Genomic DNA, 61,560 nt, shown 5'->3' on the forward strand with positions numbered 1-61,560 from the left:
TGGAGCTTTCGGTTTGGATTGTTGGTTGTTGAGATTGTGAATCTTCAAAACATTGTGTTGGGTTTTGCATTTCATCTAAACATCATATATTTAGGATGGTTTTTGGTGTGTTCTTGCATTTTACCATTCAATTTCTACTTGTTGCCCACCAAGTGCTTGCCCTTTTTTCTGACTAAATTTTTTCATTCTTTCTTTCATTTGTCTACATGCATTCATGTTCATTCATAACCTAAATCACAATGCATTATAGAGCTGAGGTTCTTCATGGTTGTGGGAGGGTCTTCTCAAGAGTTTTATTCTCGTTTCTCACACTGTAGTTAGCATGAGTCTGGATCTCCTGCTTGTCAAGTATAACAATATACGTAACTTTTTTTTTCCAGACTAGGTGGAGTGAGCCTTGATAGATTTGTGACAATAGGGGGGGAGTTGGAGGAACTACACTGCTGAGGGGGAGTTGAATGATATATTCTTTTTAAAGAATTTTAAGATTTAGGGGGGGAGAATTGAAACTTCATTTTGTTTGTAACAAGTACAATCTTAACTTTCTGATCTATTGTTGGTTAGATTTGATACTTTTGCTGGACTTGACTGTGATGTTAAATGACTATGCTGATTAAAATTTCAGTCATTGCATTTATGTTGCTACTTGTGTGTTCGGAATTATGTTTTTTTTTTCTTTTTCCTTTGTTGTTGTGTTTTCAAACTTTTGACAAGTTCAAGATTACATTCAACAAGTACTTGGTTTTGTCACCAATTTGTAAAAGAGAGAGATTGAAAATGTGAATTTCAAGAGTTTGGCTAGCATTAGGTGACTAAAATGATAGACATCATTTTGAGTTCAAATTATGTGAGTTGTTGAATGTAAAAAATTTTGAGTTTGTAATTAAGTTTTTTATTTTTATAAAACGGATCATAACCCTTCATTAAGATAGGACTTACAAAGTTGACTTGACAAACAAGCCAATTACAATCGTCAGTAACAACCCAGTACACTTTCGTAATTGACATGGTCTAGTCCAAACGATACATCTCTAAAGATCTAGATCTTAGAGAAACTATCACCTCTGTCCACGACAGAGGTTACAAAGCCCCATACCCAGACTAAGCAGGGTAGGGTTCATCAAACCTCACCAAACCCCGTCAATGTGGAGGGGGGACTACTACTCCATTCGGACCAAAGTCCAAAGGCACTACTTTTTTTATATTTTTATTTTCCTAGAAACAACATTACACAAAAGAAAATATAGAAAAACACTGCACAAAAAGTGAAAAGTAGTGCACAGAGGCTGCTGTAGCGCTTGCAGTACACGCGCCACTCTGGGAAGAGAACCGACAGTCAAGCTTGAAGATCCCGGACTCACAGACTCTAGAAATGCTGTGCATGGCGTTGGCAGAGGGCTCCCCGGTGGTGCGTGAAAGCCATGCGCCAAACGATGCCGGAACTTCGAGTCGTGCGTGTGAGCTACTTGCCGCTCCGTTTGGTGCCGCATTCGGTGGTCTTAAAGATCGGCGACTGGGCAACACCATGGAGGGGCACGTGCTGGCTGTGGGCGGCGGAAAGACCTAGAAACTGTGATTCTCCCTTATTTCGCTTGAAACTACAAAAAAAAAAAAAAAACACAACACAGATGAGAAGGGAGGGAGGAGGAGGAGGCGGGAAGGAGGGAGGAAGGGAGGGAGAGGGAGCCGAAGCTCCCACCCCTCTAGTCAGATCTGTGGAGAAAGAGTATCTTAGAGAGAAGGGAGAAAGAGTATCTGGTACCGTCCATTTCTATCATGTAATTAAGTTTTTTATATAAATAAAAACATGTAATTCCGAGTCTCAAGATTCTTATCTTATTCATTGAAGAGTTTGAATTTGAAACGGCTACAAGTCTATGAAGATAGTTTCCTGCAGTTAGCAAATTGTTAGCAAAATCGTCACGACAGATTCAATCCATCAACAGAATTTCACTAAGACTTGAAAACTGTTTCCAGAAATATATTTAATTGTCTTACTAACTAGGAATAGTAGAAATTTAATTCTGAAGATTTTTTGAGCACTTTCAGTGCTTATTTTGGTAAGAAAATTTTCATATTATTTATATCTCGAAAAGTGTGATTGTGACACAAGGTTTAGATAGTGTGATGGGTTAAACCACTAGAATTTCAATAGAGAAGTTAATATTTAAAGATCGTCAGAGATACTGGTTACAACTATGGTAGAGACAAATAAATCGTTTGTCAGTTGTCTAGTCAAATAAGAGTGTTAATTGAAAATATTTAGTAATTAAAACTTGCTTGTAAAAAATTTTCAAATAGTGGATTGACATTTTTAGATAGGCTGTCAGTAAGGTTTTACAATTCTTTAAAGAGTTTTTCTTTGTAGCCAATTTCTGTATTATGTAATTAATTTATTTTATGTTAATGCTGTTTTTATTAAATAATTGCATGAATATTGATTAACAAATATTGGATGATGGAACTGATAGAACTTCGAAAATTTTACTATACAGGAATATTTGATTAATTTAAGAGACAGATGGAGAGCGCAGTTATAAGTGGCGGACTGGGTCAAATGCATGGACCCATGGTGACTAGTTATGAGTAGAGATTGAAGTGAGTTTGTGGGTCCCATTGAGAGTATTTTGAGTTGTTTGGATGTGTGAAGTATGTTGAGTTGTTGACTTTTGAGTAGGTAGTTGAAAAATGTGTGGGTCCCATAAATATTATAGTGATTTTATTTTTAGTAATAAATATTATAATGATTTTATTATAATGATTTTTTAATATTAATAAATATTGTAGTGACTTTATTTTACTTTTATATATAATAATGATAAATATTATAATGATTTTATTTCTAATTTATATATAATAGTGATAAATATTATAGTAATGTTATTTTTTATTTATATATTATAGTGATTTTATTTTTAATTTATATATAATAGTGATTTTATTTTTTATTTATATATTTTAGTGATTTTATTTTTTATTTATATATAATAGAGATAAATATTATAATGATTTTATTTTTTATTTATATATTATGGTGATTTTATTTTTTTATTTATATATTATAGCGATTTTATTTTTTATTTATATATTATAGTGATTTTATTTTTTTTATTTATATTTAATTTTGATAAATATTATAGAATGTTTGTGAATAGTTATGAGTAGAGATTGAAGTGAGTTTGTGGGTCCCATTGAGAGTATTTTAAGTTGTTTGGCATGTGAAGTATTTTCAAAAGTACGAAAATACTTAAAAAGTGTTGAGAGTTGTTTGGTACCCAAACATACCCTAAACCCTTACGTGTTTATCCTTCTCTCTTTAAAGTCCTGCCTTTACAGTGGAATCATGAAACCATTTTTGTCGCTTCCCTTCATTTGTATCGGGAAAACTAGTTAGAATATTGGATCAGCATATAGCTACGACATTAAACTACAAGTAACTTAATATATATATATATATATATATATATATATATATATATATATATATATATATAAATATAGAATGGTATTGTCTTGGACAACGGTACCAATCAAGGATGCATGAATTATTATCCGTCATGGTCCTTGGAGTGAAGGTCCATGGAGTGTAGGATGGACAACTTACCTGACTCTGAAAAATTATTGAAAACAGCAACCACTTAGAAGCCAACAACAGTACTATAGTTGACCTCCAATATGGATGGCAGAGTAAACATGCCAAACTCCGGTAGCAAACGAGGCGGATGGATCACCTTCCCCTTCATCACCGGTCTCTCTCTCTCTCTCTCTGTGATACAAATTATTACAGCACAAAATACCCACGCAGACGTGCACAAAATGTTTTGGATCAATATATATATATATATGCTTATTCTTTGTATATTGAGCAGGGGCTGTTGTGGGCTTGACGCTTGCGACCGGAGGATGGCTGTCAAACTTGATTGTATATCTGATTCAGGAATTCAATGTGAAAAGTATAAATGCTGCTCAGATTTCAAACATAGCGAGTGGTTGCATCTGTCTGTTCCCTATCATTGGAGCTGTTGTTGCCGACTCTTTCCTAGGCTCTTTCTTCGTTGCCTCAATTTCGGCCTGTATCTCTTTGCTGGTAATTAATACTCTCGCACTGTTACATAATGTGTGCTGTTTCTTCTCTCTCTCTGTATATTTACTTTTTCCAGCATAAGAGATGGTACAGTCTCTGAACTGTGGTGAATTGTTAGTTTATGTTCTTTCACTTACCCAGAAGAAGCATATAATCTATTCTTCGCTAGATATAAAAACTAATCATCCTGTCTTTTCCTAGTAATGGGGAAGTAATTAAAGTTTCTGTCAAAGGGAAAATATACACACATTTGCCTTCAGAAAATAAGATTGGAAAAGCAAGTACTGCTAGAATAATTGTAGGCACTTGAAGGAAAGTGTTGCACGATTTTTAACTCAAACATTACTTGGCAATTATAAATTATAAGTTTGATGTGGTAACCACCAAAAGTATCAAAAGGGACTCGAGCTGACACAATGATTAGAAGTTATATAATAGATAAGAAAATGAAGATGAGGAATATCATGATTAATAGGCTGTAGTGGATATGTTGCTGAAATCTTTGTTTCCTTTTCATCTGCCTCTGTTGCAGAACAATATATGGACCATAACTGCTGAACCTGCAACTTGAAAGAGCAAATTAAGTAAGATTCTAATGCTGCAGCCTACGACTATTTATTTACCTTTGCAGGGCATAGTTCTTTTAGCATTGACTGCAACACTTGATTCCTTGAGGCCACAGCCATGTGATGACGGATCAAGCTTGTGCACACCACCCTCAAAACTCCAATATGCGGTCCTTTACACAGCTTTAGCTCTGGCATGTATCGGGTGTGGAGGTTCTCGCTTTACTCTGGCAACAATGGGAGCAAATCAATTTGATAAGCCGAAAGATCAAGGGATTTTCTTCAACTGGTATTTCTTCAGTCTTTACACTGCTTTAGCAGTAAGCAACACTGCCATTGTCTACATTGAGGACAACTTGAGTTGGAGATTGGGATTTGGCCTTAGTGCCATTACTAACTTAATCGGTTTGGCCTTCTTGTTGTTGGGAAGCCGTTTCTACATTTATGATAAAATACAAGGGAGCCCATTCACTGGTTTAGTTCGTGTTATTGTAGCCACGATTCAGAAGAGGAAGGTGCAGCTCTCATCCAAAACCGAGGATTACTACTATGGTCAAGATGGAATTGCAGAAATAGCTATACCATCTAAAAGGAGGTTCAGGTAGGAAGTCGAGTTATTAAAACTGCAAAATTCCTTTTTTAGGTATATTCTTGGGGGAAAATTGTTTTTTCTATTTAATTTATACGTTGGTTTCTAGGCTCATACAATTTCAATAGATCAGTTTTGAGCTTAATTAGTTGAAGGTTGTATATACTCCATTCACTATATCATATCAACTTAAAACATATAAGCTCTGTTGGAGAAAGAACATATCAGAGACCATCAACATCTTGAACCATGTGGAAGTCATTTGACTCCTAATGTTTCATAATTAATTTGATATAAGCACATCGACCATGTGTAGACCATGCGACAGATTTGTTGGTCTAAAATAAGCTACAGAAATGAATGCACTCTTGATGCAGGTTTCTCAACCGTGCAGCACTCAAAATAGAAGGAGATGTTCAATCGGACGGTTCAGTGGCAAAACCTTGGAGAATATGCACAATGCAACAAGTAGAAGATCTCAGAAACCTGATCAGAATATTGCCATTATGGTCAACAGGTGTCTTCCTAAGTACCCCAATAGCAGTCCAGTCCAGTTTGACAATCCTCCAAGCTCTAACCATGGACCGTAACGTTGGTCCTCATTTCAAAATCCCATCTGGGTCTATCCTGGTGTTGGTCCTAATCTCCGCATCCATCTTTCTCACCATTATTGATCGTTTCTTATGTCCAATGTGGCAGAAACTCACAGGTTCCCTCCGATGCCCCTCCAACGAATAGGGGTAGGCCACGTGCTAAACATATTGAGCATGGCCACGTCAGCGCTAGTGGAATCAAAGCGGCTCAATATAGCCCAGGCCCACCACCTCCAAGACCAGCCCAGATCCATAGTGCCCATGTCTGTCTTGTGGCTATTTCCACAACTAGCTTTGGTTGGCATTGGAGAAGCATTTCATTTCCCAGGGCAAGTTGCATTGTATTATCAAGAATTTCCAACATCACTCAAAACTACATCAACTGCAATGATTTCAATGATCATTGGGATAGCTTTTTATCTGAGCACGGCTTTGATTGATCTTGTTCGAAGGGTCACAGGATGGCTACCAGACAATATAAATGATGGAAGGGTTGATAATGTTTATTGGGCATTAGTTGTGGTGGGGGTGCTCAACTTTGCTTACTACTTGTTGTGCGCTTGTTTGTACAGATATCAAAATGTTGGAAAGGGATCAGAAAATGGTGGTTCTGGCTGTACTGATAATGAGGCATATGGTAAGGCTTAATGTATGTATCTAAAACGTTTTCTTTTGAAACGACGCATAAGGGAGATTCTATATATCAACATTTGTCTCCTACCCCAAAGCAAATGCATTCTCAGATTAATCGAGGTTTTGAATCAGAAATCACTGCTGGGGTACTGTTTAATCTGGCACTTTCTTCTGCGTACACAATGTGAATCAGTTAAGGGGTGTTTGCTTGTGTATGAATTTTCAATTGAGTATAAGAAGGGGTGGAAAACAAGGTAGTTGATGCCTTGCCTAGAAGAGATTATGATGATAGTGTAGAATCTAGTTCCTTGCCAGCCATATCCTTCCCAATCCCCTTGGAGAACTAAAGGCTACATATTCTGAAGACCCAGAAACACAACAGCAGCTAAATCAGTTACAGGAGGGCTCACCTCCTAGTTCCTCTTTTACTATGAAGCATAGAGTGTTGTTCATGAATGGTAGAATTTATATTCCCAATTGTTCTGGCTATGGGTGTAACCAGTCTAATTTTGGACAAATTTTAGAACTAAACTGATATACAACGGTTTTGGAAATTTGAGAATTGGTAAGGACCGATTCATCACTAAAACTAGAACTTTCAGATTTTTCAATTTCAGTCATGTTCGGTCCGATTTTATGGTTTACCATTTACACATGTGGCATTATATAAATTTATTATAATAATTTTTTCAATATTAAACTTAGTTATTAGAATTTAGTATTTATTATATTAGGGATTTTTCAATAACTCAACTCTGATCAATCCCATTTTAATGGTCACAGACTAATTAGTCTCCAAAATAAATTAAGCTAGCACACCAAGCCTGCGGAATTAAAAACTTAAATCTTATTATAAATCAGTCCTTCAAATCTGCAATTCTAAAACCTTAAACTATATTAGAATCACTTTTCAAAATATGTAAAATCGATAAACTTATATCCAATAATAAAACAATCAACTCCCAAAGCTTTCAAAATCAAAAACATTAAAATGATAACAAATTATTTCCTAAATTTTGCAAAAGCTTAAACCTTTGGTGAAATTCTCGTAAATCTATCCTTAAAATTTGTTTAACTTACAACCTCATATTCTAAAGCCTCATGTCATATTTCCACGTAATCTAAAATCTCAATTATCCTACTCCCCAAAGAAATCACCCAAACCATGTCATTCCCTTCATGCCTCGAGATTATAAAAGCAACCCAAGTTGATAAGAGTTCAGACATACTTCACTAAATATTAATACCTATCAATGACATCATCAGTCGTACCATCTTCCTACTATAGTGTAACCTTTAGCCCCACTCTTACTCAAAACAAATTAAAATAAAATATAGTAAAATAAATTAAAATAAAAAACAATAACACAAAATAAAATAAAACCAGTAAAATAAAATAACATACGTCAAAATGAATAAAACAAATGAAGTAGTACACAATAAATAATTAAAACAAATAAAATAACCTACCATAAAATAAAACAAATAAAATAAAAAAAAATAACATACAATAAAATAAATAAACAAATAAAGTAGTATACAATAAAATAAATAAAACCATTTTCCCATAAAATGGTCCTTGTAACTGTTAAATCATTTAACACCATTTTCCCAAAAAATGGCCAAATATAATAATTTATCGGACACTATAGGCGGGAATCATAGGAGGGACTCTACCACCATCCCTACCGAATGCACCGTAGGCAGGACTACCACCATCCCTACAGCTCGCGTTGTAGGCGAGAATCGCAAGCGAGACTACCACCATCCCTATCGTGTGCACAGTAGGCGGGAATCACAGGTGGAACTCCACCACCATCCCTATAGTTCATTTCCACACAAGGGGTACCTATCAGAGCATTATAGGTGGGAATCACAGGCGGAACTCTACCACCATCCCTATAATCTCTTTTTCCGCTCTCTCAAACCATTCAATCCATTCATTTCAAATATATCCAAAATCATCTCTCACATGAAAACCTAGTTTTTATTCACAACACATTAGTATGCATGACATGATGCAATAAATGCCATGATGCCAAACACAACATAAATGCATGCAAGTATAATTCAATTAAGTAAACAACCCATCCTCACATCCAATAGACCCCCACACTCCTCAGACTCAATGTCTAGCACAACCAACCAGACTGTAGAAGATTTGTTAGTACAAAACTATATTTAAATCTCAAGAAATTCTTTGAAAAATTACTTATAGCATTATAATATAATTTTTAAAGAATCACAGAAGTGTTAGAAGTGGCGGCACAGCTACGTAATAGTGCAAAATGGATAAAGGTCATGAGTCTAAAAAACCCAACTTTTGAAAGGGGACAAACGAAGACTTGGGATGGCTAGGGAAGGGCTTAGGGGTGTTGGTGAGGCTAGTGGTGGTGGTCGTTGGCCATGGGTGGCGGTGTGGGCGGCGGTTGAAGGCCAAAACACCCAAATCGAAAATGGGGATGGAGGAGCTTCAATGGTGCGGATCAGGGCTAAGGAAGGGTAGGTTAGGTGGCTGGGAGGCCGTCGGTGCTATGGCTAAAAGATGGTGGCCAACGGCAGTGCAACGATGGCACTAGAACACAAATACCACAAGGCTTGAAGCCTTGCGTGGAGGCTAACGGCGGCGAGAGAGGAGCCGAAAATGGAGGAAAGAGGTCGCCGGCCGGAGAGGAAGAAAATGGGAGGGGCGGTGATAGCCACTGACAGTGCACGACGGCGCTGTGGGCAGACGAAGAAAATGAACGGGGGAAAGGGGAGGGGGGCTTCGCGAGCGGGAGGAGAAAAAGAAAGAAGAAAAAAAGAGAAAAATGGAAAAAGAAAAAAAAAAGGGAAATAAATGAGATCCAGTCTTTCAACTTGGGGTCTCGAAACTAATCCAATAAACATGATTTAAAACGACAAATTTAAATAAAATAATTTAAACATAGTGACTAAATAAAATAAAATAATAAAATCTAACAACAAACTAATTTAAAATAAAGAGCATTTTAAATAATGAACAATAATTAATAACAATAAAACACAATGAATTACATTTTCCAATTAAAAGTCATAAAATAATACTACGTAAATCATCTAAAATTTAAAACAAAAAAATCCATAATTTTAAGAAATGCAATAATTACTTAGTCAAAATAGACGTAAATACGAGATATCACAATTAACAATAGATATTTATTGAAGTAGTTGTCCAGTGGCAGGGGTAGAGGTGGAAAATCCTACATGAGAATCTTATTGGCAATTTCATCAATGATTTTCTCACCTTGTGGGCAATCTGTTTTAAAGGTGGAGGGTATGTCATGGCCTATGAGTGGAATGGGGTTGCGGTGATGCAGCCATTAACTCGAAGAAGAAGGATTACAGTTTTGTTAATTAAGCTTGTAAAATGCATGTTGTCGTTTAGTTGGGTAAAAATGCTGTGAGTTGTGCAGCATGTATGATTAATTGTAGTGAGTAGAACATTGTGTTTGAATTAGTAAGAGATGTCGTTTCAAACTATAAATAATTGTAGATTCAAAGAGATTGTTATAAAATGAAGAAATATGGAGGGAAAGTGGATTCTAAGTTCAATACATAGATCTTCTTCTTCCTCTCTCTATCTCTACTTATTGGAGATTGACTATCTCGAACTTAACTGGAAGGTACCCATTACAACCACCCAGCCCCATTGCATCCCACTGCATCGATAAACCTATTTTTCCTCCCTCTGTTTGTCTTTGTCTCTGCCTCTCTCTCTCTCTCTCTCTCTCTCTCTCTCTCTCTCTCCCCCCATTGATCCCATCTTTCTCATTATGTTCTCCCTATATCTCTCTCTATTTTATCCCCACACAGAGCGACTCCATTGTAACCCAAATGGTAACTCCACCACATCACAATGATCCAATCAAACGAAGGTTCTGTGCCGCCAAGCTAGATCGCACGCTACACACCGTAAGTTCTCCTCTTTCTATTTCGCACCTTTGTCTGTTGGGGTATATATGGAGACTGGTTTTGGAGCTAAAGAAGTGTTTGCTGAAAGTTGGCTCGAGTCAAAATTCGCTTGACATCGCTAGACAGACTGCTCGAGCAAAGGCAAGTAAGAGAGAGTTTGCTTGAGTCTCGCTCAACACTCCGCTCGAGCGAGACACAAACCCTAGTGTTCGTTTGACCCTCGCTCGACACTCCGTTTGAGCCAATGTTCATTTTGTTCTTCGCTCGAGGCACGCTCGACACTCTGCTCGAGCGAAGTACACAGTTTTTGCCAGATTAGGTGGACGTAAGCAATTTACCGAACCACGTATATTGTGTGTTGTGTTATTGATTGTGTTGCTTTTATTTTATTTGTCATCGTTGGTGTGTGTGTTTTGTATAACATTTCACAACAACTGATATCAGAAAGCCAATATCGCTGAAGGAGAATGATGGCTAGAGATAAAGTGAACGCACTCGAGATTGAGGAGTTTGACGGCACTGATTTTGGGTACTGGAAGATACAGATTGAGAATTATCTCTATGGGAAGAGGCTCCACCTTCCACTGTTGGGAAAAAAGCCGGAGAGCATGGCTGATGCTGAGTGGACCCTGTTAGATTGACATGTTCTAGGTCTTGTTCGGCTGACTTTGTCCAGAACAGTGGCACACAATGACAGTAAGGAGAGAACCACGGTGGATCTCATTGTGACTTTGTCAGATATGTATGAAAAGCAGTATGCGAAGAATGAGGTGCACTTGATGAAGAAATTATTCAATCTGAAGATGTCTGAAGGTATGTCTGTAGCCCAACACTTGAATGAATTTAATACAATCACAAATCAATTGTCTTCTGTAGAGATTGAGTTTGATGATGAGATCAGAGCATTGATTCTATTAGTATCATTGCCAAATAGTTGGGAGGCTATGATGATGGCTGTGAGTAGTTCAGCCGGCAAGGCAAAACTGAACTACAATGATATACGTGACATGGTGCTTGCTGAAGAACTACATAGGAGAGACTTGGGTGAGTCCTCAGGTTCTAGATCGGCCCTGATTGTTGGCAATAGAGACAGAGGATATGATAAGAAAGTTCTAATTAGGGGTGTAACCGGTCCGGTCTGGTCCGGTCCGGTTTTGGATAAAATCTAGGACCGAGTCGATATGTATCGGTTTTGTATTTTTCAAAACCAATTACGCACCGGTTACCCTCCTAAACCGGTACTTCCGATTTTATCGGTTTCCGGTCCGGTCCGGTCCGATTTTTTTAAAATGTAAGTTTCACAATTTATCATTAAAACTTTGTTTATAAAAAAAATCTTTTTGATTTAAAAAAAACTGTTTTATACTTTTATTAATATATTAGACTATATAATATTATTAATATTAGACTATTGGTATAGTTATAAGTTATATATTAGTATTAGTTATAAACTTTTAGTGATTTAGTATTAACATTTTATGTATAATTTATAAATTATAATAAGAAATTATTTCATATATGAATATATATATATTATATATAAAATTTCACATAAAAATCTATAATTATACATTATATATAAAACTTATATATATTAATATTTAATATATAAAAAATATTTTGTATAAAACTTATATATAAAAATATTATTTTTTATTTTTTTTAATCAACCGGTCCGGTCCGGTTCAGTCCGGGCCAAAAAATCTCGAAACCGGAACCAGCCGGTTTTTACATTTTAAAAACCGGTTTCGGACCGGACCAGTTGAAAACCGGTAAAACCGGTCCGGTCCGAATCGGTAAATTTTTCGATTTTTTGGTTTGAGTTTACACTTCTAGTTCTGATGATGATGCTGTGAATGTAGTGGCATAAGAAATTCATGATGTCTTACTTCTCGCAGTGCACAATCCGATTGATAATTGGATGTTGCATTCAGGGTCTTCGTTCTATAGCACTTCACATCGAGAAATCATACAGAATTATATTGCTGGTGATTTTGGGAAGATGTATGTGGCTGATGGAGAGGCACTGAATGTAGTGGGAGTGGGTGATGTGCACTTCACACTTCCAAACAGGAGCGTGTAGACTTTACAGCAAGTCAGACATGTTCCAGATTTGAAGAAAAACCTTATCTCTGTGGGACAGCTTGATGACATCGATTTTGTAGTAGCATTTTCTAGAGGAGCTTGGAAGATCACTAAGGGTGCGCTGGTCCTAACGCACGGTAAGAGATCTAACTCTTTGTATTTAACATTAGGGTCTAATGATGTGCAGAGAAATACAAAAGTGCAAAAAGGCAGACTTAATCGCGCGAAACATGTGAGGAAGCCAATGGGAGTCAGCTTTGCCGTTCCTCATGAAAGCCTGGGAAAGTTGGCTAAGGTTGCCAAGATCGGTTCGAGACTGGATACTCCTGGCGCAGTGGGAGTTGTGAGTCGCCCTGTGGATGTGCTAACTAAGGGTGATGTATGTGGAAGACTGAAGTCGAGCTTGACTTCAGTGCATCTTCTAGCTTGAAGACGGGAGCTCTGAGCTGCAAAGATGATAAGGTTTGGCTGGAAACAGTGGCTGGCATGTGGAGACCTAGTCTCCAAGTGGGAGATTGTTGGAGTATATATGGTGACTGGTTTTGGAGTTGAAAAAGTGTTTGCTGAAAATTGGCTTGACAGTTGGCTCGAGCCAAAGTTCGCTCGACAAACCGCTCGAGCAAAGGCAAGTCAAAGAGAATTCGCTCGAGTCTCGCTCAACACTCCTCTCGAGCGAGACACAAACCCTAGTGTTCGCTTGACCCTCGCTCGACACTTCGCTCGAACCAATGTTCATTTGGCTGTTCGCTCGATGAGCGCTCGACACTACGCTCGAGCAAAGTACAGATTAAGTTTCCAGCACCACTCACTATAAATATATCATATTAGAGTTGTGTTGGACGGCCTCAAGCATATTTTGAGAGAGAACAATTTTTTAGTAAGTGCATATTGTGTGAGAGAGTAAAAAGCCCTAGAGAATGTGAGTTAAAATTGAGTGATTGTAATCTTCTCTGGTTAATAAGATTTCTGCAGCTCTGTGGATGTAGGCAATTTGCCGAACCACGTATTTCTTGATTGTGTTGCTTTTACTTTATTTGTCATCGTTAGTGCGTGTGTTTTGTATAACATTTCACAACTGCATCACCGAACCCTACCCTCCTAAATCTCAGTTTTTCACCATCAATAATTGTGTGCATTGGAAAATTAGAAAGGGGAAGGTTTGGATAGAATTAATCATAGAGGGAGAGTTAAGGAGCCTTGAGTGTTTTTATCTTCTACGCAGAGTAGAGAATTGTCTTTCTGGTGTTATTTTGAGTGGTTTGAGATTTGGAGTTACAGTGTGTTTTGGCTAGTTAATGGGTAAGTTTCTTGGAGGTTGGTTTTGAGTGTATTACGGACAAAGAGAAAATTAGTTTTGTTCGGGTACTTTATTCTGTTCTATTTTCGAGTTCACCCCCATTGACAATAAAGTGGTATTCTGTGTGGATTTTTCTTGAGTGCACACTCTTGCCGAGGTTAACAAGGAAAGACTCCACTTTCTGGTTTTGCTCAGTTGGTCTTGTCTGAAATGCACAATCCAGCACCAGGGGGTAAACATGGTCTTTGGTTATGTTTCTGATACTATTTAACTTGTGCTTATGCTAAACGTTGTCTTGGTCTGTACCATTATTATTAGATGCCAATTCGTTTTTGCTCTATTATTTTGAAGCATTGTTTATTTCTGCATTTTGTAATGGCTCATTATGCTTTGCACAGGATGACATTTTGTGACTGGCACATACTAAGTTGGTGGATTCACCCGCTTATCTTTTATTTATTTTTAGATGATATTGGTCAGCATCGTGTCAGTACTAGGAATATATGGCACAAGGGTGGGATAAGATCAAGAGAGTAGTGAGATAAGTGCAAAGTGGCACTATTGGAATCACCACAGTTTAGGAAAAGTTTTATTAGAGGCCAGTTGATTTTCTTTGGAGGAATTAATTGTTAGGCATTGCCTTATCGAGGATTTTGCTTTGAGTTCTCATTATTATTGATTTTGGCGGAGTGACAAAGAAGGTGCTTGATTGCATTTGATGATCTGAGTTTTGCCCAAAATTAATATCATCATTTTCTGATGCCATTTGACAAGGCTTTTAAATTCCGAAATTGAGCCTAGGGTTGGGTGGTGAGCACCTAAAATCCTACTGCCCTTTATCCACCTGGCTTGTAGTGGTTAAGGTTGGAATAAGATGGAGCTTGATTTCCAGGCTCTTTGTCATTTAGTACTATTTGAGTCATGTTACACTGAAAGTTGCATTTGTTATTAGTGATGTGTCGAAGAAGATGAGCTTTCATTAGGGATTTTCAAAAATCAGGTGGATATATATATATATATATATATATATATAAGAATACAAAATAAAAAAGAGAAGATATATTATATGATGGATTAATGATAAATTGATTAAATATTAAGAAGTCCAAATCATGCCAGAAGGAAATCACAAAATACAAAACATAAGCGGCCATTTGAAGATTCATCACTCAACCGTCCAAAAAAAAAGAAGAAAAAGAAACTCAATCGGTCTTTTTTAGGCTTGCGTGCCAATTATCAATGGAACATCTATATTGCACGAGAAGTGAACCGCAAGGGCTTTATTTTCTCATCGAAGATTGATCCATAAGTTGAAACAGACATCTCAACAAGAAGAGGGAATTGCATCAGTACGAATAAGGTAACTGGGACACTGGCCAAACAAATGACAGGAATGACCATCCATGATTTTTGTAGAATAATTAAAACAGCAGCGGAAAAGGCTATCATCATGGTTGTAATAGAGAATAAAAGAGTGGAAAGACCGATTATCATCTTTGTCGGTAAGGATTTGAGGAAATCCTCTTCTGCATAGCGTGATGTGAGAATTCCCAGAAACATCAACACTGAAGTTGAGGAAGAAAAAAGTGACAAGGAATCTGATACTATAAAGAGTATAAACAACTTTTCCTCTGAGAATATTGGGAACCCTGTAGTTTGGTTGTTACCGCCTGGAACGGTGAAGACTGCAGCAAACATAATAGTAGCTATGAGAGCACCTACCACTGTACAAGAAGTTGCTGTATCCTTCATCCATCGTTCTCCGTCTTTCATCATGTTTTTGTGTTCCTCGAAAAAACATTCCCGGGGCTTAAGATGTTGGCTGTTCATATGTTCCTTAATCTTGGGTTGAACAATACTTTCCACCTTCTGCATTTATATTGGCTAAAATCTTAAAGAGAATGGAATGTATATTCCCAAATTAAAGTTAGAAATGTGCGTCTAGGAGAGAAATCTAAAGTTACAGATATGGATTACCTTAAACCACTGTAGTTCTCTTTGCATCTTTAAAGCTGCGCCTGGAATGTGACTAAGCACAGGGGTATTTGGCAACATCCCTGCCATATGTAGAACGGTATTGCCGTCAAAATCCGTATGACTTGCCAATTCGTGCTTCTCATGAAGGCCGCATATGATGTTAAATATTGTAGCTTGGCGACATCCAATAGCATGTGACATGATGTTTCTTCCCTGTGTTTTCTTAGGAGCACTCCACACAAGCTCAGGATTTGTTCGCATCATATCCAGAAAAAACTCAACATTCCCTTCATAAATCGCACGGTATATGGATATAATTGCTTGATTCCTTTGTTGATCATCAGAAGTCGATGTGACCTCACGGCACATAAGCTGCAGAAGTTCACGCGACTGGGCATGGACAGCCTTCATTTCATATAATTGCTTGATTCCTTTGTCAATAATTGAAACAATGCCCATTTAACTATATGCAACTACATATAATCATAACACTAAGAAGACAAAAACACGGATAAAAAGTTTCAAAATTAATTAAGAAATTATATCCATTGAGTTGATGCAGAATATGTACCCAAGACGTTTTGGAGATTTGAAACAAGTTGACGGAACAGAGCTAGCACTGCAATCCACAAAAAGAAAAAAAAAAGACAATCGCTCACATATTCTCATTGTAAATCATTACCGAAATAAAACTAATAAACTATTTTACATTCAAACAAACTACTGTGAAGTTTGTGCATAAAAATGAAATGTCCAAATATATATTTGATTCTCATTTTACATATACAGCGGTAAAAGATTAGGAAACATGCATAAACGTACATACCAGAATGTCCGAAATGTTTTACTTGATCATCCATTTCAGGGTTTCTTACTTGATCTGGATTAATGCTCAAACGAGTTTCATACGGACTGCTAGTACTAGCCGACTGTATGCTTTTACCTTTATGTAAAAAAAAGGGACCAATATCGATGTAATAATTCTGGCAACACAAATTTTAAGTAAATGAGAAGCGAGAGGAAAGAATACTGGTACTGACATGAGGAGTAGATCCATCGTTTCCAAAACACGAGCGGATTTCGACTTGGAAATGCATAAGACGTAGAAGCCAGTGCGTATAGAGGAGACTGCTGCTCTCTGTTATCTATAGCAAGAGCCAAACTTGGGCAATACCGGATCAAATCCAAAGCAATGTCTGTGCATGGTGCATGCATGGTCATATATATATATATATAGTGGCCGGAATTATATATACTGTGAAAATCAATTGATACACATGCAGCTAGCTAATTCATGTGAGGAATAGTTGTTACCTAGAGCTCCCATATGTATAGCCTGTGTACAAAGTACAGCTCCGATGATGCCATTTTCTGGCTTCAAATCTTCTATAGGAGTGAGAGAGTAGAGATATCTAGCCAACTCAATATGCCCAGTGCCAATAGCCAGTACTACTGGAAGATCGCCGTTCATGTTTGCAATTCTGACCAAGCTCTTGTTCTTTTTTAGTATGCACTTTGCCATCTGGTAGTTTCCACCACATGTGGCCTCAGCTAGGGCTGTGAAACCTTCATCATCTACTGTTTTCAACTCTTCTTCAGACATTCGCTCCACCAACTTCTCCACTATGTGCATATGTCCAGCAAGAATAGCGACTTGAAGAGGAGTCCTTCCAAAAACTTCCATTTTTGCAGTCACTGCATCGGGACGTTTCTCCAGGAAGTCCTTTATACCCTTCCATTCACCATTTCGCACAGCCTCCCGTAAGGTCAAAAATGGAATAAAGACATTGTTCTCCGGCCTGTTTTCCCTCCCTGCCATGTTTTCTTTTTCATAGAACGAAATGAAGTGAAACTCTTGTCACATCTACATTATTCCATGTTGGGAATAACTGTATATCTAAGACTAACTCGAAGTAAAGTAGCGGAACTAAACAAAAGAAAAGATGACAATCACACAGAAAGAACACCAAGAATTAAGTGGTTCGACTCAAAATGAGCCTACGTCCACTGGTGGGGTAGGTATCGAAGATTTCACTATCAACAGAGATGGAGTACAGACGAATACAACAAAACTTCACAAGGAAGTTATCTCTCAAAACTCACTCTATAACTTCTCTCTCAAGAAAACACTAAAAACAAGACAAAAAAGTGATTTCTGAAGTTATCTAAGAAGTGGGCGCCGTTTGGTATTTATAGGAACAGAAATGTTCACTTCTGTGAACATTGGCTCGAGCGAACACTCGAGCGAGTGTCGAGCGAACGTAGGTTTTCTGTACTTCGCTCGAGCTAACACTCGAGCGAGGGTCGAGCGAAGCTCTCGAAACTCTCTGACTTGATCTCGCTCGAGCTGGGTGTCGAGCGAGGGTCGAGCGAACACTCTCTGACTTGATTTCGCTCGAGCGGCATGTCGAGCGAGGGTTGAGCGAAGCTCTCGAAACTCTCTGACTTGATCTCGCTCGAGCTGGGTGTCGAGCGAGGGTCGAGCGAACACTCTCTGACTTACTTCGCTCGAGCCAAGTGAACCTTCGCTCGAGCGAACCTACGACACATGCACTGTTCCATCTGATTCAAGCCACCTCATAACAAATCTCCACCTTGGCTTGAACTCTGCCAAAAACACAAAAAACCTCTGATCACAAAACCAATCCCCACCACCAAATCCCTTACAGGAATAACAAACTGCAAACACCAATCAAGTCCAAACAAAGTTTGAACTTGTATACTGCAATTGGCTTAGTCATCATATCTGCTGGATTCTCTGTAGTAGCAATCTTCAGAATCTGTATAAGACCCTCTGTAACGATCTCTCTGAGAAAATGATACCTGACATCAATGTGCTTCGTTCTCTCATGATACATTTGATTTTTGGTCAAATGTATTGCACTCTGACTGTCACAAAATACTGAGATCCTATCTTGCTTCAAACCCAAATCATTGACCAGGCCTTTCAACCAAATGGCCTCCTTAACAGCCTCTGCTGCTGCCATGTACTCTGCTTCGGTAGTTGATAAAGCAACAGTGGATTGCAGTGTTGCTTTCCAACTAATAGCTGACCCACACAGAGTGAAAACATAACCTGTCAATGATCTTCTCTTATCTAAGTCTCCAGCATAATCAGAATCAACAAAACCAGTAACTTTGGAACTGAGATCGACATCTCTATCAAAAATTAACCCAAAGTTCATGGTTCCCCTCAAATACCTGAGTATCCATTTCACAGCCTGCCAGTGAGTCTTACCCGGATTAGCCATATACCTGCTAACCACGCTCACTGCCTGTGAAATGTCTGGACGGGTGCAAACCATTGCATACATGATGCTGCCAACTGCGCTGGAATAAGGAACACTAGCCATGAACCGTTCCTCTTCATCTGTCTGAGGAGATAGGCTAGCTGAAAGCTTAAAGTGCGTAGCAAGTGGTGTACTTACTGGTTTGGAATCAAACATTCCAAATCTCTGAAGCACTTTCTCAATGTACTTTCCCTGGGACAAGTACAACTTTCCAGCTTTCCTATCTCTGATGATTTCCATTCCCAAAATCTTCTTCGCAGCACCTAAGTCTTTCATTTCAAACTCATTTCTGAGTTGGGTCTTTAACAAACCTATGTCAGATATGCTTCTAGCAGCAATAAGCATATCATCAACATATAATAGCAAATAAATGAAAGACTTATCAGATAATTCCTTATGATAAACACAACTATCATAGTTACTTCTCAAATAACCATGATCAATCATAAAGGAATCAAACCGCTTATACCATTGCCTTGGCGACTGCTTCAAACCATATAAAGATTTCTTCAATCTGCACACATGATCTTCCTTGTTTTCAACAATGAATCCCTCTGGCTGATGCATATAAATGGTTTCTTCAAGTTCACCATGAAGGAACGCTGTTTTAACATCAAGTTGCTGCAGCTCTAAGTCATACAATGCTACTATGGCAAGTAGCAATCTGATCGAACTGTGTTTCACCACTGGAGAGAAGACTTCATTGAAGTCGATGCCTTCTCTCTGACTAAAGCCCTTAGCAACTAAGCGTGCCTTGTATCTTGCATCGGTATCACCCTGGATTCCCTCTTTTCTTTTGAAGACCCATTTGCAGCCAACAGTCTTCACCTTCTTTGGCAACAGAACCAAATCCCATGTTTGGTTTTTGTGAAGAGACTCAATCTCTTCAGTCATAGCTGCGCACCACTGAGCAGAATCTGCGCTCTTGACAGCTTCAGAATAACTGGAAGGCTCCTGACCGACAATATTCTCTGCTGTAGTAAGAGCATACATCACCATATCTGCATGAGCATATCTCTGAGGTGGTCTAATCTGCCTCCTCTGTCTACCAGTCGCTATACTGTAGTCTTGCTCATCTTGTGCGCTGCTATTCGGATCAGAATCATGCTCATCTGTAATAGCATGATCTTGGGCGCCACGAGGCAGCCCTTGTGGTGCTTCAACCTAAAACTCCACCTGCTTTCTGACATCCTGTTCTTGTCCTGTAGACCCAGTAATCTCCTTTCTCGGAATAAGCATGGATTTTTCATCAAAAGTGACATCCCTACTGATCACAAACTTGGGTGATTTGGGATCAGTACACCACAACCTGAATCCCTTCACCCCACTGGCATACCCAATGAATATGCCCTTCTTTGCCCTTGGCTCAAGTTTTCCATCATTAACATGGAAATATGCAGGACAACCAAAAACTTTCAAATTCGAATAATCAGCAGGAGTATCAGACCATACCTCATTCGGAGTCTTCAAACCAATCGCTGTGGCTGGAGAACGATTGACCAAGTAACAGGCTGTGTTGATTGCTTCAGCCCAGAAATCCTTACCCAAACCTGCATTAGAAAGCATGCTCCGGGCTCTCTCCAAGAGAGTCCTGTTCATCCGTTCAGCTACTCCATTTTGCTGTGGAGTATGTCTAACTGTACGATGTCTGGCAATACCCTCATTCCTGCAGAATTCATCAAACTCACCTCCGCAGAACTCCATACCATTGTCAGTGCGAAGTCGCTTGATTTTCTTGCCCGTCTGATTTTCAATCAAAGCTTTCCACTGTTTGAAGTTAACAAATACATCGCTTTTCTGCTTCAGAAAGTAAACCCAAACCTTCCGTGAGAAATCGTCAATGAACGTAAGCAAATACTGAGCTCCACCTTTTGACGGAACTGAAGATGGACCCCAAAGATCAGAATGAATATAGTCCACAGAACTTTTGGTTCTGTGAACCCCTGTAGAGAACTGAACCCTACACTGTTTTCCAAACACACAGTGTTCACAAGAAATCCAGTTTCCCTATCTTCTGATTACATAGCAAACCCTGCTTACTCAAAATTGACATCCCCTTCTCACTCATATGACCCAAACGCATATGCCACAAACGTGTGACATCTGAATCCGGATCATCTGAAACAGACACTGCAGCTGCACCTGTCACCGTAGAGCCCTGAAGGAAATAAAGACCATTTGTCTTATCTCCCTTCATCACAACCATAGAGCCCTTACTGACTCTGATAGCTCCACCTTCACCAGTGTACTTATAATCCAACGAATCAAGTGTGCCCAAAGAAATAAGATTCTTTTTCAAATCTGGAATGTGTCGAACATTAGACAATGTTCGGACAATTCCATCAAACATCTTAATTCGGACCGAACCAATTCCAGCAATTCTGCAAGCCATATCATTCCCTAACAAAACGGAGCCTCCGTTGACCGATTCATAGTTAATGAACCAGTCCCTCTTGGGACACATATGGAAAGTGCAAGCTGAGTCCATGACCCACTTGTCACTAAAGCGACTATTTGAGTCGCTAATTGCTAGAACGAGGTCTAGGTCGTTAGACCTATCATCAGCAACACTGACGGCATTAGATGAACTAGTGCCGTCCTCTCTGTTTTTCAATTTTGGACACTCATTCTTGTAGTGGCCAAACTTATGGCAGTAATGACATTTGACGTTCTTCTTACTGAACGTTGTTTGTGAACTGCCCCTGGATTTCCCCTTATTCTTATCTGAACCCCTGTCATTTGATCTACCCCTGCTTGAGGACCCCTTAACAAACAAGCCACTAGCTTGTTCATTAGTGTTCTTCACACTCAATTTATTTCTCAACTCCTTAGAATTCAAAGCAGACTTTACATCTACCAAGGAAATTGAATTTCTACCATATAACATGGAATTTACAAAGTTCTCAAAGGATGTGGGTAATGAACATAAAATAATTAACGCTTGATCTTCTTCTTCAAGCTTAATATCTATGTTCCTAAGATCCATAATGATTTTGTTAAATTCATCTAGGTGTTCAGTAATAAGAGTACCTTCCTTCATTTTTAGAGTGTATAACCGTTGTTTCAAATACAAACGGTTTGTGAGAGATCTTTTCATGTATAGATTCTCAAGTGCCGACCAGAGACCAGTTGCAGTCTCCTCGTCAGCAACCTCTCTTAATACTCCATCAGATAGTGACAAAAGGATAGCACTGTGTACTTTTCTTCTTCTTCTTTCGAAGGAGCCGGAGAATCTTCGGATATCGACACCTCTAATACTTTTGACAAGCCCTGTTGTCGCAGTAAAGCCTTCATCTTGATGCGCCATAAACTGAAACTGTTCTGACCGTCAAATTTCTCCACTTCGAACTTAGCCATAGCCATCCCTCCAGATCTGTTTGAGCCAAGCTCTGATACCAGTTTGTTGGGAATAACTGTATATCTAAGACTAACTCGAAGTAAAGTAGCGGAACTAAACAAAAGAAAAGATGACAATCACACAGAAAGAACACCAAGAATTAAGTGGTTCGACTCAAAATGAGCCTACGTCCACTGGTGGGGTCGGTATCGAAGATTTCACTATCAACAGAGATGGAGTACAGATGAATACAACAAAACTTCACAAGGAAGTTATCTCTCAAAACTCACTCTATAACTTCTCTCTCAAGAAAACACTAAAAACAAGACAAAAAAGTGATTTCTGAAGTTATCTAAGAAGTGGGCGCCGTTTGGTATTTATAGGAACAGAAATGTTCACTTCTGTGAACATTGGCTCGAGCGAACACTCGAGCGAGTGTCGAGCGAACGTAGGTTTTCTGTACTTCGCTCGAGCTAACACTCGAGCGAGGGTCGAGCGAAGCTCTCGAAACTCTCTGACTTGATCTCGCTCGAGCTGGGTGTCGAGCGAGGGTCGAGCGAACACTCTCTGACTTGATCTCGCTCGAGCTGCATGTCGAGCGAGGGTTGAGCGAAGCTCTCGAAACTCTCTGACTTGATCTCGCTCGAGCTGGGTGTCGAGTGAGGGTCGAGCGAACACTCTCTGACTTACTTCGCTCGAGCCAAGTGAACCTTCGCTCGAGCGAACCTACGACACATGCACTGTTCCATCTGATTCAAGCCACCTCATAACATTCCATTTTACAAATTATATCATATAACAAATATTTATTTTACGAAACAAAACAATATATTAGTTTTGAAACCACAAGAGTAATGCTAATATATCTTCGTCCTAAGTCTTGTCAATCATATTTGTTAATTCACTAGCTAAGAACTTAATCATTCTCTATGGAGGTGATATTTAATCTCCCAGGGCCAAGGCCCCCATGAGTTCTAGAAGGCCTATCCAAGACTTAAAGTTAGTAGTTTCGCAGTCAAAATTAGGCCCAAAGCACGAGGTAAGACATCCCTCAATCCACGGGGACAGGGCCCACAACTGGACCCCAGTACCATGACAGAAAGGGAAAACATATTTTCTGTAAGAGTATCCTCTTGACTTGACCAAATGAAAAGGTTAGCTAAAATTTAGATAATTTATATAAAAAAGACCCTACATTGAATTGGTAGATGTCAAGGATACACAATTGACGTACATTATCAAATTCGCTAGCTATATCAAAAATGAAACACGTGATGATATAAATAGTGTGTCCACTGCACGGAATATGCAAATAGAAGCGCGGAGAGAGAGAGATATATATATATACTTGAGCTAGTACGTTCCAAGATGTTGTACTTGTCTGCCAAAGTGTCCCCAGGGAGAGAGATATTTGAGCTGGTATGTTCCAAGATGTTGTACTTATCTGCCAAAGTCTTCCAAGCTATTTTGGCAGAACTAATCTCCCTAATTGCAGAAAACGCATCCGCCCCACAGGCAATCTGAATCACATGTAAAGCCATAGAATCCCTCTTGCACCAAGCCTTAAAAGCAGCTTCATCTTCTTCTTGCTGAGGAGGTTCTGCCGTCCCCTCAACGATGTCCCAAAGATCTTGAGCCATCAAATAGGTTTTTAGCCGAACACGCCAATCCACATAATTGCCTGTGCCAAGAACTTCAAGAACAGGTACACTCAAGGCTGCCTCTGTTTTCATCCTTACTCTGTACGTTGTACATCCAACTATTGTTAGGAGCACTATAGAATTAAGGAATATTAAGACCAAAGCCAAAGTATCAACTTATGTTTAGATTACGTAGTGAGTTATTTTCAGGTATTCTATAAATAATAATAAAATAAAAAATCCAAAGCCAACAGATCAGGTCCTTTCGGGTTGGAAAAAAATCTACAAAGGGAGCGAACATTAAAAGAGACGGCGCATGATCAGAACCACTAGCAAACACCAATAGTGACAGATTTGATCAGTGCCGGACAGACATTTGGGGCATGTTGGCTTGTGCTTACATACTTACAAGAGTGAGTGTGGGAGCTGTATGTCTTCTACGTACAAGTGTGGGTTGCTAGCTTGTAAATCCCCCCGTACGAGCAGTAGTGGTCGACAATGGAGGACTCATGACCTAAATATATAGATGATACATACGCGCTTATCCCCAACAACTATATATTATAATATAGAGTAAATGAATAATATATACGTACGCGCTTATCCCCCAACAACTATGAATAAATTATGAATAATATATAATGAATAGTTTATAAATTATAAATCATCTAAAAATATATAAAAACAGTTGTATTAATGCCGATAAAAATTCAACCTTCCGGATGATTAGGTGATTATTGAAAAGTGGGCGAAGGGAGTGCAGACTGGAGGACCGACCGACCGACCTGCAGGCTTCTGGTCAATACAATTGGAGCATGTTGGCTTGTCCTTAAAAATTAATAAATAAATAAATTTAGAAGAAACAACTTAGAAATGGATTGATCGCTCAAGAGATATGGTACGTTGACTTGAAAATTAAAAAAATTAAATAAAATAAATTAAACGGATAATAATATCCTTATATCTCTATTCAATCAACCAACATAATTATATAATTTAGTTGATTGATTTTTATTTTTTATATATATATATATATATAGATTATGCAATGGAGTCTTCTTGAGTTTTTTTAATTCAAATTCAAAGCGTAAGTAAAAAAAAATAGAGATTAATAGTAAAACATTAGTAAAGGATACATAAGTATATCATTACCAAATTACTCACTCAGTTGACCGCTTGAAACAAAAGAAGTAGGTGACGAACCAGAAACAAAGCACTCGGAAAATTCAAACCCAGGGTATGAAAACAAAATAAGAAACCAATTAACAATGCATCAAGTCAAGTAGTTCGGCTGCAGCCTGTCCCATGTAAAGGAAGCGAACGCCAATACAGATGGTTTGACTACGTGTCTACGTCAAACCAAATAATTGCAGTCAACTTGAGACCGGCCGGCGAGTATACTGGAGTGGCGCGTTTGGATTTTTGAGGCACAGTGATGCGGTGATCCATGAAGCCATGCCCAACTTGATTAAACTCGACAGGCAGCTCTGGACTCGGGTCAGCAGTACATTAGCCTCACGTGACAACTATCGGAATGGAACAAGTGATTTTGGGAATAAAACTTCAAAATTACTAGTTTTTTAGAGTAATAACGCAGACGTAGCCAACGCAAGGCATAATTCTTTTAGCATTGACTGCAACTCTTGATTTCTTGAGACCAAATCCAGGAATAAAATAAAAACAAAATTAAGATCCAAATGACATTCTATAAATTGCTGATGCTCATGTCTACTTTCACCATGAAAGCAGCCCCACTCCAACACCTCTGGCCATCGCGTCGTATTCTCCATCTCGGTCACCATCTAATCTAAGTCATTTACCATCTATATTTGCCTCCATCCCGGTGAACATCACGCCTACCACCGTGTTGTTGAGTGGTCATTGGCCTCTCTCAATTTCAAAAACTAGTTCAAGAGGTGAGAAAGCATTGAAATTGTCCCACATCAACGAGAAAGCAGCGTGAGAAAAAATTTCACCTCTTGAACTAGCTTTTAAACTTGAGAAAGGTCCATGACGACTCAACAATACTCTGTGACTTGGTTTTGACTCCCCTCCACCCCAATTTTGCATTTTCAATATTATGTTCAATTTTTTACCACATTTTGCATTTGATCCATTTTTTAGAAGTGACCTAAAACGATCTAGCTTCTTCATTTTCTTTATTTCTACTTAATTCACTGTAGCATGTGCTACTTCTAGTTTATAGTAAGAGACGTGTGCCTGACAAGACTCTTTACCAGACAGGGCAGTTGTAGCATGTGCTACTTATATTCTATAATAAGAGACGTGTGCCTAGTCCTTTTTCGTCATTTTTGCAATAACAGGTTTGCAAATTTTTGAAAAATCTTAGTCTCACCCAACGCTGGGTTGAGTGAGGGCACAGCTTCAAGCTCAAAGAGTGCAGTAATTTCTTTTTGAAACGTAATTGGCAAAGCGACTTCAGGTCACTGTATTAGTAAAGCATTCTTAAGTTTGAATAATTAACAATTATTAGGACAGATGGAGAACAAATTGATCAGTGGCCGACTGGCATCTGCATCTATCTTTATATATGCCTCTTGGATTTTAATTTATATTCATCACTAAGTTGCCTTTACAATGGAATTTTGAACCATGTTTGTTGCTATATCCTCCATTTCCAGACGAAAACTAGTTTAAAAATATTGGGAGCATCTATCTAGTGAAACTTTAGGCCATTCTTCTAGTTCAAGCTGTTGACAATAATGTTTAGGGTAGACTAGAACATTAAACAACAAGTACCTTAATTCCATATATATATACATGTGTGTGTGTGTGTGTGTATGTATATATATATATATATATTTGTACGTATGTATGTAGGTCGTGACTTGGACAACAAAAGTAGGCCATGCAGGAATTATCTGACATGGAGTGATTCGGGATGGACGCCCTACCTTAATCTGAAGAATTATTGATACATCTTTCTTTGCGTTCAAAAAGTACCATTGCAAACGGCTACTACTTAGTGAAGCCAACAACGAAGTTCACCCCTAATATGGATGGCAGAGAAGTAAACATGCCAAACGCCGGAAGCAAACGAGGCGGATGGATCACCTTCACCTTCATCACCGGTCTCTCTCTCTCTCTCTCTCTCTCTCACACACACACACACATGCGCGCACAAAATGTTTTGGGCTGGCCAAATACGTTAGTTGTTTCCATGCATGTTATAACAGGGGCTGTGGCGGGCTTGACACTTGCAACGGGAGGTTGGTTGTCAAACTTGATTGTATATCTGATTCAGGAATTCAATGTCAAAAGTATAAATGCTGCTCAGATTTCAAACATAATGAATGGCTGCATCAATCTATTCCCAGTCATTGGAGCAATTGTTGCCGACTCTTTCATAGGTTCTTTCTTCGTTGCCTCCATCTCAGCCTGCATCTCTTTGATGGTAATACTCTCACGCTGTTACAAAACGTGGCTGCTGTTTCCTGTGTACTTCTCTCTTTCTTCCGACATTTATTTTTTTCCAACATAAGGGATGCTGTCTCTGAACTGTGGCTGCAATCTTTGTTTCCTTTTCATTTCCTTAAGTTCCAGAGCAACTTGTTTAAGTAGGATTACAACAACTATGTATTTACTTTGCAGGGAATAGTTCTTTTAGAATTGACTGCAACACTTGATTCCTTGAGACCACAGTCATGTGATGATGGATCAAGCTTGTGCACACCACCCTCAAAAGTCCAATATGCGATCCTTTACACAGCTTTAGCTCTGGCATGTATCGGGTGTGGAGGTACTCGCTTTACTCTGGCAACAATGGGAGCAAACCAATTTGATAAGCCAAATGATCAAGGGAGGTTCTTTAACTGGTATTTCTTCACTCTTTACACTTCTTCAGCAGTAAGCAGCACGGCCATTGTCTACATTGAGGACAACTTGAGTTGGAGACTGGGATTTGGCCTCAGTGCCATTGCTAACTTCATCGGCTTAGCTTTCTTGTTATTGGGAAACCGTTTCTACCTTCATGTTAAACCACATGGGAGCCCATTCACTGGTTTAGTTCGTGTTATAGTAGCCACGATAAGGAAAAGAAAGGTGCAGCTCTCATCCAAAACCGAGGATTACTACTATGGTCAAGATGGAATTGCAGAAATACCTCCACCATCTAAAAAGAGGTTCAGGTAGGAAGTCGATTTGTTAAGCTTTCTCGCTTTAGAATCATAATTACTTAATTGCTGTGCCACGACAGTTTTGTATTAAATTGAATTTGAGTCAAATTTTTTCAAAAAAAAATTGAAAAATGCTACAAGGGATTCCTTTTTTTGGGTAAATTATTGGGGGGGAATTGTTCTCTCTATGCAATTTGCACATCAATTTCTAGGCTCATGCGCGCAAATGCATGCACCCATGATGCAGGTTTCTTGATCGTGCAGCGCTCAAAACAGAAGGAGATGTTCAATCGGATGGTTCAGTAGCAAAACCATGGAGGATATGCACAATGAAACAAGTAGAAGATCTCAGAAACCTGATGAGAATATTACCATTATGGTCAACAGGTGTCTTCCTAAGTACCCCAATAGGAATCCTGTCCAGTTTGACAATCCTCCAAGCTCTAACCATGGACCGTAGCTTTGGTCCTAATTTCAAAATCCCATCTGGGTCTATCATGGTGTTGGTCTTAATCTGGACCTCGATTTCTCTCACCATTATCGATCGTTTCTTATGTCCCATGTGGCAAAAGTTGACTGGTTCCTCTCCAACACCCCTCCAACGAATAGGGGTAGGCCACGTGTTAAACACATTGAGCATGTTGACGTCAGCACTAGTGGAATCGAAGCGGCTCAAAATAGCCCACGCCCACCACCTCCGAGAACAGCCCAGCTCCGTAGTGCCCATGTCTGTCTTGTGGCTAGTTCCACAACTAGCTTTGGTTGGCATTGGAGAAGCATTTCATCTCCCAGGACAAGTTGAATTGTATTATCAAGAATTTCCAACATCACTCAAAACCACATCAACAGCAATGATTTCAATGATAATTGGGATAGCTTATTATCTGAGCACGGCTTTGATTGATCTTGTTCGAAGGGTCACAGGATGGCTACCAGACAATTTGAATGATGGAAGGGTTGATAATGTTTATTGGGCATTAGTGGTGGTGGGGGTACTCAACTTTGGTTACTACTTGATGTGCGCTTGTTCATACAGATACCAAAATGTTGGAAAAGGATCAGAAGATGCGGCACTGATAAATGATGCAGATGGTTAGGCTTGATTAATAATGTATTTATGAACAGTACTGTCTTAAAAAGTCATGTTCTTATGAAACCTTGCATAATGGAGAATCTATATATCAATGTTTGTGGTTTTATCTTTTTTTGACCAAAACAAATAGCTGGCCATAATCCTTGAAGACGCTTCCAGAGTGATTGAGGCACTCTACGTTTCGAAATCTATCGAGACAAGGCCCTTTGTTTCAAGAAGCTATTCAGCAACATTTCAATAATACTTGATCTACAAAAGAATCTTAAAAAATAACTTACAAAATTATTTAGTCTGATACGATGCATTAGATAGTATAAAGAAGCATAGAATAAAGTCTCATTGGATCTCAATCTTATCTACTTCTAAAATATCATTCAAATACAAATATTTTTCAATATCAAATCTTCAATTTTTTTCATTTAATCATTACGACTTTTTCAAATTTCTAAACAAAATATAAAAAACAATTCAACTTTTTTCAAATTACAAAATAAAAATAATATTATAATAATATTTTATGTTTATAATATTTTTATTCAACTTTTTTCTATTATCTTCCAAAATTCAATAAAACATCTTAACTCAAATAATTTCACTACTATTCACAAACTATTTCAAACAAATCCTAAAATGTTATTCTTCTCAGCCACCATAGATGCGTCCACACGTCAACAGCACAGTAGCCACCACCTCCACCAAAAGCACATCCATGTCGAAATCCTTCAATAATGAAAAACTTAATGCGTCTAAAAAGTTATAAACCATTAACGAGGGGGTCCGTCCATTAACGAGGGGGGGGGGAATGTACATTAATAATATCCCGTCAATTCCTAACTAGTTATTATTATGTCTACATATATGTCGTGGAGAATATACAGTTAATTCTGGGAGGAAATCACAAGAGAACAAAGAATTTCTCTGAAGCATTTTGTTTTTTTCCAGAGCAAGGCATTAATTGTGGCAATTATATATTGCGTGATTCTAAATCAGTCAAGGTTGTGTTATTGGGAACCAGAAGGTGGGATGTTGGTGTATTTGGTACAGTCAAATGGTCCGACCCCTTGGGTATTTTTTCTTCTCACCTGGAAAACACCAATAAGAATGACAGATGTCAGGTGAAATAATTCCTAACGAAGATTAATTTCTTCGTCCTTGTAAATCAATACAAATTTGTTAGTTACCAAAAAAAAGCCTTCTTGACTTGCAAAATATGCCAAGGAGTTGTGGAGTTTAAAAGAATATATAAGTAGATAATGCTACTCCACATATTGAATTTGTCATTTCAATCAGACTCGGTACGAGTTAAGTGACTTCTTATGCCAATCCATTAATTAAAAGTAGAAGTCACTCAAAATACACCTCATCCATTGATGTGACTAAAATTAAGAAATGAAAATTTTATCTATTCAACAATAAAATTTGGATCCCAATTGGGTCCCAAGAAATTTTTTTCTTTTTTAATTTAGTGATTAATGAAGTGTTTTTTTTAATGATGTTGTAAATTTTTAAAAATATATATATTTAAAAATATAAAAAAATGAATGAAAAAAAATCAAAAAAATAAAAAAATATTTTTATTTTTATCGGGATGGGTCTTGTATTGCTCAATTAAGAATGAAGAACATCATCTTTCCTAGAAAAAGTGAGGACTGGAGATGGCTTAGAATAAGTTTACTGATGGTGATCACTTTACAGAATCACAACTTTGTAATCTCTCGTGTATCTAAACCTACCTGCATAATTCTAAATCAGGTTGAATTTCTCTTCCGAATATGATATTTGAAGATAATCTCAAAGTATTACCAAAAGATTACCTAAATTTTCCGGACTAAACAATGAATTCACCTTATTAAGTAATTAATGACTAAATCCAATCTATGTCAGAAAAAACTTGTATCTAGAGAATTGAGTCATACCGGGGACCAAGGACCGGGTTCAGGTTGAGACTTGTCTGGGGGTGAGTTTTGCACAGCACCACTTTTCCTGGTTAGAATTTCCTGCGCAGAACTCTGTATGAGATGTCCGATAACAAATAGAAACAAACTCTAATGATAAATCATGATAATCACAAGCAGTGAATGCTATGACATTTAAAATGAATAGAAATTGTTCAACTACATCCATTAATTGATAAGAATACAAGGTTTCAAAGGTTTAAAATCAGACAGCTTCGATAAAACTACTATCAATACCCATGAACCACTAGCGGCGATAACGCTCAACATCATTTAGACCAATAAGTTATTTTAAAGGTTCGTGTCAGAGAAGTAACCCCCTTAAAATGATATCGTCAAGTTTAAGATTTTCCTTCACAACCTATTTTTTAAAATGGTCAAACTCAGACTGTCCCCTAAAAATGTTGATAGCTATAATATTACAACTTTCAACAAATAATGCTATAATTGGAGGAAAAATAATGAATACATAACACGTGATACAAACGGCAATAAGAAAATAATGAAGTTTTAATTTAATTAAAAAAATTCTTTTAAATCCTAAATATGAACCAACATGAATATATTGGATATTATCAGACTGCGGTGATCTAATTTCTGTTCAGGTCCATGGGTTGGATTTGAGTTAGAATTTCCAATCCACCCCATTTAATAATATACATTCATATAGAAGTTTGACGCCATTGCATCCGCTTTTATATACCTCGAACCTAATCTACCCAACCCATTTCCAACTCTAGATGCCATTCATCAGTTTTTAAGGTACACAAACAAGAGATTGCACCCATGCAAGGAGAAAAAACAAATGCAAACAAAAAATTCAAAATAAAAGAACCCTAAGTAAGTGCAAGAGTTTAGTGGTGTATAGGGGTGTAAACTCAAATCGAAAAATCGATCCGAACTAGACCGATTTAGAACCGGTCCGGTCCGGAACTGGTTTTTAAAATGTAAAAACCGGCCGATTTCAATCCGGTTCCAGTTCCGGGATTTTTTGGCCCGGACCGGACTGGTTGATTAAAAAAATAAAAAATAATATTTTTATATATAAGTTTTATACAAAATATTTTATATATATTAAATATTAATATATATAAGTTTTATATATAATATATAATTATAAATTTTTATGTTAAATTTTATATATAATATATATATATATTCATATATGAAATAATTTTTTATTATAATTTATAAATTATTACATAAAATGTTAATACTAAATCACTAAAAGTTTATAACTAATACTAATATATAGCTTATAACTATACCAATAGTCTAATATTAATACTATTATATAGTCTAATATATTAATAAAAGTATAAAACAGTTTTTTTTAAATCAAAAATTTTTTTTTTATAAACAAATTTTTAATGACAAATTGTGAAACTTACATTTTAAAAAAATCGAAAAACTGAACCGGACCAGACCGGAAACCAGTAAAACCGGAAGTACCGGTTTAGGAGGGTAACCGGTGCGTAATCGGTTTTAAAAAATACAAAACCGGTACATACCAGTTCGGTCCTAAATTTTATCCAAAACCGGACTGGACCGGACCGGTTACACCCCTAGTACTGGTGCATGTCTATGAAAGAGAATAATATACCTCCCCAGCAGCTTCAATTGCAGCTAACCATTCATCAGAGAAAGGAACAACATGAGTTGGAGGTTTTACCACCACATGAGCTTCTTGCTTCATATCATTCTCAGGTTTCATCCTGCCATTAAAAATTGTTAAGTTAAAGCTTCACTTAGAGGACTAATACTAGATTCAATTTTAGAGTGTACAAATCCCAAGTAGTCCTCTTGAAAAAAAGTAGGATCCACCCTAAAAAAAGTGAGTTCTTCACATGAGTCCCAGGTGAGGTGTGCCTTGCTTTTTTAATAGGGACTGTAAGACTTGTACACCCTAGAACTCTACAAACCATTTTACTAAGAGACTTACAATTGAATTGTTGCATCCCTATTTCCACTAGGATACATGTCCTTGTCCAACTCTTGTGGCATTTCACAGGCGTGAGCGAGATTAGTTTCAACTTCACCTAGCAAACTTCCACTCTTCAATACATTGCCATTTTTTGATCCCTGATCAATTATGACAGATAATCCTGATTCATGCCTCAAAGAATAGAAGGCATTAGAACTGCCAGTGTCTACTGCCCCTGAAATTTCGTCTGTGCTCATTTTTCTGGATGAATCAAATTCCAAAGAAGATGCTTGAACTATGAGGCCACTATCATGCCTGAGATTTGTATCACTACAATCGTCAAGTTTTTCAACCAATGGGCCGATGGCAACCGATCCTGTCACTGCATCCTCCACGTGCAAGCACTCAGCATTGTGATCCGCATTCAGGCCATCATCTTGCAAAGAACCTGTCAACGCATCCTCCACATGCAAGCACTCAGCCCTGTGATCTGCATCCAGACCATCATCTTGCGAAGAAGTTACCTGAGACAAAAGGTTGGAACTTTTTGAATAACTTCCATACACCTCAGATTGTTCTAAACCACTTTCAAAAACAATTTCCTTCTTGAGTTCCTTGGGTGTAGTATTTGCAGGTGCCAAGTCCTCCTTTAAACACAAACCAAAATAATTATCCTGGGAAACTTGCTCTACTAAACTCAGAGAGTTTTGAGACCTGGGATGTGAAAATTGTTCATTTGTGTCATCAACTACCACTAGATGCTGATTCTTTGCTGCTGAAGGACTCGCATTACTGTTCCAACTGGAAACAAATATTCTGCCATCTGGGGATTGCACTATATTGGGTTCCTTAAACATGTCGTTAGGTCCATCAACTTCTTCAATTGCCTGATCAGCATATCTATGTTGAGATAGATCATATGGGTTTTCCAATCCACTTCCACTAGAACCTTGGACTTTTAAATTATCTGCCACAGTCCTGCAATTGAATTTCATGGACCCTTCAAAAGACTGACTCTCCTCAAACAAGAGGCTATGATATGTATCTGGACTATGATTCTCCTTATAAGATATAGTATCAGCTTCACAAGGGCAAGCCAAAATGAGCTTTGCTTGTTCCCCAGACTTTTGTTTGACGTTGTGCTTACCACTCCTTAGATCTACGTACGCTTCTGAAGTATTCTGGTGAATGCCACCAATGTCATCTCCAGGCTGAAAATCAGAGATGGCATGGGGAATTTTAGCTGACAAATTGAATTTTTTCTCTTCCACGTCTTCTTGCTGGACCACATCGTCTATACCAGAGCCATCTTTAACTTGCACTGCATGGCTTAGATGGCATGACAGATGAGGATTTTCGAATTCAGTCCCACTAAAATCTCCACTTTTTGGACAACCATTACCAGTTGTATGATCTTCACCCATCATATCCAATTCAAGTGAAGTAACTTGACCACAGAGCTGCAAGTCATGTCTAAACTGTGTATCAATAGAAGAACTGCGGTATTCAACCACTGGTTTTCTGTCTTTGCTGTCTAAAGAAACTGAAGGAGAATCTAGTAAACGTTGGCACTCTACCGTCTTAGCCACCTCATCACTGCAGTCTTGTATTGCAGGTGATCTCAAACAAAGAATACTCCAACGTCTTGATTTACTTTCGCAAGAACCACTTGCTTCCAATACAACAGCCTCGAGACTCTGAGGGGTGTCCAGTTGTTCTCCAAAACTTGTATGTACTTCATCAACCATTAACAGTTTATTATCAGCTGTAAAAGTGCTTAGGTTTTCATTTGACACATCACCATCTAAAGACTCTGCTCGTGCATCTCTAAGTGATTTTCTGCTCATCTTACCATCCCTACTCGCATCATCTTTTGCCTGCTCCAATTCAGTTTCACTACTATCTTGGACTTTAGGGTTGACATCTGCTATACAATTGAATGTCTGGAACTCTTTGGAAGCTCCACTATCCTCAAGGAAATCACAATTGTTTGCCCATAACCTCTGACTCGAATTTTTATCATCTTTACAGGTGAAATGCTTTGTCAGCTTAGCTTGATTGCCAGATTGTTCCTTGGCATTATGTGCACTGCTTAACCAGTCATCATTCGCTTTCGAAGTACTCTGTGTACTGTAACAACTGGCGTCTGCAGATTCTGAACCTGAAAAGGCATCATTATTTTTAATTGCCAAATTGTATAGTTTGTCGTCAACAACTTGGTGAACAATCAAGTCATTTGTCCCAGAAGCACCATTATCTTGAACTGGAAAACTAAGGCAAGACATTGAATGGTGCTTTTCCAATTCAGTCAAGCTTAAATCCGGTTTCCTCGTGCAAACATCGGTGACCTTGTTGTCATCAGATTTCTCCGACTGTCCACTGGTTTCCCCCTGTTTGAGAAATTTTTTATCAATGCTCTGCAATTTTATATACTCCTTTTGAAAAACCATTTCAGTTTTATATGGTTCTGCATGTTCCAAAACTTGTTGATCAGCATCATCAAGAATGCCGTGAAGCTGTTGCTCGTCTTTCATCACTTTATCTCTCTTACAGTCATCAAATGGCACCTCCATTACCACCTTCTGCTCATTATTCACTTTGGTGACGGATGTTATTTTTTCATCTTGTCTATTTTGTGAAGCGGGGTGAATAGTAACTGGAACAGAGCATCCCAAAGTCGAGCTCAATACCTTCATAGTTCCATTTGTTGTCGCATTGTTGATCACATTGGAAAATTTGTCTGGGTGAGCTGGGGGCCTCGGATCACGAATGTAGTTTATGGCAACCGGTTTCCTCAAATTAGGAATATTAGACTTGAACAAATTGTGTGGTTGAGAACTTCTCTGTCCTGGGGTCAAAGATGCAACCTTTGGCTGAAAAGAAGAAACAAAATGGAGATGGGATTATTTGAGTCAAACACCGCCTCAATCTAACTAACCAATCATGGGAAACAAGGTTGCATACCTGACCAAAAAATCCCAGGGATGGTGATGGCATCCGTAATCCTGAGGGTTTTGTGATTTGGGGTTGTGCATGTTGCATGTTTCCACCAGTGTAGCAAGCATTTTGAAAGAGGGAAACTGCAGTTTTGGCGCCTCCACAATTATGACTGTTTGTTGTATTACTAGTATTAGGTAAAGGATCTAGAATGACCCCAAAGCCATTATTTGTCTTAGTAACTGGAGAATGCGGTAAATTGGTTGACAGGATTTTTTCTGATGCCGAATTGACCTGCACTTATATTAATTTAAACAAAAAAAGGCACTTATGGTTACTAATTAATAAAAAGATGCTGATGAAAAGTATAAATTATTAGCCTTGTCCAACAAGTTTTTAATACGTTGAACACAAATGCTGTTGCTTCTAACAGCTTCAAGATCTCACCACATTTCTTCTAGATTGTCTAATAGAGGTTCCGGCAGTTAAAGATTTGTTAGCAAGACTAGCTTTTGGTTTACTTTGTGCACTTCTAATTTTGTCTGAAGCCTTTGATCCATTCTTCCTCTGAACATTAACTGCAGCATGAGAGAAGGAAAAAAATAAAATGCAATAATTGAGAAGAAAATTTATAAACAAAATGCAAATGATGAGAAGTTCAATCTACATTCATTCTTTTAACATATATGTTCAAAGTCCAAAGGAGAAAAAAACGAGAGGCAGGGTTACAAAACTACCTAGTTGAGCAATCTGATTATGCTTTGAGTCGCTTGCACCTAGTGCAGCACCATTTGTAGTCCTAGATAGCGCACCCAAACCTGGCTTTGGAACAGGTATTTTAGAGACTTTTGAGGCTTTAGTTGCTGCTTTATTCGTGTTCACAACAGCAGGCCTTTTCAGTGTTCAAAAAAGTTAAGGCCAGTTCTTCAAACTAAGATAGATAAAGCACAGATTCACTCAATTAAACCACTGAAAACAATCATATTTCAATTAAAAGGATATGAAGAGGGAGCCACAGATCGAGGGCATCCACTGCGTTTAGACCCACTTTTATTGGCATCATTGGATGAAAGCACCTTTTTCTTGCCCTGAAGATCACATATTAAACATGATTGCAGTAGGTGACGTTCCAACCAAGTTTCATCCAATTAAGAGTATGTGAAAGCAGCAAACGCTGGACAGCTTAAGCTATTAATCTACACTTCCACAAAAAAGAAGAAAAGCATATCATGTTCAAACTCGAGAACTACTAACCACGGTATCTGGGGCTGGTTTATCTGCAGATGGTGAACCGTGCTTCAGCAGTACGCAACAATCACTCTTTCTATCTTTGTTCAGAGAACTTGTCAATGATTCCTTGAATAAATTTTCTTCAATTGCTTGCAAATCTGGTGAATCACGTGTGCCTTCCAATTCACTAGACAACGATTCTCTCCCTTCTTCAGGGATATCTGACAAAATCTCCCCACCAGCCTTACTAAAACTTCCACTAATCATAGATAGCTCTAGGGGGTTCAAAACACCTAGACAGAAGCAACTAATGCGTTCATCTTCAATAATTAAAGCTCAAACATTCCAAACCAAGAAATAAAAATCAAGTAGTATAGACAAAGAGGTTCAAAAACCTTCTTCAGTAAAAAAGGCTCGGTCCCAGGCTAAACTTTTGCGCAAATTGTATCCTCCACCCTTTTTCCTTCTCTTCATTTGCTGGGGCTCCATACAGAGTTTTGGCATTTCTGACTGGTTCGCATTGATGTTTGCTTCGCTAATAATATCTGTTTGCAATGAAGGTATTGGTTTTTCACCATCCTGAACAGCTACTTTACCCTCCGCTGTAAAACAAGTCATCTATCAAATAATTATACCGTCCCAAGGATTAGTAAAATCTTAATCACTCTCTTCCAACAAAATAATTTCCTTCACCCCAGCTGTATCAACCAAAAAGTTTTTACAGTTTGATCAGATACTAAGAGAATGAAATAAGGTTGACTGGATTTTCTCAAATATGATGAGTCCAAATTACCCTAACAGACTTTACGAGTACAAATTCATACAAAATTACCATACATAAGTTGTAAATACCAAATGCACACGAAAGGTACTAATATAAAACCACCATTAATTGCAAGGGACTTCGAAGTACATGTAAAGGCATTGAAGTAAGCACATTCTGTATCGAATTACTCCGCAATTCCAAATTCATAAGAAGATAAAGAAAAAAAAGAACAAACCTAAAGGATAAATGAAACGAAACTGACGGAAAAATCAGAGAGAAAATGGAACGTTGGAAGAATGAGTGAGAACCCTAACCAATTGGAGGGAAACGAGGAGGAAGAGCAACGGGGCGCTTAGATCTGGAGATTTGGAGAGGCGAGCAGTAGAAATAGTTGTTGTTGTTGAGGGTGGAAGCGTCATCTTTTGGAATCTGTAGCAGCAGAGAATCGTCTTCGCCGGTGATCTCCAAGAGAGAGAGATCCGAGTCCATATCTCTCTCGCAGTCTTTCTGAAAGAGAGAAGACCGGATGGGGAAGGAGGAGGAGTGATCTGAAATCTAAACGGTTTCTTGATTTCCTCTTCTTCCTTTGGTTTTGAGGTGTTGGGCTCTGTTCTGTTCTGTTCTGTTCTGTGTGGAATATTTTTGAAAGGATTTGGGGCAGCGGGAAGTTATTTTGGGGGACAGAGAGAACGAGACGACCAGCGGGGGTGATTTTGTAATTACACGTGTATCGATGCCACATTCCCCACAAATTTTTACGTTGGAGTTTTGATTTGGGGTTCGATTCTCTCTCTATGAATTTGGATCTTGAAATGGGCTGACGATGTATTGACATAACTGGGCCATGGCCCATAAATGTGAGTACAATAATACTCATTCATGCCCATTATCCATATTTTCTTTTTGTCTTTGTTGCCAGATGTGGTCAGATTTATGGACCACTCCTACTTTTTTGTTAACAAGGAAATTACAATGAGTGGGTGTCGAAGGGGCACAAAGTAGAATATATTTGAGGGGGAAAATTTTTCGAAATCAGTTTCCACAATATCACGAAAGATAGCTCAGCTATGTTGGTTGTGAGTAGAAAAGAAGACACCTTTTAGATATGAGTAATGCTACGTATAGTTGAAGAGTGTGTAAATATTACACAATCATTTTAAAAAAGAGTGAAATCTACTACTAAAAAAAAAAATTTTTTTTTGTGTGTGGATCTAATATTTGCTCCTTTTTTAAAAGGACTGCGCGACACTTACGCACTTCACGATTTCTAATATCATTTCTCTTTAGATATTTTATGGATTAAATATGATGGGAAGTATTTGAAGAATATGACTATTATTTTATAACGGAAGTGATATTAGAATATGTTGTGAAGTGGCTTTGCTAGACGGCGGTGATAAAGTCGAGTGTTTTGAAACCAATCGACTTTCATTGATGAAGACCTCCATGTCAACAATAAAATTAGGAATGTCTAAAGCATTCTTTCCTAAAGTGTGAGCAACTACATTTGATTCCCTATTGATATGTTTAACAGACCATTGAGCATAACTTTGAAACTTATACTTGATATCGGATACAAGCATTTCTGTGCAATTCAAATCTGCCATTGATCCTTGAATAGCCTTTACCACTTTAATTGCATCCCCCCCTCTAGTATTATTCTCCTCGGTCTCAAATCAATACCAAAGATTGTTGCTTGGAGGGCTGCATAAGTCTCTGCTAACAGAGAATCTGGAAACAAATCTTTTTTCTCTCTCATTGTTGCCATAATATTGCCCTCCCAATCACGAACTATAATCACAATTCCAACCCTGCAATTCATCCTATCCATTGCAGCATTCCAATTGATTTTGAAAAATTTTCTTGGGGGAGCTTCCCATCCACCTATCTGACTATTTGCAATTGCTTCCTAACTAGTAACCTTACATTGAGAGTCACTAAAGTTTTGCAGTAGCTGTTGTACATGTTGCACCAGAGAATTTGGGTGGGTGAGAACTTTCTTAAAAACAAAATCATTTATTCTCCTCTAGAGTTTCCAAAGCACTACTGTCATTTATTTCATCTGCTCTTGTGAATCTTCTTTGAACATTGCCCCCACTCATCTCTTGTAGCAACAAATTCCCATAGTGCATGTTCAATAGATTTTGGTTCCTGTAAACAGAAAGGACAATAAGGATTTTCCACTATTTTATTTTTGAACAAGTTTAGCTTAGTAGGCAACACATTTAGGCAAGCTCTCCATAGCAAAACATTTCCGGCATTTGGGATTGCTAGCTTCTAAATCTTAGTCCATCTTTCTCTTTTTGTGTTGCTTTGAGAAGTTTGGCCTTGTGATCTACTTTGATACTTCACCTTGAAGATGATATGCACTCATGACTGTAAAGAATCCATTATCTATGCACCTCCACATTATTTGGTTTGCTCTATTGCTTAGACTTATGGGAACTTGACAAATGATCTCTGCTTCAACATCTGAGAAAACTTGTTTGACCAAATTGAGACTCCAACTCCTCTTGTTTGCATCAATAAGTTCAACTACTTTAGTCTCTGCATTTAGAATTTTTCACTACACTTTAAGGCTTGAAAGACTTTTTTTATAACGAGGTCTGAAAGAACTTGGTTAAGGAAACCATTTGTCTGACCAAATTCTAACAGATTCTCCATTGCCAATTCTCCAAATGATTCCTTTCTCAAGCAATGATATTACTAATAATATGCTCCTCCAAACAAAAGATGGATTCCTGCCCATCTTTGGTTGAAGAAAACTTTAGGGAAATATTTAAGTTTGAGAACTCGAGCAACAAGTGAGTTTGAGGACTGTAACAACCTCCAATCTTGCTTTGCCAACATTGCAAGGTTAAAATTCTCAAAATCTCGAAATCCTAACCCACCTATTCACTTTGCCTTCCCCACCTGGTCCCATTTAGTCCATTGAACTCTTCTTTCCTGGCCTATTTGACCCCACCAGTAACCTTGCATAAATTTGTTAATCTCTTGCAGAAGGCCTTTGGGAAGTTTATAAGCTCCTATACTATAGGTAGGGATGGTTTTTATTACTAATTTGATCAATATCTCTTTTCCAGCTTCAGAGAGATACTTCAGCTTCCAGTTGCTTAATTTAACCCTCGCCCTATCCAGAATACCTTTGAAAGATTTGGATCGAGATCTTCCTACCAGAGCTGGCAAACCAAGATACTTTTCATAGGAACTAATGGATCAAATGGCTGTAATGCTAGTGATTATGTCTTTTGTTTCTTTCCTAGTATTGTTGCTGAAGAATATAGATGTTTTATCTTTATTCAATCTCTGGCCAGATGCTTGTTCATAAACTTCCAGTAGATTGAGTAACCTACTTCATTCCAAAGAATTAGCATGACAAAATAACGAACTGTCATCTACTAAAAATAAGTGAGTAATAGAGAGTTGTCCTCTTACCATGGGAATATCATTAATTATACCAGTTTCTTCAGCTCTAATTAGTAGCATGCCAAGAGCTTCTGAACATAAGATAAACAAGTAGGGTGATAGAGGATCACCCTGCCTAATGCCCTTTAACGATTTAAAAGCTTTTTATGGAACTCCATTTAGTAGTAGTCAATAAGAAACAGTGAAGACACACTTCATAATGAGATCAATCCCTTTACTGGCAAAACTCATCCTTTTCATAACAACTTCAAGAAAGTTCCACTCAATCCTATCATATGCTTTACACGTCCAATTTTAAGGACATGTATCCAGCTTTCCCTTTCATTCTACTTTGCATTGTGTGCATATAGATTCATAGGCAACAATCACATTATCAGATATTAATCTCCCAAGGATAAAGACACTTTGGGTGGGGGAGATGATCATTGGTAGTATAGTTCTCAATCTATTGGCCAGCACTTTTGCAATGATCTTATAAACTATATTGCAGAGACTTATTGGCTTGAACTCAGAGACTTTTGTGGGATTTTTGGTCTTTGGAACCATAGCTATAAAGGTCTCATTTATGCCATCTGTCCATCTATTAGAGTTTAGGGCTACCAGAACTGCATCAAAAATATCTTGGCCAATTATGTTCCAATGCTCTTGGAAAAATCATGCTGGAAAACCATCTAGGTCAAGAGAACTTAAAGGATTTATTTTGAAAACAGCTTCTTTGACCCCTGTGGCAGAAAATTCTTGAAGCAACATAGCATTCATCTCCTAAAAATCAAAGAAGGAAATGACTCTCGATAAAATCAAGAGTGTTTGTAGTATTTATTTCTTTTCTTATGAACTAATATAATCTTTGTATCTGTTTTGGACCGTAATTAGATGACCCAAAATTGAACACATTAGGAAGTCCCTTCTCTCACCCTAAAAATAACATAATCATCATATTGGATTCTATTATCTGGTTACTATTTAGGACTAGAGATAGCTTATAAGTTTTTCCTCTCTCAAAACACCACTTTCAACAGACATATTTGGAGTAAAAGGATGAAGTTGGTTCTTCAAATGACGAAGATAATCTCTCAACCAATCTACTTATGCATCTTATGGATGAAATTAGATTGTTTGAATCGAGATTTTTCTAACAATGTTATAAATTTATTGAGCATAGGTTACTTTCGCTTTGGGATTGTTTGGTCTACATTCCTTTGTCCATTCAAGTAGGGTGGATCTATCAGTATTTTGCATATGGTAGCCAGCCATGAGAAAGTACGTTGCAGTTGTTGGGCAAATGAGCATGCCGTTCTTCCTTTTTGGGGCTATTGTTGGTTGATCATGCATCCCTATTCCCTAGGCTCATCTTATATTTAAGTCTCGTTTGAATAGTGAAAGTGTTTCATCTCATTTCATCTTATCTCATCATTACAATTTTTCTAAATTCTCGTACAAAATATAACAAACAATTCAATTTTTTCAAATTTCAAAATAATAATAATATTTTATTCAACATTTATCTAAAAATATATTATCTTGTCTCACTATCCAAACCGTAAATTAGTTTCACTATTACTTGAGGGAGCATCTGTATTTCCCAAGTGTGGAATTGTCCCACGTCCAAGGAGAGAGTATCGACCTTCAATCACCACCATTTTAGCCCTATTTCCGTTTTTCGTTTCGTTTTTTTTTTTTTTAAACAAAATTGCAAATCCTTTTTTTAATCAATTTATATAAACTGTAAAAGTGCCACTTCGTTGGGTTGCCATTCAGAATGTGAAAGAGCTCTTTACATTATACTCAATAAATAGAATAGTATTCTCGAATGGACAACAAAAGGTAGGCATGAGAAATATGCACTCCTTTAAGATCATCCAGCAAAATTTAGCTTGTGCAAAAACAAATTTTTTTTTTTTTTTTAGTTGTTATATATTTTTTTGACTTTTCAAATGGTTTTTTGGATTCGTCTAATGTTTTATATACTTGACACAAACATGGTTTCCCAAGTACCACATGACAAACTGACATCATTGCCGACGCTAACCAAAAAGAATTTTGATGGTGAACCAATTTGATCGTTTTTCTCGTTCTTTATAGGTTGAGAATGGGATTTTAAAAAGAAAAAACTCTATTCATAAGCCTCAAACGCCACATACCATTCTTTTTATTATTTTTTTTCTCTTACCAAATATGTGATATATAAATAATAAGTAGAAGAATTCAATTATGTTAAGAAAATAAAACCAAAAATAAAATTAAAAATAAAAGAAAGCGTTGTGTGTGAAACTTATGAATAGCAAAGCAAAATTGGTAGAAGCGGGTGTGTATTAAAAAAAGCAAGATAAAATAAGGGTGTTATTAATAGGAGTGGGAAAAAAAAAAAATCATTCGATCTAAACGGCCCAAATCTATGACTAAATCTACATTTTTAAGGATTAATGGGAAAATGTGCAAATGAGAAGTAATTTACATGTTTACCCAATAATCTATAGACATTTATCCTCCTGAGATTAGAGTTTGGCATACAAAATGAACATTCATAATCGATTAACAAGAAGTCTAAATGAACAACAAGCTGCATTACCTTTGTGACTAAGCAGCATAACAGTATCCATAGCTTCATAACATCATAGCAATTCAACAATAAAAACAAACCTATCATCATTATAGATCAGAATTTGTACGATAATATGGTTGAATATTAAGCAGGTTGCAGCCGCATATGGAATTAACCAAAATAATAGATCCTTACAAAAATGGGACTCAGTAAAACTGTGATGAAAAACCATTACATCAAAGAGTTACAAATAGAAAAAGGCTCAATTCCTAGTAAAATCCACCCTAGCTTTTGTGTGTGTATAAGATTTTGTAATTCTGCCTTCTCAAAGAACCAGAATCCAGAAATTCTACATCTATTCCCACCTCCTCTTTACAACATGAGCGTCCCCCCTCCCCCAAAAATAAAAGAAAGAAAAAAAAAATATTTTTTTTCTTGGCCATGGCTCTTAGCAGAGCCCTTTTATGCCAGTACATCCAAAGAATACGAGCCAGGGTTTATGGTTCTACGTCAAAATAAAGTGTTAGAGAAAACCAACGTCCAATCCGGGCTGCTTCTTTTGGCAATGTTCATGCCTCTCTAAATACTACATTTCCTTTCAGAAACTTAAAGCAAAATGAAATGTGGGACGATGGACGACTAGTCCTCATCCTCGATTAAGGTGGTAAAAGAGAAAGGTCTGAATTTGTACCCATCACCATGATAGAATTTGTTTTGAAATTCTACCCAATGAAGACGCAGGGCATGAAGAAAAGCGCTGAGAGTCTCCATCATGAGTAATATAAAGGCAGTCGTGAAGGCAAAAACAGCTAGCCCCACTAACCGGATGATGATGTTGTCATACCTGTCATAACCATCCATAACGGTAATATCACTCACAAAAGAACAAGCAAAACCAGTCGCATTTATAATAGAGGGTATATGACTATTAATTGTACTCAAACGCATGAATGATTATAGAAACTGAGTGAAATGTTGTGGATCAACAAGATACGACAGAGTATAATGTATTTGTAGCATGTATTAAGTGTTTTCAATTGAAGTTCTCAAACTGTTAATTGAAGAAAATAAATGGATAAATCAAAAAAATTAACTAGAAAACTAATTTTTTCTTAACTCGAACAAGATATTGATTAAAGCAAATCAATCCATCCAACTACAGCTTATTTTTTCATTTATGCAAGGTCTGTACACAAGTGGAAAAACAAGTACAAACAGACCTTGTTATAGCTTAATGGTTGTAATTACTCTAACAAAATTCGGGCATAACTACAAACTAAATGTCAGGACGCAATGTAGATCAGAGACTTCTATATCTTATTACTTGCATGTAAGATCACTTTCTTCAAATTAATTCAAAGGCACCCCCTTCTCCCACAATCTTGACTAAATTTTCAGTCTCTCATCACCCCCCTCCCCCAACATACATATTTTGCTCAATGCAAACAAATAGCACGTTATGCGAAAGTCGTAAAAATTAAAACTCACCCCCAAGCAAGCAGGAGGACTTTCTCATAGAAAACAGTTGACAATTCCGAGTGTGCTAAGCTGTAATTGCAGCAAGCAAGAAAGATCAATTAGACAACTATGATTAAAAAAAAGAAAGGAAGAAAGAGACTAACAAAGATTAGAGGATAACTGTCTCAGCACCTTAAAGCCCAAAGTCGAAGATATGATGCTGTATTTGAAACTGCACCAAGAACAAACTCTATAGAATGTATCATTTGGTGCACAAAGACCTCACTAAAATTGAAGTCCTCAAGATGTAGCCTTGCAGAATCGGGTTCAACCTCAAGATCCATCTCAGAGGTACCTAGTATTCCATAGCTGCGACCTTGAAATCTCTGGCAATATCCATCAAGATAAGTCAATTTTCAACCTTTCAAGCCCTAATGTATCTCCCCACAGTTACAGCTATTGTAGAGACACGAGTAAAAATTAAAATTGATTTTGGGTCCACAGACCAGTATGGGATTAAGGATTGCAATCGACAATTTATGAGGAATACGTGCGTGCATTGCATATTTCATGAATAAAATCAATTGCTTTACTAGCACTCAAGGATGCTTAATAGGAGCACATAATGTGGATACATAACGGGATGCTGCAACCAAATTTTATATCCATGCATTTTTTACCCTTCAGATAAAAGTTTCAGATATGTTCAAATGATAAGTCCACCGAGTACCATATTAAGTGAAACAATATTGAGTCTTTCATAAAAATGATGACTATATAAGCATCTGAACATTCCAAGGCATAGAAGGCAGACAATTTGAAATCCAAAATCGCCACTAACCTATTTGTCTACCTAGCACTGCACCACAAGATCCCCCCTCCCCCACTGAAACAAGTGGTATGGTTAACTTCACCTAGTGTCAAACAAGCTATTACTATAGACTCTCAACAGTTTATGGACTCACATATTGCCATGAAATATAAAAGCTATCACGCACCATAATGAGTCGAGCAATGAGTTTCTCATACCCAAAATAGAATTCCATTACTCCTATGGCATGTTAGTTCATGGGAAAATGTCCATTAATACCTAATCCATGTGATAAGGGTACACGTGATGAGCATGATATGGGTATCTAATCTAGAAGGTTGAGAAGAAATAGCCCATCGAGGGACGCAAGAAACACTTCTTTTACATCAACGAAATAAACTCCCAAATAAGAATTCCATGTACGCTAATGGTATCCATGTGATGTTAGGTGCAGCTGATGCAGACAATATTGGTGTCTAATCCAAAAGTGGGAGAAGTAGTGGGGCCCAGTAGTTGGAGCAATGAGTCATACACTGACCCATATAGCTCAACTACTCTTAAGAAAATTGTCATAAGCACAATTTTGACCGGAGATAAGCCACTACACATTGTAGAGATTTTAAAGAAATGTATTTAGCCACACATTGGGGACGATCTAGTATTACAAGCAGAAAAATCAGGTTGAAACTGTCCACCGCAGGAGGAAACTATGGAAATTGTTTAGGAAGAATGAAGAGTAAATGTAAACATCATAAATTTTTCCTATCATATAGCTCTAGATATTATTTTGTAAGTAAAAACATAGGTTGAAGGTAGGTAGGAGAAGCTATACTTCTGAGCAAAACATATATTAAAGGCAAGTATAAATTATTGTACCTCCGTATGAAGCCTCTTCAAAATAAAAGGTTTTGGAAAAAGCATCCATGGAACTGCGATTAGGGCCAAGAGCAATAAAATGATCTGCAAAACTTGAGCATTAATTACCACATAGAATGACAAAAAAAAAATTTGAGTAAACACATTCAGAAACAATGGAATGGAGATCATGCCTGGAGAGGTCTTTGGCCCCAAAACAACTGATTCTCCCCAAGATCATCAGTGGGGCTCAGGAACATGTAAATCATTACATGATAGAGGTCTGCCTGAGAACCAGTGCACCATTTTGTGATGATAAGAAGTGAAAGATACCCGAAAAGGCTGTTAAGAAATATCATCTGTGGCACAAACTGGTACCTATCAACAGGATGCAGAGTTAGTTCCACACTTGAATTCCCTCAGGAAGAAGGGCTGAGACTAAATGTGGGTGTAAGAGCAAGAGGAAGGGTGAAGGGGACATGCCTTATATCCAGTGAGCTGCCAAAAAAGTGTCCATTGAAGTAACTTAATATGATTCCTAAATTCATCTGGGCCACACCTAACAAAATCGACATCTTCATTTTCAGAGAATTCAAAAAAGGCAGCTCTGAACGACTTCCTCGCCAACTGGGATCCACACCAAATGGGTATGGATCTTTGTATTTAACTAAGCCAGTGGTCTTTGCATCCCTGACAAGAGGAATAAACGTTAATTATAAAACTAGACAGCTGCATGACCAAATTCTTTTAAGGAAAAAGGTTCTGACCATATACAGCCATATAACATAAAAGAGCTAAGAACCTATTTAAGTTCGAAAGGCAGGTGCTGAAGACAACAAATTTGCACAAGAATGCATGAGATGCCTAAGAATCGACAAGAATGTCTTGGGAGATCAAGAATATGAGAAAAATGAATTTGCTTGTATCCATCACTAGTGCTTAGTGATACTTAGGCGTATTCTGTGTATACTTCCTTGTGTACTTGGGCTATGCCTTTTTCTATTAATAAAGTTTTACTTATAAAAAAAATGAATAATGAATAAATATGAAAAGCTTTCAATCTCAATGACACCTGAAAAAAACTACCAAATTTAAAGGTCATTGCCCAGTACTCAAGATTAGTCGGGACGCTGTTCCTGGACACCCAGTGCCAATCTAAAAAACAAAAGGTCATTGCACAGTACTAAGCTTAATGGTATTTAAAAAGCCGTGTTGAGGGTTAAATTATAGTGGAGTTGAAGATTCATAGCATTGCGGCAATAGATAAATCAACAAAACCTCTAATCCCCCAGGGAAAAGGTCAAAAATAAAAACTATCCAATGGAAAATCAAACTTCCTCGCAACGAAAATCTCTCCACAACAGTGTAAAGATGACTAAAATCTAAGAGAAAACATATTAATGCAATTGAACAGCACTGTCTGCTTACAGATTATATGGCATCAAGCAGATTCACCATCATGGTGACAGTGCACACACCCTAGACTAACCTGATAAAGATTTAACCAGCCCTCCCCAATTCTTTCTTCTTTTTTCTCATTTTCTTTTTTTTGGCAAGCCAATTTTTTTTAAAATGCAAAGGGCGCAACCGAAGCACACAAGATGTATACAAGAGAAAGCACCCAACTAGGAATTAATCCACATACAATTGCCTTTCGCTCATTTTAAAAACAAAAAATTCTACAAGCCATGTTTGTTACAAAGTTAAGATGCAAAGAAACAACACAAAAAACAAAAGCAAATCTTCCCAATGCTGCAACGTAGATTTCCACTAAAACAGCCAAAGGATAAGAATAGATAACACCAGAAATTTTTAATTTAATCAGAGATCTGAGAAATGCACCAGGTAAAAATGCACCAGATAATATATGCATCAGGAAGCACAAGAATATTACAATTAACACCAGAAATTTTTAATTTAATCAGAGATCTGAGAAAGGGATAGATAACACCTACCCGCATGAAGTCTCTCGGCATTTGTAAGCAGACCCACCAAATATGTGAAAAGGAACAGAGAAGAATTCATTGTAAATCAACCCACAGTAAATTGAAAATAGAGACATCAAAAGAAGCACATAGCGTCCACCATAGACCATCTCCATAATGCTTCCAAGTTTCTGCGGGAAGCATGTATGACATCAGGTGTTAAGACTCACGTGGTTAACACAAATTCCCTTGTGTCAGATGCACTTCTAGAAGCATACAAAGTTAACGGCCACACTTGTTTATACCAAAAATAGTTTATCCTGAAAATATTATGACCACATCCTTGCTTCATTTTCAAATATGAAGGGCCCTGCCTTGGAGAGGTTCCCCGACACCAAAAATACAAAAAAAAAAAAAAATCACCACATGGTGATCATCATCAAGGTCATCCATTAAAAAAAATAGTTCAGCAGCATTATTCTTTTCCTGACGTTCCTCCCAAAAAGAGCTATCGCCCATCAGAGGGGAAAGGATTAATAGCTGTATGCTAATTCAATTCTCCCACAAATAGAACAGAATTCCTCTTCCTGCTACCATCAATTTGCAGTGCTGCTTCAATTACCAATACCCATATACCCATATGGCAAACATTGTTGCTTTAATGACAAAAGCTCTTACTGTGTGGAGTAGAAACAGTACCAGTGGCAGCAATCAAAGATGTGGGAATCAGTGGAAATAATGCCATTGTGGGGGCTACGACTATCACAGTTGAGCTCAAAGCATATTTTTAGCATTATTACGACTCTTTTGAATCTAATATGGCCTATTACATTTTCATCAGCCTCTAACAATCAACCCTTTGTAATACAAAATGCAGGACATATTGTAATACAGCACTAGCCAAGTATTTTTTTATTCTATAAGAACACCTCTTTGAACACATAAAAGAACATACCCGTGTACTAAGCTTGCTTTCACGAGCTATAAGAACTAATGCTCCCAGCAACAAGCATATTCCATGACCCCAGTCCCCAAACATCACAGCAAAAAGAAACGGAAACGTAACAACAGTGTAAACAGAAGGGTTTGCTTCCTGATATCTTGCAACACTGCATACAAATTGTTTCATTATGTCTCTAATCAAAAAGGAAAAGACCTGTCCAACATAAGTGATAGCAGCATGCTTCAACCCTTTCCTCCCCCCCCCCCCTGATAAGTAGCATTTTTTACTCACCCATATGCATCAACAATTTCTTGAAATACATTTGTAAATTTGTTGGTTCTGAAATATGTAGGAGGTGATTCCACAGCATCCATCACATGAAATATTATGCCCACTTGTGAATTGCTATCAAATGTTGCACGTTGTAGCGCAGCCTGAATCTGTTGAGTCATTTGAAAAAAAAAAATTAAAGTAACTGTAAGCATGAAAGTATTTATCAACAAGTAAAATTCAAGTAACTGCAAAGCACATATTTAACCAAAAAAATATCATTATAGTCAGAAAGCAAAACAATTTACCTGATTTTTTGCAAATATAGGGCACCAGCCCTCTCCAACAAGACATTTTTTTGTGACATCAAAATTTAGCATATTCAATATATCATAGACAGCTTTCTCCCTTCTTACCTGGGAAAGTATAGGAAGCATGAAAATAGTTATTAGTATCACAATAATGATAAATCACTCTCACATCATCACATCTGAAGTCACTAACTAAACAAGACAAAAATTCTCTGAAGCTACCATGCTGATCCATTTTGCCAGGTGGATACTTAAGGAAGCTAGGGCCTTGTTTCGGTGACGGATCCCGGCATCCAAAGTGGCCTCCAATTCACCAAGACGTGATGAAACCTGTAACAAAAAACTTGAGCTTTTGGCCAAAATAATAGAGTGCCCATTATTATTATAGTCGATAACTACGATATTAGTAACATTAGGTAAGAGTTAGAGGAGGGCAAAGTTGAGTTCAGTCAAATTTTTAATAACTTCTAAATAGTCCTGAACAATATCATTCTATGAAAATTAGAGTATGGACATCCTGAAAAATAAAGAGCAAATCAATAACCCACAGGGGTATACTCATAAAAAAATGAAGCAGAATGAGAAGTCCCCATGAGAAAAGAAACATAAAAAATTTAACTAAGAGATTTTTAAATTTTTTCCCAATAAAAAAAACTAAATAGAGCCAACATCCCTGTCAGAATACTTACTTCTCTAGTTATTTGCCTCTGCTTAGTTATGTCTTCGGGAACAGGATAGAAATTTGCCCCAAATGCTTCACAAATTTTAAGAATCTTTGTTTTTGCCTGATCACCCGAAAAAAAGACTACAAATACGGTTTTCTCAACCTGCAAGGGTCAACTCAGAGGAATTAGTATGGCAGCATAAGATGATTCAATAACTTCTTTTGAGAAGCAACAAAATCAACCAGGTCAGTATAAAAAGGGACATGAATGTAGAAACTCAAGTATTAAGAATTGGAATCACAACCACATTTTGCAGATAGCAAAATTAAGGGAAACAGAAATTATCAAAGCAATCAAGAATAATAAGAAGGAAGCAGACCATTTCACTTGACACAGGATCCATGATCTCTTCATCAGCCGATGCCTGATTGAAAAGCATATTGCCCCTTGTAGCACGAAACAACATCCTTTCAAATCTAAGAACTTTGGATTTACATATAATTCCACTAATAAACCTTAAACCAGATTGGTCTGATCTCCCAGATCTCATCTCCTGTAAAATGAATCATTGATGAAAATGTAACCACATTCTAAACTAAACAATAGCTCCAACATTATTGGGCATATGAACAAGTACCTGCTCAAGTAGCGATGCTGTCTCAACATAGTCATCCTTTAAGTACACATTCTCGTCTAGTTCTCTTTCTGAAACTGCATGACTGCCACTTGATACAAGAAAGCCTACTGCCTGGAGTTGCCCCCACAATCCATATAGGAGAAGGGATAGGAGAAACAAGCATTTGACATTAGATTTCGAATGTAAGAGTCATATATTATACCTTCTCAAAAATAAAAATGACCTTAATGTATAAGAGAGTTATATAAACCATTAAAAGTATAAAGCTCGATGGAATAAGGAAACAGATGCTAAATATGGAACTTTTTTTTTTTTTTTTCGAAAAGTAATAAGAGATTTTATTCCCAAGAATAGGTGTAAGCCCAAGAACACAGGACGTATACAAAAGAGATACCTACTACATTCTAAAATCAACAGGAAATCTAAAACAAATTCTGGAAATTATCATCCATTACAAAACTTTTAGCCCACAAGCTCAAAGTACTAAAGAAAAAATCCCTAAGGTCTCCCAACGAACGTTCTTTGCTAAATTATGGAACTAGTGCATTACCAACAGAATAATAAAACTGACTGTGAAAGCAAGACCCTACCTTGATAATAATGCTTGTAAATGAGCACCAATGCATCACATAAAGTTCTAATCTGACAAGAATATTCCAAAAATAGATGTTCAAAAAAATAAAAATTTTGAAAGAAAATCAAACACCAATGTCTCTTGACTAAACTTCTTTGTGGTATGTAAATTCTTTATTTTTCTCATCAATAAGTGTAGTTGGGAAATATTACTGATAAATTAATCAGAACTCAGAAACAGATAGATTACCAGCCCTGTAGCCTAGCAATATTTTTTGTGTTACCCACCATATGATGTCAAAGATTGGGGCTTTTTCCCTTTTCTTTAACAAGTGTTTTCAAAGCATGTAAGAGTTTATGGGCCAAATGTGGACAGAGATAGGAGGGTTTTATGGGATGAGATAGTTGGTTTGAGCAGTTGGTGGGACTTACCTTGGTATATTGGAGGTGATTTTAATATCACTCGGTTCCTGAGTAAAAGATCGGGAGAAGATCTGCTTAGTCATGCTAGGACTGAATTCTCTGAGTTTATTTTTTATATGGATTTGGTGAATTTACCTCTGGCAGGGGGCACGTACACATGGTCCAACAATCGGGCTTGGTCTTGTTTGGACAAGTTCTTGGCCCCTTCTTGGGAGGCTCATTACTCTACGTTGCTCCAAAAGAGATTACTTAGGGTCTGTTAGGACCATTTCCAGATTTTTCTGGATTGTGAGGACATTCACGAGGGTAGTAGATATTTCAAGTTTGAAAATATGGGGTGCTGAGAGTTGAGGGATTTATGGAGAAGGTGACATTGGCAGTCCTCGTATCTCATGGAGGGCACACCAAGTTTTATTTTGGCTGGAAAAGTCAAAGCCTTGAAGAAGGATTTGAAGACGTGGAATGCTGATGTCTTCAGGAATATTGATAGCCAAAAGAGGTCGCTTTTGGAGTATTTGCACATTTTGGAGGGGAGGGAGGTGACTATTATTTTTAAGGAGTCTTTTAGGAAAAGCTTTATCACCTTGGGAGCCCGAAAAGGTGCTTTGATAGAAGAAATCTCATGGAGACAAAAATTGCGAACCCTTTGGCAAGAACACTAGGTGGTTAATTCTCGCCATAGAAGCAATGCCATTGAGATGTTTCAAGTTGATGGTCAGGTTTGTTCGGATCATGATGTTATTAAGAGCCGCATTGTCAATTATTAAGGTCTTCTCACAATACAATTCTCTTGATGGCCTGGTTTTTGAGTGTATTGACCAGTCAAGTTCTATTTGGTTGGAGAGACCCTTTGAGGCGGATGAGATTTATCAAGTGATTGGTGGGATGGCTAAGGATAAAGCTCTGGGTCTGGATGGGTTCTCTATGGCTTTTTTCCATGATTGTTGAGGGATTGTTGGGGAGGATATCATGAAGGTTTCTCCCAAACTTCATCCTTTTCGAAAGTTTGAAAAAAGCCATAATTGACTTTTATTGCTCTTGTTCCTAAGTGGGTTGGAGTAGCAGAGGTAAAGGATTTTTGCCACATTAGTCTCATGAGGGGTGTACAAGATAACCTCTAAAGGTCTTGCCAATTGCATGAGTGTAGTCATGAGTAGCATAATTTCTAAATTTCTAAACCTCTGAAATGCCTTTGTTAAGAGAAGAATTTTGGATTTAGTTCTTATTGCAACGAATTATAGACTCAAAGTGAGCATCTTAGGCAAACTAGAGATGGAGAAGGCTTATGATCATGTCAACTGGGACTTCTTGTGTTATTTGCTTGAGAGGTGTGATTTTGGGAAAAAATGAGTTTCATGGATTACGTATTGTATTTCTACAATCACTTCTCGGTATTGGTGAATGGATCTTTGGTGGGACTTTTTAACAGTTTTAGGGGGTTGAGACAAGGGGACCCTCTCCCACCTTTTCTATTTTTCATTTTTATGGATGCTCTCAGCCACATGTTGGATGCAACTGTCGGAGAAGGATTCCTTTCTGGTTTATCTGTGGGAGGTGTTAATATCTCTCATCTCCTCTTCGCAGATGATACCTTGTTTTTTTGTGAGCCAAATCATGGTCATATTCAATCTTTGAGGGTTCTATTGCTTTGTTCTGAAGCTGTCACAGGATTGCAGGTAAAAATCTATCGAAGTCCAAAATGGTTCCTGTGGGTTCTATGAGTAATGTTCAGCACCTGGCTAGCATTATCGGCTGTAAGTTTCTTCGCTTCCCATGAAATACCTTGGTATACATTTGGGGGCCGCTTTCAAGGCAAAAACTCTGCAGGATAGGGTGCTAGAAAAGATCAAAAGAATATTGGCAGGATGATAAAGAATTTACTTCTCAAAGGGGGGTAGAATCACACTTGTCAAAAGCACTCTTTCTAACCTCCCAACATACTGTCTCTCTTTATTTCCTTTACCTATAGTTGTGGCATCTCATATTGATAAGGTCTTTCGCGCTTTTCTATGGGGAGAAAGCTAAGTTTCATCTTGGTAGTTGGGACAAAGTTTGATCTCCAGTAGTTTGTGGTGGTTTGGGGGTGCGTAATTTGAGGATCTTCATAAGGCACTCCTGGAAAAGAAGTTGTGTAGGTATCACTGGGAGGGAGAGGCTTTGTGCAGTGTAGTTATTGATTCTATGTATGGGAGTATCATAAAGGATGGTGTTTGAACAAAGTTAGGGGGTATATGGTGTGGGGTTGTGGAAAATATTTGTAAAGTAGGGGGGTTCCAACTTTTAGATTTGAGGTTGGTCGGGGCTTTGGTGTTTATTTTTGGCATGATGTTTGGTGTGGTGCAAAGACTCTTAAGCGTGTTTTTTCCCACTCTCTACCGGATTGCAAGTGACAAAGAGGCTTTAGTGGCTAATTTGTTGGATTGATCCAATGGCTCTACCTAGTCCATGTTTGTTTCTTGAGAGCAGCTCGGGATTGGGAACTTGAAACCTTTGTTGATTCTTTCAGTTCATTGTATGTTTGACTTTTGATAATGTTCTGGAGGATAGGATGATTTGGACTCCTGGTGGAAGTAGAAGACTCTCGGTGCGATCCTTTTATAAGGCCCTTTCGGGTTATCATAGTAACCACTTTCCCTGGAAGAGTATTTGGAGATGTAAGTTACCTCCCAAAATGCTTTTTTGATTGGGCTACATTCCTTGGGAAAATTCTCGCCATTGACAATTTGAGGAAACGGGGTCATATCATTATGGATTGGTGTTCCTTGTGTAAGAAAAACGAGGAAACTGTGGATCACCTATTGTTACATTGTGGGATGGCTAGGTTTCTTAGGGATGAGATCTTTAACCGGACCGGTGTGGCATGGGTTATGCCCGGAAGGGCAGTGGACTTGGGTAATGTTCACATCACTGCTGTGTGGGAAATGATTCCTCATTGTATTATGCAGTGTTTGTGGATGGAGAAAAATGGTAGGTGCTTTGACGATCAGGAGCGTTCCTTGGATGAGTTGAAGAGATTCCTTTTCAACTCTTCTTTCTTGGACTCCAGTCATTGTTTGTAATGGGGATAGTTTTCATAATTTGCTTGTATCTATCACTAGTGCTTAGTGGTTATTAAGCATGTTCTGTGTATATTTCCTGTGTACTTAGGCTATGTCTTTTACTATCAATTAGGTTTACTTATCAAAAAGGCTTCATCCATCTAAGTAAGAAAAGTGGAGATGTAGATTATGATTAATCTACATCTCCACCTTTCTTAAATAGCTGGATAATGGACAATGGATAGGATCCTCTAGCACATAATAACTACACTGTAAATATATGTGGAGTGAGCATGTACATGTAGGCCAAGAAATTTACCTTTTGCAATACTAACTTGAACTCCAAGAGCTCATTATATGATAGTCGAAGTTTCTCACCATTAGCATTCATTTCAATTAGCTCATTCTCGTGCTCTGCAAGTTGTATCTGGAATCAAGAGAAAAAACATAAATAACACACATTATTGGATTCCAAAGGAGGGCATCCCTACATTAGGTGGCACTAGGTCAGTGCCTTCAAACACTGCTCCATGCTCTAACTGACACCATAAAAATTCCAAGGCAAAGACTGGGAACGACGCAAAAATACACACTTATCTGTAGAGAAAGAGCATTAATAGAGAAAATAACCTCTAATTCTTCCAGCTCAATATCAGATTGGATAACAGGATGTGCGGAGGATAGTAGACTGGCTTTACTAATTTGATCTTTAAGGAATCGTAGCTTTCTTGACATCTCTGCACATCGCTTCACCTGTAAAAAGCTCTCAAATGGATTAAGATCTATCTCAAATATAGGAAACAAAACAGTAAATAATTCCAGAAGCTCAATCACTTCAGAAAATTCACCAAGTATCATTTAGGCCTCGTTTGGATGGTTATTTCAACACATCTCATCTCATCTCATTTCCTTCCCAAACATCACTCATACACAAAACACTTTCAATGTCAAATCTTTAACTTTTTTATCTAATTGTTACAGAATCATTAAAACTTTTCTAAACTTCCAAACAAAACACAAAAAATAATTTTAACTTTTTCAAATCCCAAAACAAAAATTATATTAAAAAATTATATTTTAATAATACTTTAACTTTATAATATTTTTATTCAACTTTTTCTCTCTCCTTTCCCAAAATCCAATAAAACATCTTAACTCAAGTCATTTTACTACCATTCACAAACTATTTCACTACTATTCACAGATTTCTCATCTCAACATCCAAACGACGCCCTAGATGCAAACCTAAGTTCAAGAGGTATACACATTACCGAAAAAGAAAATATTAATAGAAATATCTTTGCAAAGGTAAATTTAGGGCATAGGTTACATTTGGCTGTGGAGTTAAGGATATGAAGAAAACTTGTTAGGCTAGGTTTGGATACAAAAAACATCTCATCTCATCTCATCATTACAACTTTTTCAAATTTCCACACAAAATACAATAAACAACTTAACTTTTTCAAATCTCAAAACAATAGTAATATTAAAAAATAATATTTTATTCAACTTTCATCTCAACTCACTATCTAAACCTATCCTGAAAAGTTGCTTTATACAAATTTTAACAACAAAATATGGAATGAGCTTTGAGAATTTTGCTCCAACAAAAATAGTGTTATCTATTTGAAATAACGTCTAACACCTAATATTTCAAATCTATGATTTTGTTTGATGACCAATCAGTTCAAATCCACAAATTTCATCAATTTAAATCATTTCTTTTAACTACTTTATTATAATTATTTCATTTTATAAAAAGCGTAGAGGGGCACATCCCATCCCAAATCATTTTCTTTATATACTTACGTCCAAATGAACAAAAATGGAAACCCTTTGGGAATGATAGATATATACAAGCAAAGTATGGTGTTAAAATGCTTGTTCTTATGAGTTCACCGGTGTAAAATCAACAAGAAGCATATAAAGCGCACATCAGATCCTATTCACTGGGATTACCAATTTCTTATATAAAACTAAACTAATGTTTAATACTTTTTGAGTTACCAAGATAAAACAGAATTACTAGAGAAAGATGTTGCAGTCTAAAACATCTAGATTGAAGCAGTAGTTGTAATCATCACCAAGAAGGTACCTGATTAACAAATGTTCGTTGGAAAGGGCTTTTATCAGCATTTAACTGCCAAGAAAAATAATATGAGAGTGAGAATATGTGATTACTAATTACCTGAGTAAAGCATAAATCCTTTCAATAGGACCCATTTTTTTTATGATGATTTCTTTCATCCAAAAGGCCAAAAGCTTATTCTGCTATACTATGTGTGACAGGAAACAAAACATCAAAAGTAAAACCCATTCTTTTTCAAAATGGAGTTCCCTGTTATCCCATAAAGTATTGATTCCAATCACTAGGTACTTCTAATAAATTTGAGTTTAGACTACAAAATGAAACTACAGAAAAATGGATTTGCATGATAATCTTAAGTAGAAAGGGAAAATTGTAGTTCAATCTCCTAAGACTTTCATGTTAGTAAAGCAACTTAAATCTAGTAAGGATTTATTTTAATTCAGCTCAGCTGCAATCCATAAGCTAAAAATTGGGACAAGCCCCAACCAGTTTAAGAAGCGCAAGACCCGTCCCCATGCACATATCTCATAAACCAATATCACGCTTGCCTCCATTGGCTCAATAATGGCCTTTTGACAAATCACTATATGGCTTGGTACAGCCTCTCACTGCCCTCACGCAAAGTCCACATCAGAGTTGCCAAATCCTATAAACATACATAAATATTATGCTACTAAAACTATACTAGATCCAAAAAAATTACGAGATTTTCTGTTCGATGACTAAGAAAATGCAGGAAAGAGAAGCAATCAAAAGTTCCAATTCTAATAAATCTTCCAAATCTCACTACCCGAACACTACCAAAACGACGTACCCCCCGATACTCGAATTAAATATCGTCCCATGCTTCCTCAATTATCTCAGAAACAACGGCGAAACCGCCAATGCGAAATCTAACACAAGTCCAGATCGGAGTCAAAACTTACGTCTCGGAATTGGAGGAGTCCGAGTTCGCCAAGGTAAGAGACGGCTCGGTGAGCGGACTCGACGGGGATGATGAGCTGGACAAAAGTCATCTTCTCAGAGCGCATCAGATCCATGGGCGGCAAGTTGTCAACGAACCTCTCCATAATTTCTTAATCTTCTTCCTATTCTTTTCAATTTTCCCGGGAACCAAGCATCAACAACTTGTTCTCCTGATTTACTTCAGATCTGAAGCGTCCTCCTTCCCTTCCTCTCTCGTTTCCGTGGCGTCCGTTTGGTGGCGTTTATTTGGGGAACTATGGTTTCAGTCTTCCCCCAACAACTACCATCACCATCGAAAGAATTCGCTCTACTTTACGAAACTTATTGGAAGTTGCAAATTTGTAATAAATAACGCACTTGATTGTGTCGAAGTGGTTATGGCAGTCGAGGTTAAAGATCGCTGGATCTCGGGAATAATATTGGCGTTTGGATCCATCCCTTTTCGTACTTAAAAAAAAAAAAACAAGTCAACACTCCAAAAAACAATAAAAATTAATCTAATTGTAACTGAAATTACAGTTTCCGTTCCTAACCATCGCATGTTTCTTTTTTAATTTACATTTTAACACATCAAAATTCTTATTTTTTACTTTGAATTATCTATATTTTTGTATTCCGCCTTCGACGTATATATGACTGCTTTTTTTTTTAAACAAATAAATTTTCATTCAGGTAAAAAAAAGATGATATCTAAAGAGGAAGTGGGGTTGCTTAACAAATGTCCCAATACAATAATCCTAGTGTAACGGTGGAGGAGAAAAAAAAAAAAAAAGGTTTCGTAACTAATTTCTTGATCCTCACCATTGCTCTACTAAGAAGACGCCATCTTAAAAGATATTTTTTTTATAATTCACATAACCATGTGAATTGTAGCAACATCGCTAGACACAGTGGAAGTAGGTGCACTGCAATTTATTATCTTGAGATATTTTTTAGAAGGATCTCTATTTTCTTTTTCAAGATTATCGATTAGAAAAAGTATTAACATAATAGAAAGCACGGTATCGAATGGACTGATCAGCGGCTATTCATCTGTCTTCTCGAGCAACTGTACTCATTATCCTTAATTTTATCATAATCAATTGCACAAATTGATATAACAAGTTTTAAATAATTTTGTAAATAGACCATTTAAATAAAAAAATATTTAAATATGGTGCATTAACTTGAATGATAAACTTCATGATGAAAAGCAATACTTTTTTCATTATGTTCTTTAGGTAATCTTCCATATATTTTATCAGACAGGTCTAAATCGATGATGTACACAATAAGTACTAATTCATAGATGAAAAGGTTAATTTTCTTCTTACAACAACAATTGTATATAGAACCACTTCCTCTTATAAAAACAGAGTTAAAAATTCCATGCCACAAAATTCAACATTGTTAATTAGTACCTTTTCATTTTTTTTTCTTTTTTCTTTTTTCCGTGTTGACAAGGAACCAATAAATCCATGACTCTCGGTTCCATTTTTTTTATTGCTAGATATTGGCAAGTGAGAGGTAGAAATAGACCCAACAACCCACTTCTCAAATTGAGTTCTGGTAGAAAGAATTATCTCTTCAAAACCTCTTAACAAACACACCTTTCATGCAACTATAAAGGTTGTTTGGAGCTTCATGATAGGTCTCATGGTCGATGAAAAAGAGCGAGTCCTAGCAAACTGCTCGTGGAATTTCAAAGGTTTTCCTATGGTTTTTCGACTTTGGCCTCCAAGTCCATTTACGAAGTGGCTTAATTGTTCTATCTTCTGGGTTCAAATCCATGGCTTACAATTACAGATGCTCTCAAAACATAATTCAGAGAACATAGGTTTAGTGTTGGGCAACCTCGTTGAAGTAGATGATTTTTCCATTTTCGGAGTTGCACTAAGACGTTTTCTATTGATTAAAGTGGAGATTAATGTCAATCAACCTCTACCCAAAGGCTTCAATCTAGCTCTTCCCAATAGAGAAGCATCAAAAATATTTTTCAAGTATGAACATCTATCAGACTTATGTTACTGCTGTGGCCAACTAGATCATATCCTTCAAGCATGTCCAGATCATAATACTTCATTAGAGAATCATCAGTATGGTCCATGGATGAGGGTTGGCAATCCAAACAGCAGAAATAGCCATCCTTTTGAACTGTAGCAACCAGCAAATCCGCCACCGACCAGAATCATTCCCTCTTCACGGACTTATTTGCCTCAACACTCGGTTTTCATCAAGAAAACAATGGAGGGAAGGTCTCAAGTAAACCGAGATCCAGAAAACCACCAATCCAAAAAAACGGAAGAGAAAATACATTCAGAGCACAAGACCCAAACCCTTTGTCCTGAAAATAAGGGAAAAGCTTGCACATCTTCAACACCTGCTTGAGAAAAGTCAAAAGACCAAGAAACAACATGTGGTAAGGAATAGTTGATCAAATTGGCGGTAGAAGTTCCATTTAATGTTGGTAGCGCAAGTCCCCTATAGGGCTGAGCAAAAATCCGACAATCTAACTCCGTTTTGGCTCCACTCCTGGTCCGCTTCGACACCTACAAGTCGGAGTCGGAGTTTTTTCCCTATTAGA

At 37.4% G+C, this 61,560-nt stretch overlaps 5 protein-coding genes across 6 annotated transcripts; 2 read left to right on the plus strand and 3 right to left on the minus strand.

Moving 5' to 3' along the window:
* Positions 1 to 3,634: 3,634 nt before the first annotated feature.
* Positions 3,635 to 6,815, plus strand: LOC108989609 (protein NRT1/ PTR FAMILY 2.7-like). Its single transcript, XM_018963284.2, is given in 5 exon segments — positions 3,635 to 3,748; positions 3,870 to 4,087; positions 4,716 to 5,251; positions 5,617 to 5,942; positions 5,945 to 6,815. Coding segments are annotated over 5 exon segments (1,689 nt in total). The 5' UTR covers positions 3,635 to 3,675; the 3' UTR covers positions 6,481 to 6,815.
* An 8,213-nt stretch (positions 6,816 to 15,028) lies between these two features.
* On the minus strand, positions 15,029 to 16,597 carry LOC108989626 (ankyrin repeat-containing protein NPR4-like). Its single transcript, XM_018963296.1, has 4 exons — positions 16,584 to 16,597; positions 16,329 to 16,376; positions 15,758 to 16,085; positions 15,029 to 15,649 (listed from the first exon to the last, which is right to left on the minus strand). Exons 3-4 carry the CDS (start codon positions 16,019 to 16,021, stop codon positions 15,029 to 15,031), a joined length of 885 nt encoding a protein of 294 aa, XP_018818841.1. The 5' UTR covers positions 16,022 to 16,085; positions 16,329 to 16,376; positions 16,584 to 16,597.
* A 10,409-nt stretch (positions 16,598 to 27,006) lies between these two features.
* On the plus strand, positions 27,007 to 29,332 carry LOC108989608 (protein NRT1/ PTR FAMILY 2.7-like). Its single transcript, XM_018963283.2, has 4 exons — positions 27,007 to 27,116; positions 27,222 to 27,439; positions 27,637 to 28,172; positions 28,408 to 29,332. The coding sequence occupies exons 1-4, from the start codon at positions 27,041 to 27,043 to the stop codon at positions 29,255 to 29,257; spliced, it is 1,680 nt and encodes a 559-aa protein (XP_018818828.1). The 5' UTR covers positions 27,007 to 27,040; the 3' UTR covers positions 29,258 to 29,332.
* Positions 29,333 to 29,830: 498 nt separating this feature from the next.
* On the minus strand, positions 29,831 to 38,681 carry LOC108989642. 2 transcript variants are annotated; one of them, XM_018963321.2, is made up of 11 exons: positions 38,380 to 38,681; positions 37,695 to 37,901; positions 37,324 to 37,592; positions 37,072 to 37,157; positions 36,807 to 36,970; positions 36,517 to 36,647; positions 36,097 to 36,363; positions 33,151 to 36,005; positions 32,812 to 32,923; positions 31,170 to 31,250; positions 29,831 to 30,335 (listed from the first exon to the last, which is right to left on the minus strand). In XM_018963321.2, the coding sequence occupies exons 1-11, from the start codon at positions 38,552 to 38,554 to the stop codon at positions 30,255 to 30,257; spliced, it is 4,428 nt and encodes a 1,475-aa protein (XP_018818866.1). In that variant the 5' UTR covers positions 38,555 to 38,681; the 3' UTR covers positions 29,831 to 30,254. The 2 variants fall into 2 exon arrangements, with proteins under 2 accessions (XP_018818866.1, XP_035540875.1); XM_035684982.1 differs by lacking the exon at positions 38,380 to 38,681 and having other exon boundaries at positions 37,324 to 37,606; positions 37,695 to 37,752.
* A 5,488-nt stretch (positions 38,682 to 44,169) lies between these two features.
* Positions 44,170 to 59,424, minus strand: LOC108989643 (V-type proton ATPase subunit a1-like). The gene is made up of 18 exons (XM_018963322.2): positions 58,958 to 59,424; positions 58,038 to 58,082; positions 56,573 to 56,695; positions 56,262 to 56,369; positions 51,909 to 52,019; positions 51,651 to 51,824; positions 51,296 to 51,433; positions 50,829 to 50,936; positions 50,604 to 50,711; positions 50,317 to 50,465; positions 50,038 to 50,191; positions 49,113 to 49,273; positions 47,641 to 47,847; positions 47,352 to 47,535; positions 47,179 to 47,262; positions 45,684 to 45,877; positions 45,522 to 45,581; positions 44,170 to 44,877 (listed from the first exon to the last, which is right to left on the minus strand). The coding sequence occupies exons 1-18, from the start codon at positions 59,099 to 59,101 to the stop codon at positions 44,673 to 44,675; spliced, it is 2,457 nt and encodes an 818-aa protein (XP_018818867.1). The 5' UTR covers positions 59,102 to 59,424; the 3' UTR covers positions 44,170 to 44,672.
* Positions 59,425 to 61,560: the final 2,136 nt, after the last annotated feature.

The sequence above is a fragment of the Juglans regia genome, chromosome 14 (assembly GCF_001411555.2).
Source record: "Juglans regia cultivar Chandler chromosome 14, Walnut 2.0, whole genome shotgun sequence".
NCBI lineage: Eukaryota > Viridiplantae > Streptophyta > Magnoliopsida > Fagales > Juglandaceae > Juglans > Juglans regia.

Bases quoted from the DNA above. Each gene is read 5' to 3' on its own strand.
- LOC108989608 (XM_018963283.2), top strand. From the start codon at position 27,041: ATGGATGGCAGAGAAGTAAACATGCCAAACGCCGGAAGCAAACGAGGC. The intron at 27,117-27,221 runs GTCTCTCTCTCT...ATGTTATAACAG, and splicing joins CACCTTCACCTTCATCACCG to GGGCTGTGGCGGGCTTGACA. The intron at 27,440-27,636 runs GTAATACTCTCA...TTTACTTTGCAG, and splicing joins CAGCCTGCATCTCTTTGATG to GGAATAGTTCTTTTAGAATT.
- LOC108989643 (XM_018963322.2), bottom strand. From the start codon at position 59,101: ATGGAGAGGTTCGTTGACAACTTGCCGCCCATGGATCTGATGCGCTCT. The intron at 50,937-51,295 runs GTAAGTATTCTG...TTTTTGTTACAG, and splicing joins AGAGGCAAATAACTAGAGAA to GTTTCATCACGTCTTGGTGA. The intron at 45,878-47,178 runs GTACAATAATTT...GGATATTGCCAG, and splicing joins TGAAGAGGCTTCATACGGAG to AGATTTCAAGGTCGCAGCTA.
- LOC108989642 (XM_018963321.2), bottom strand. From the start codon at position 38,554: ATGGACTCGGATCTCTCTCTCTTGGAGATCACCGGCGAAGACGATTCT. The intron at 36,648-36,806 runs GTAGTTTTGTAA...CTCATGCTGCAG, and splicing joins TAATCAGATTGCTCAACTAG to TTAATGTTCAGAGGAAGAAT. The intron at 31,251-32,811 runs GTATATTATTCT...AGTTCTGCGCAG, and splicing joins CAATTGAAGCTGCTGGGGAG to GAAATTCTAACCAGGAAAAG.
- LOC108989626 (XM_018963296.1), bottom strand. From the start codon at position 16,021: ATGATGCGAACAAATCCTGAGCTTGTGTGGAGTGCTCCTAAGAAAACA. The intron at 15,650-15,757 runs GTAATCCATATC...ATATAAATGCAG, and splicing joins GAGAACTACAGTGGTTTAAG to AAGGTGGAAAGTATTGTTCA.